This window comes from Toxorhynchites rutilus, chromosome 2, assembly GCF_029784135.1.
Source record: "Toxorhynchites rutilus septentrionalis strain SRP chromosome 2, ASM2978413v1, whole genome shotgun sequence".
NCBI lineage: Eukaryota > Metazoa > Arthropoda > Insecta > Diptera > Culicidae > Toxorhynchites > Toxorhynchites rutilus.
The window spans coordinates 47,292,403-47,364,491 of NC_073745.1; the positions used below are offsets into that span (position 1 = coordinate 47,292,403).

Consider the following 72,089-nt stretch of genomic DNA (forward strand, 5'->3'; position numbering starts at 1 on the left):
CTCACGTGCCCTGAGAGGAATTGAGTGACTATAGTCAGCTTTTTTGTGACATTGACGGTGATGGATTGCAGCTCTGCTTTTGGGTTCTTCCGGAGGGCCTGCTTCATAATCGCCCAATATTTCTCTATTGGGCGAAGCTCCGGCGCGTTGGGCGGGTTCATTTCCTTTGGCACGAAGGTGACCCCGTTGGCTTCGTACCACTCCAACACGTCCTTTGAATAGTGGCACGAAGCGAGATCCGGCCAGAAGATGGTCGGACCCTCGTGCTGCTTCAATAGTGGTAGTAAGCGCTTCTGTAGGCACTCCTTAAGGTAAACCTGCCCGTTTACCGTGCCGGTCATCACGAAGGGGGCGCTCCGCTTTCCGCAAGAGCAGATCGCTTGCCACACCATGTACTTTTTGGCAAACTTGGATAGTTTCTGCTTGGGAATCTCCTCCGGAACGCTGAATTTGTCCTCTGCGGAGAAGAACAACAGGCCCGGTAGCTGACGAAAGTCCGTTTTGACGTAGGTTTCGTCGTCCATTACCAGGCAATGCGGCTTCGTCAGCATTTCGGTGTACAGCTTCCGGGCTCGCGTCTTCCCCACCATGTTTTGCCTTTCGTCGCGGTTAGGAGCCTTCTGAACCTTGTATGTACGCAGGCCCTCCCGCTGCTTGATCCGCTGGACGAATGAACTTGACAAATTCAGCTTATTGGCGACATTCCGGACCGAACTTCTCGGATCACGTCTAAACTGCTTAACTACGCGCTTGTGATCTTTTTCACTGACGGAGCATCCATTTTTGCCGTTCTTCACCTTCCGGTCGATGGTTAGGTTCTCGAAGTATCGTTTTAGTACTCTGCTGACCGTGGATTGAACGATTCCCAGCATCTTACCGATGTCCCGATGTGACAACTCCGGATTCTCGAAATGAGTGCGCAGGATTAATTCACGACGCTCTTTTTCGTTCGACGACATTTTTCCAAATTTACGAAAAATTGACAGTGAAGCATGGCCAACGTGATCTATACACTCTTATCTGATTATAAGCGAAAGCTGAAGATATAATTCCTGAAAATTAAATTTCTACAGCGTTTTTTCCGTGATGCAATTTGATGTGACACACCCTTTATCCGAAAACCCAAAAAAAAATCAGTTATCAGATTTTCCCGTTCTCAATTCATTTAAATATTTGATTCCGAAAGCATACAAATGAAGTGAATATGTGGACGTTACGAGTGCAAGAACAGCTGTACCTAAATGATCATATTTTCTTATTACCTCACACCAGAACTGACCCTGAAATCAACATGTGTTCTCTAGCATTCTATATCCGTGACGCGCGATCGCGTTTCGCTTCGATGACTTGAAACGTAAACACACTAAACGCCTCTTCAGCGAGCGTTTTTGCCTTGTTTTTTAAAGTTACTTTTCCTCTGGATCGCGAACAGTTTTTCCGCGACGTGAGTTTCCCATCCGGCTAAATGAGATTTAGAGAGCGAGAGAGAGAGCGAAATTGCGCAATTCAGGTTCAATTTGGAGGGATGCGCACACTCCGCCAGCGTTGATCAAAGCGGCTGCAATCCGCCGGCTCGGCAAAAAAAGAGTACTTGAATTTGACAGATTTACTCGCTAACCGCCGCAAGGGAAAATGTATGCGCCGCTGTTTTTCCGATTTTTCGCGGCTTGGTGGAAATTTCCTCACCGCGGGGAAATTAGTTCTGAGAGAATTTCGGTAGGAACCAGATCGGAAGATTGAACATGGCGGTTAAAAATAGATAAGTCGAAGAAAGTTGTGAAATAATTTATTGTTTAGAAGACTGCGAGAATAGATCGTAAGAAACAAAAACTGCGGCAGTTGCAACTATGACGGATACGAGAAAATTCTCCGCTGGATGGAAACTGGATGGTGACGATAAAGGTGATCAGACAGCGCTCTTACTCGTTAATATTGGCAGTCTTAAGTACTTCCACCATTTGTTATAATCTAATTGATGCACAGTTTTCCGATGATTCAACTCTGCTAATGGAAGTCGGGTTTTGGAGTTGATATATTTTCGGCACTTGCTTTTTGCGTAGTTCTATTTTAATACGATCAGCTGCGATCGTCGAACGGATTGAGAGAGTTGTTCTCAATGACACAGTTTTAGGATATACTCAGAGATTAGGACATGAAAAAGAGAAAGAGAAAAAAGTGGAAATCGTGAACAGTGTGAATAATGTACAGACAACAACAACCAACTATCAGACGGTTTGTGATGATGCATGTATGTTTTTTTATGTTTGGTATCTGGAAAATGTATCGATGGAATTGTAAAAATACCTCGAAGGATTCTGCTAAGTTCGTTTGCGTTTATAATTTTTCTATTATTATATGAATCTGTATGGTGTAAGTTGACGATTTTAACAAGTAGGTGAAGTTTCATTGTTATATGAAACTAATTGATCTGTTTGTCGTGAAAAAATACTGACTGCGAAAATCGTGAAATTTTCATTAGTTTAGATGATTTGGCGTTGCTTAGTAAATGTGCCACTCACCGATGCAAACAAGTGGCGATGATCGAGACTTGTGAGAAAGTCGCATGGGGTAGAACTTCTCAGCCGAAAGCATTTGATGTGTCACGAATAGGTATTTGCAATATGAATGGAACATTGTTTTGAAGAAAAATGATCTTTTGTTGCCTATTTCGGTATTGAGCGATAAAAAATAATCAATTGTTGTTGGTAGTGTTCAGTATTAACCGTTTCATCAGACTCCATCAGCTTAAAAAAGGCCATACCTGTCTTGCTAAAGTGATACAATTTTTCTATCGATGGATTATGCGCCTTGAAATTCCTATGATTTTTGCGCTTGGAATTCTCAAAATAAATTCGTCTTCCAACGCTAGTATCTATACAACTAAAATTCGTTTTTCTTATGTATCGTGTGAGTAGAATTTCACAGTTTTGTTCATATTCATCTGTCGACCTTTCGGATCTTTCCAAACTTCCGTAGGATATTGTTGACTAACGTTTGAATACTTTGAGAGTTGGTTCTGTTTCTTAGTCATCATTGTTCAACAATGCTTGCAATTGCATGTTGTCGTGCAGGTTTCAGGATGTCCCTTGTTCATTGTCTGCAAGATCGAAATCACCACTTATGATATGGCGATGCCCTTCTTTTGGTATAAATTCCGACAGAACTACACAATACTATGTATTTTTTTAAATTAATTAACCTATACAAATTCGACAATTGTTGGCAACACACAATAACACGAATGTCAAATTTTTATACCAAACATTGCATTGGCACGCTATCTCGACATATTCTATCCTTGAACATTGGGTAAGAATTTTACTTTTTCGGTGGACAACCAAAGTTAAACATGGTCATGCAGCGGTGGAGATAATATATTTGAAAATCGACTACTGTAGTTTTCCGAAAATGTAGAAGTCATCATTTCTAAAAGGCAGTTTACACAGATTGATGAATTTATTTCCAAAATAAAAAGCATATTCGAACAATACTAGACTGGGACATGGTTCTCCGGTGGGTAGCGTCACACATTATTATGATGGGTGGGGACTCGGCATCAACATCTATATTTCCAAAAGTGTTAATATGGTTATGTTTTGGAGAAAACTGATATTCCCTCAACGAATGAAGCTTAATAGACGTAATGCATGCATGGATGTGTAATAAAAACGACATCATGGAACAATTTACTTTACAAAAAATATAATTATTAGAAAATGAACTTTTTCATGTATTTTCACAACTGCAATCTACGGAGTTCCGTGAGGAGTCACGCATGAAATCCACTTTTCTTGGCAAAATATTTTTTTTGCATGTCTCTTTTGCACGTAATCATGTGCACTAGCAGAAATAAGTAATGTTTAGGTAGGAAATTCGGTTGATAATAATTCAAAAAATATGATAAAATTTACTTATGAAGTTATATGTATCGTAGAAGAAACACTTATTTTCTGCCATTCTGAACCAAGGCGCATTGATGGTATCAGTGCATTAAGCTCCTCACTGAATGTCTCCACAAAAACCTCGAGCAATGTTTACATTCGCTTCCATTGGTTCAACGAGTCGTTCAAACTGGTGGTGATTTGTCTGTCCACCCATTTTAAGCCACTGAAATATGCACTGGAAGTAAGTTCTGCATTGTAAATTGACGAATTTACGCAAAGCTGAATCAGCTCATGCGACACCTACATTAGAGCTCAGAACTACAAAAGTGAGGGTGTTTGTTTATTTTATGCACTGAAAAGCGCGATTCGGTCGTAATTATTAATTTTATTTTTATTTAGATTCATTTCAGCCACTAAATGTCGTCAGTATATGGTTAGAAAATTATTGTTTTGTATATTGCCGATGGTTTCAACAAGCGATTTTACCAAAGTCATAGATAATCTTCGGAAATTTTTGGTTTGATGATGCATACCGGTTATTGATACTATGGATAATTGCGATGAAATCGATATCATATCAAATTGGCTGATATAATTGATTATGTAGGGGCCGATACGAGAAGGATTTGCAGTATTTTTAGTGCAAAACACTCTATTCGTCGTTTACTTAGTTGAAAAAAATTAAAGTTACAATACTTATAACAAGCCATTCCTCGTAATATACGTAGCACATTGTAAAATGATGATTTTCTAACCTTTGCAGCGTGGAAAGAATACATGAAACCGGGAAATTTGAAGATAAATTCAGATTTTTCTAGAAAATTTGAACGAATTTCATACCAAAAAAAAACATCCTCATTTTACTCGCTTCGCCATCTGGTTGTAAATCCAACGTAAATTCGTCAATTATAACATGATTAATTTAAATAATGCTGAATTGAACATTTACCGCGTATAGACTATTCTGGCAGCACCGTAAAACAAATACTGATCAAAACAAAGGAACTTTTGTTGAAAATTGCATATATTTAAGCGTTTCTGAAATGTTTCCCAAAGGAAAATATCAGGGACGCAAACCAAAACAAAATAATTCTCTGAAGATATGCAACAAGTGAACCAAACAACTTGGAAAGTTCTGACACTTGCATCGATAGCTATCACTCGCTCGTTGCTATCGAATTGCTCGATTTCTATAATAGTAAAATAGAGCTAACTAGCAAAATTCTTATCGCCTCGATTTCTATAATAGGGCCCTATATTACGGTATTTTTATTTTTCATCGACTAACCTAAATTGTAAAAGAAAACGGACTGGTTATCTCGCAAACATAGATTACCTAACGAAAGTATAATTTCAGCCATTATCTGTACGTATTTCTTCCATGGTAGGTCGAGAGAATTTCCAACTTGGGAAGACACTAGACCGCTCGGGAATTGAACCCAATACCTATGTCAGTATAAGCCAACAATTAACAAGAGAAATCCCGCTTTATCAGATACCCAGCCACGGACTGCAATCGCGATCTTTTCCGAGCTGGCCTATTACTTCTCGGAGGTTTTTTTACATAACATATCCAGAAATCAGAGAGGCGTTTGTTAACTTTGAATAACCACAACTCAAAAACGAAAGAAAATGCCTCTCTGTTTTTAGGGTATTATGTAAAAAAACCTCAGCTTTCCTTTCCAAAAATTACAAAATAATTACAATAATTACAAAAAAAAATTGTTGCAAGTGTTTTTTTTCCAGACTAGCTAATTTGCTTTAGTTTGATATATATCATTTAATTATACATATATCAATAAATCATCTGAATTGGTCTAGTAGTTCAAAAGTTATGAAAAAAGTCATATTTGTAAAAAAGGGGAAAAAGCAGATATTTCGGACCACCCTAAAATGGAAATGGACTGTCTAAAAAAAAATATAAAAACATTAATCTAATATTTTGCGATAAAGAACAAAACTACCACTTTTAGGGAAAATCTGAGAACCACTATATCGGTTTGGCATGGGAGGGCTATTGGGCCATTTAAAGTGGAAGCATCTGGCAACCCCATAACTTTTGACAGAGATGTCAGATTAACAAATGTCATACCGCGTTGGAAGCGTCATTTCAGTACAATTTTAACCATGGAACAATATACACCCAAACAACGCGCTGAAATTGTTCAGCTGTACATTCAAAATAACTTGGCTTTTGGCAAAAAATCATAATGTCTGATGAGGCGCATTTCAACTTGAATGGAGGAGTGAATAAACAAAATTGTCGGTTTTATGCTACTGAAAACCCTCAATTCATCGAAACGCAACCTCTTTACGACCAAAAAGTTACTGTGTGGTGTGGCATTTATGCCGATAAAGTCATCGACCCGTACTTCTTTGAAAACGAAAATGGAGCAACGGTAACCGTGAATGGGGAGCGTTATCGGACAATGATAACCGATTTATTATTGCCATTTGTTCGTGAAAATGAATTGGACAATTACTGGTTCCAACAGGACGGCGCTACATGCCATACAGCGGCTGCCACGACCAAATTATTGCGCGAAATGTTCCCCGGAAGATTAATATCGAAAAACGGCGATTATGACTGGCCACCGAGATCACCTGATTTGACGCCTCCTGACTTTTTTATGGTGATATTTAAAATCCAAGGTATACACTGGTAAACCAAGGACCCTGGCTGCGCTGAAAGACAATATCCGACAAGAAATTGCTGCCATTTCGGCCGAAACATTGGGCAAAGTGATGGAAAATGCCTAAAAAAGGGCACATTTTGCGGTCAAGGCCAGAGGCGGTCATTTACGAGATATCATAATCAAAAAGTAGTTAGAACAAATCTCCTTGGACCAAAATAAATGAATTTCGAAAAAAAATTTTTAAATTCCACTTCTTTACTTTGCTATTGCAAAAACAAATCCTTCCACTTTAAATGGCCCACCCTGTATATAAAAATCTCGTGTTACGGTTTTTGTGGTCGACCTTCTCCGGATCGGCTTGACCGATTTTGATGAAATTATGCACAAAAAACTTGGTAGGCATGAGAATAGGTCGTACACTATATATGATACTGCTAGGGTACCATTATCGATTAGACCCTGTGGCCCTGGGAAGAAAAAACAAATTCTGAATAATTTTATTTCTTAAATTTGGCTTCAAACTATACATATAACTCCGTTTTATCACATTAAAATCCATTTCCACTTTCGAACGACGATCAATTTCGTTACCGCTAACATCAAATGGACTAACAACGCTTGTCAATATGTAGTTGTAGAACATATGTGAATTGAATTTTTCAAATTTTCTCATTTTCCTTCAAAGTTTTCCGAAAATTTTCAATTGTCATGTTTGGTTGGAATATGTTCGGTTGAAATATGTGCATTATTTTTATAGGACCCCCTCTCCTTTCCAGAGGAGGAAGGGGTGTCATACCATCATAGAAACATTTCTCATTTCATTTCTAAAAACCCTCACATCTCGATCTGTGCAAAGTTTCAGCTCGATCGGACATGATTTAGGGGTGCCTCAAAGCGCTCAAGGTTTTGATTTTTTAATCCTCGAAAATCTTCCAAGGGGGGATTTTTTTTTTAATTTAAATCGTTCATTTTTACAGGCTCAGTTACATAGGTTTAAAGGAGCCGAACTCCTGGGGGAAATTTGGAAAATCGAATTTTTTTTTCGATGCCAGATGTTTTAAAAATGCATGAAACGTCGAATTTAAAGAACCGACCATGTACATTTTGTTTATTGGTCCAAAAAAATGATCTGTGAAAAATTTCAGCTCAATCGGACATGATTTAGGGGTGCCTCAAAGCGCTCAAAGTTTTGATCTTTCGGCCACTCAGGCTCCCAAGAAGTCGATTTTGGGCCAAAATTTTTTTTCGAAATGACACCAGATCTCGACGTTTCATGCATTTTTAAGTCATTTGGCATCGAAAAAAAACGATTTTCGAAGTTTCCTTAGAAGATTTTCGAGGATCAAAAAATCAAAACTTTAAGCGCTTTGAGCCACCCCTAAATCATGTCCGATCGAGCTGAAACTTTGCATTATGCAACACAAAATAAAATGAGATATTGTAGTTTTGATTTTTGAATGTAACAGCAAAATTTCCCACTGCAAATTTTTTTGTCAAGTTTTGTTATTAATTTTTTTCGTTTAATTTGTATGTTCCATCATTTACGTTGTTTTGATTTACTATTGAGGGGTGGAACGTCGGAAATTTGGCCAATTTGAATTTGTCGTAGTGCGTTGAAAAACTGAATACCGACATTTTTTGCTTGAAGAAATGTCTGCTGCCTTCACTCAACAATAAAAAGACGATACATTTTTATGCCGAGGATGATGTGATGGTGGTGTCCAGAGATTACCTTTGATCTGCATTTGTTGGGTAGCTGGTTCGATGCCAATACGCAGGACCCTATCCTGCGTTTCGTCGACCTGGGACTGTCGCGGTTTTCCTTCCTGGGTTTATAATTTGGGGGGTAAGTAACCACCAAATAAACACAGCACCAACTTGAATATGCACTACAGTCTGTTTATTTATAATTCACAACTCATATATTTACAATTCATTCACATTTATATTATTTACAGGTAATTTTAATATGACATAAATAATTTGACCGTTCCAATGGCCGTTTCTTCCAACTCTCTTTTTTATAAACCTTCTATTTTTCATCTTCTTTTTTGTTTCTTATGATTTCTTGTTTGTCTTCCTTTCTCCTATCTCTTTCTCTCTTTGTTTTGTATCATGTTTTTTTTGTGTTGGTAAATTTCAGGTTTCCAAAGCCAACGAAGGTCACCCATGCAGCAAATCATAAAAGTGGGGGTTTACCGAATGTAAAATATTCTCGGATTGTTCAGTAACCAACATTCTCGCCCGCGCTGAAATTACTTAATTTCTGAAATGATAAATAAACCTCTCGCATACTGGATTGGCAGCTCTCCTAAATTTTCCTTGATGATATTTCTAAACCTTTTATCCCTTTTGTATTCCATTTCTCAATTATCGCATTTCCTTCCTAATTTCCCGATTATTGCATTTATCAAATCTTCAAATTGCCCAATCCTGGTAATTCCTTTTTACCATTCTGATTTCATCCCAAGTTCCTTCTAAAATCTTGCTCTCTTGGCAGCACAGGATTCTTCAAAATTTCTCAAATTCATCGTGGTGAATCTTCTCCATGAAGGCTTATCTGTTGATTTTAGGTTAAATAATTCTCTCCCATTGGTATAGTTAAATATTGATGTGCGGATATTGCGTCGTTTGTTTGACCCATCCTTGATAAATCTTTTATCAAAGTTTAATCCTTTGGATGTTGTGGAAATATTACAACATTCTACGCGAGTAGTGCTTGGTATACTAAAAGTCCCTGCAATCACCCATCCGAATACCGAGTCTGTCAGCTCTGGTAATCCGTTCCCGATATAAAATTGACTTCCCGATTTGAAAAATTTGTTGAAATGTTGTATTCCGAGAATCAGGTCTATCGGTTTTGATCTCGAAAATGCTGGATCTGCCAATTTCAAGCCCCTTGGTATTTTCCAATTTCTTACAAATATGTTTGAAGTTGGTAGATTGCCTGTCACCTTATCAAGCAATCGGAATTCCATCTCACACGAAAATCCTTCTACTCTCGATCTAATATTTGCCTTAACCTTTTGTTTTACCCTTTTATTTGTTTTTTTTTTTTTTTATTAAATCGTTTATTTTTACAGGCTCAGTTACATAAGTTTAAAGGAGCCAAACTCCTATCTGTATAGTTACAAGTATACATAAACATTTTTTATTAATTCTAATGTTAATGAGGTAGAGAACCGATTACTCGCGGCTTGCTCGAGTTTAGAAGGGTGACATTTTGTTTCAGGAAAAGGATGGGATATAAGGATATGTTGACAATGTTCACACTCACATTCGCACTCACATTCATCATACTCAATTCTTAAGCCTATCTTATATCTAACATGTATTTACATTTCACCTTATTCTATTGTTAGTAAGAAGGGATTTGATTTCTCGCGAAGGAAAAGGAAAAGGAGAATATAAGGATATAAGGACAATCACACACGAAGATCGATAGCTTTTAGGAAGACATATATTTGGGACATGTAATCAAGGTCTAACCGAGCCAACACATCTCTCACCGGCACATTGGGCTGCCTTCCTCTAGCCCGAAGAGAGTTTTCTAAATTCGATCTGGCAACAAGATACTCCTCGCACGACCAAACAACGTGTTCGATGTCGTGGTAACCTTGGCCACAAGCACAGATATTGCCATCGGCAAGATTAAAACGAAAGAGTAGCGCGTCTAACGAACAGTGATTGGACATGAGTCGAGAGAAGGTGCGAATAAAGTCCCGACTTAAGTCCAGACTTTTGAACCATGGTTTGAGGCTAACCTTAGGGATAATCGAGTGAAGCCACCGACCCAATTCATCTTCGTTCCACTTACGTTGCCAGTTAACGATGGTATTTTTACGGACTAAAGAATAAAATTCATTGAAGGCGATTTGACGCTGATAAATATCGCCTTCAATTGCACCTACCTTTGCCAATGAGTCAGCCCTCTCGTTACCCGGAATTGAGCAATGTGAAGGGACCCAGACAAAGGTAATGACATAACAGCGTCTGGTTAAAGCACTCAAATTTTCTCGTATTCTCTCAAGGAAGTACGGCGAGTGCTTTTCCGGCCTCACTGAACGGATAGCTTCGACAGAGCTAAGACTATCCGTTACAATGTAATAGTGTTCAACAGGTCGTGAGGCGACGCTGTCCAGCGCCCAATGTATTGCTGCCAATTCAGCAATATACACAGAGCAAGGATTCTGAAGACTGTGGGAGGTGCTAAAAATTTCGTTGAACACTCCAAATCCTGTGGACTCATTCATAGAGGACCCATCAGTAAAGTACATATTATCACAATTGACACGCCCATACTTTGCATTGAAGATCGTAGGAACGATCCCCGATCGATGATAATCTGGAATTCCATGGATTTTCTCCTTCATGAACAGATCAAAATGTACAGAGGAATTGATGTAGTCAGGAAAACAAACACGGTTGGGAGTATACGAAGAAGGATCAACCTGCATGGAGATGAATTCATGATATGAGCTCATGAATCCTGAATGAAAATTTAGCTCGATAAGCTGCTCAAAATTTCCGATCACCAATGGGTTCATAACCTTACACCGGATGAGGAACCGAAGCGATAATAAATTGAAGCGATCTTTTAGTGGGAGTAGGCCTGCCAAAACCTCGAGACTCATGGTATGCGTTGAGGGCATACATCCCAACGCAATACGGAGACAAAGATACTGAATTCGCTCGAGTTTAATGAGATGTGTTTTGGCAGCTGATTGAAAACAGAAACTGCCATACTCCATCACTGAGAGAATAGTTGTTCGATACAACATTATAAGATCTTCGGGATGGGCTCCCCACCAGGTGCCGGTAATTGTACGGAGAAAGTTTATTCTTTGTTGGCATTTTTTACTCAGATACCTAATATGGGCCCCCCAAGTACATTTGGAGTCGAACCAGACCCCAAGATACTTGAATGACATAGCATGAGTGATCGGTTTACCCAAAAGTTGAAGCTTTGGTTTTGCTGGTCTATGCTTCCTAGAAAAAACCACCATCTCTGTTTTCTCCGTGGAGAATTCGATCCCTAGCCCAATGGCCCAGGTTGAAAAATTGTTCAAAGTATCTTGTAAGGGTCCTTGCAGGTCGGATTCGTTTGATCCTACGACAGACACCACTCCGTCATCTGCAAGTTGTCTTAGGCTGCAATTTTGTGTAAGACAATTGTCGATGTCGCTTACGTAGAAGTTGTACAAAAGGGGGCTTAAACATGAGCCCTGGGGGAGGCCCATGTAGGAGACCCGATTTACTGTCGAATCCCCGTGAGAAAAGTTCAACTGTTTCTCACAAAGCAAGTTATATAACATATTATTCAACAGAGGCGGCAGACCCCGAGAGTGTAATTTGTCTGACAAAACCTCTATTGAAACAGAATCAAAGGCCCCCTTTATGTCCAAGAATACTGAAGCCATTTGTTTTTTTTTCGGCGTAAGCCATTTGAATTTCTGAAGAAAGCAACGCAAGACAATCATTCGTCCCCTTGCCCCTGCGGAACCCATATTGTGTATGTGAGAGTAGGTCATTCGTTTCAACCCATCGGTCAAGGCGAAACAAGATCATTTTCTCCAACAATTTCCGTATACAAGACAGCATTGCTATTGGACGGTACGAATTGAAGTCGGATGCGGGTTTTCCGGGTTTTTGAATAGCTATAATTCGCACTTGTCTCCAATCATCTGGAACAATATTATGCTCCAGAAACCGATTGAATAAATTCAACAAGCGATGTTTCGCCACATCAGGGAGGTTTTTTAACAAGTTGAACTTAATTCTATCCGTTCCTGGAGCCGAATTGTTACAAGAAAGGAGAGCAAGAGAGAATTCTACCATCGAAAACTCGGAATCAAGATCGCACTTATCTTGTGGTATATCTCGAACAATTTTTTGCACAGGAACGGAATCGGGACAAACCTTCCGTGCAAAATTAAAAATCCATCGATGTGAATATTCTTCGCTTTCATTCAATGAAGAGCGATTTCTCATGTTTCGAGCCACTTTCCATAATTTTTTCATTGACGTTTCTCGTGACAAACCTCCCACGAAATTTCGCCAATAAGCACGTTTTTTCCCTTTGATCAAGTTTTTAAATTGATTTTCAAGGTCCAAATACGTTTGAAAATTCTCAATGGTTCCACGTTTCCGAAAAGCTTTAAATGCGTTCGATTTATCCTGATAAAGCTTGGAACATTGGCTATTCCACCATGGATTGGGAGGCCTTTGACGAAAAGTGGAGCCTGGGATGGGTTTCGTTTGAGCGCGAACCGCGCTGTCATATATCAAACGAGAAAGGAAGTTATACTCCTCCAATGGAGGCAAACCATCTCTGGAATTGATGGCTAGAGCAATTGCGTCCGCATATTTTTTCCAGTCAATGTGTCTTGTGAGGTCATATGCCATGTTTATAGATTCAGAAGAATTCGAACCAATAGTGATGGAAATTTTGATTGGCAAGTGATCACTACCGTTGGGGTCCTGGATTACATTCCACTTGCAATCTAACGATAGTGAATTCGAGCAAAGCGAGAGGTCAAGAGCACTTGGGTTAGCAGGAGGTTTAGGAACACGTGTTGTTTCCCCAGTATTCAAAACGGTCATATTGAAGCTGTTACAAAGGTCATATATCATCGATGAACGATTGTCGTCGTACTGTTCCCCCCAGGCAGTTCCGTGAGAGTTGAAGTCTCCCAAGATCAATCGTGGCTCAGGAAGGAGTGAGCACATGTCAACAAGTTGCTTGCGGCTAACCGCAGCTCTCGGAGGCCAATACAAGCTGACAATACAAAGGTCTTTGCCTCTGATGTTTGCATGACAAGCAACAGCTTCGATCCCCCCAATATTTTATTTGTTTTGTCAACGCCGATAACCGATGCTTCTGCTGGAACCCTTTGGAGTCTCATGAGGTGACAAAACTGTTCTGACATGAAGTTGTCCTCAGATCCCGAATCTAGCAATGCTCTTGCTGGATAAGTGATCCCTTTATCATCTTCCACAAGAATGACAGCCGTTGCTAGTATAACCGATGATTCCTTGGTTGATTCCATTCCAGCTCCCCTAATTTCTGGTGAAATATTCCCTTGGTTTGATGACCTCTTCACTGCACAATATTGAGGTTTGAAGCATATCAATGTATGGTGTTTCTCCATGCAATTCCGGCATGCATATCGCGAGTTACAGTCGGTTGCTTGGTGTCCCCTCCGGAAGCAATTCCGACATAGCGAAAGGGTACGGATCAAATTATCACGAGCGGATATTGTCATCTGTTGGAACTTCGGACATTGGTAAAGGAGATGGAAACCTGGACAAACTACACATTGTTCCCTGGACGATATCAATGCGTTATGGCTAGTTTTGGCTAAAGGTATTTTCCCCTTGAATTGTTGTGAATAATCCTGATTCGCCTCGACGGATTCTTCGGGAAGTGAACTAAGCACCCTTATTCTCCTCTGTAGGAATTCCGTTAAATCTTCGATCGTATTATGCTCCTTTGGAGTAGAATGCTCCTCCCAGCTTCTGCGTGTAGTTGGATCCATTCTCGAACACAACACATCTAGTAGCAATAAATCCTTGTAATCGGCTGGTTGTACTAGTTGATCCAAAGTTTTAACGATACTCTCAAAAGCTTCTAAAAGTGACTGCAGTTCGGCTACCGACTCTCTTGTAACGCTTGGTAAATTAAAAAGTGCCTGCACCTGCCTACGCTTGAGCATCTTGCTATCATTATAGCGTTTCATTAACGCATCCCACGCTATCTGGTAATTCGCTTTGGTGATTGCGAGCGAGTCTATCAAAGACCTAGCTTCTCCTACTAAGCACCCCTTTAAATAGTGGAGTTTTTCTACATCTGGTAAGTCTGTTTTGCAATGAATCAATGACAAATACAGATCCCTAAAGCTCAACCACTCATCAATGTTGCCATCGAAGGTCTGCAACTTGATTTGTGGGAGTCTAACGTGCTCATGGATTGAATGTTGGTTGGTAATTGAAAGGTTCAACTTCTTCTCTGGCTCCTTGACCTTCTCAAGTAGCAAAGATAACGATCGCCAAATTCCGATCGTTTCCTGGAGTAGGTTTCGTCATCGTCATTGAAATCTTCGTGCATCTCGATCTCCATTGTTGTGTCGTTGATCTGATCCCATAATTCGTCCAATTTCTCTATACGAACTGTCGCTGCAGTCGCTGGAGTGTCATCATCCATCGAGTCGACAAAACGGCAAATATCGTCGAACATTCCCAATAGAGCCTTCAACCTCGTTTGAAGCGCCTTGAGTGAAGTATTCCGCGTGATTGGTGCCATAATTCCCAAAGTTGTTTCGTAGGATAGGAAATACAAATTATGTAGTACTCAAAAACACCAGCCACGGCTGGGCATATACTGTGAACTGACCTACGGAATAATTGTTGGTTCTAGTATCCAAAAGCAGTGTGCCGGCTGATCATCGGAATCACATCTGCTGCTCCTCATTAGTAAAACGTGTAATTTTCAAATTCGAGTACCCCTCGGTTACACGTTCCACAAAAATTCAATCGAATGCCAAACCAATACCAGTGTGCAAGATGGAAAACGTGGGTGTAGTAAACAATAACAAACTCCAGCTTCGGCTGGACATATACAGTTCATAAACTGACCTTAACAAGAATAAGGGATTCGATGTGCGGTGATTTCTACGGTAAGCGGTGCGATTAACCGGTGTTACGATGTGATTTCGTACTTTGGTCCTCAGTGATGACAAAATAGTGCGATGACATCCGTTGGCTGATTTTTGCCTTCGGCTGTGTTTGTGTTGTTTCTCCGATGGTGATATATAAATAAACAGTTGGTGTAGATTTTGCCAAAATGTCTCAGCAGCGGCTGGACATATCTCGTGTATATATTTACCTGGACAAACCAGGAATTGAGGCCGACGAAATGTTGTGATGCCACAGTGTACCGTATGTGTTGTGCCAACCCGTATTTTGAAATTGATTCCCAGCGAAATGATTGATCGCGATTGCCCTGGATGGTGTGCGTGCGTGGATCCCGTATTGTTTCTGGAGAACCAGGAATTGCACCCGGTGTTATGATGAATCAATGTATCGGTTGTGATCAAGTATGCTCGATGGATTGGATATGCCTTTGTTTTCGTTGATCACGTGATGTTGTTCGATGACCCCAAATGTTGTTTGTTTATATCTCATATCTTTGTTTGCATATCATTTCCTCTGGTAATTTATAAGGTAATTGATGATATAGTGATCAAACTAGTAAACAAACCGAGCCGTATTCGGTTGTGTGATGTGAGTTCCTCAGCGGTTGTGTGGATTATTTTAATGAAGAATCGCTTTTGGTTGTGTGTGTTGATTCCGTTGTTTCTCGAGTTGTGAAATGTAAATAAACGCGTGGTGTAGATAACAATAATTATCCCAGCATCGGCTGGACATAAACTATTTGTTTATTTACCTGGACAACCAGGATTTTGAACCTGGTGTTGAAGTTGAAGTGTAGAATCGAGTGTTTTTGATATGTTCCTTTCCTGTTGCCTTCGGTCGGATTTACTGTAGTGCGAGTCAGTATGATGTGGATTGGATATTATTGATGCCAGTTATTGGTTGGTGGTGCAGTGGAATTCAGTTGAGTTGGTTGTGATGGCGGATCTTCGGTTGTGTCGTAGAATAAACAATGGCGAATTCCCAATTCGCTGTTGTATTGGCCCAAGTGATGGCGGATTTTCCTTTTCGTTTGATATAATTTGGCTGCTGAATCCTTTCCGTTTATCCGGTTCGAAGGACCAATGTTGGGTAGCTGGTTCGATGCCAATACGCAGGACCCTATCCTGCGTTTCGTCGACCTGGGACTGTCGCGGTTTTCCTTCCTGGGTTTATAATTTGGGGGGTAAGTAACCACCAAATAAACACAGCACCAACTTGAATATGCACTACAGTCTGTTTATTTATAATTCACAACTCATATATTTACAATTCATTCACATTTATATTATTTACAGGTAATTTTAATATGACATAAATAATTTGACCGTTCCAATGGCCGTTTCTTCCAACTCTCTTTTTTATAAACCTTCTATTTTTCATCTTCTTTTTTGTTTCTTATGATTTCTTGTTTGTCTTCCTTTCTCCTATCTCTTTCTCTCTTTGTTTTGTATCATGGTATTTTTGTGTTGGTAAATTTCAGGTTTGCAAAGCCAACGAAGGTCACCCATGCAGCAAATCATAAAAGTGGGGGTTTACCGAATGTAAAATATTCTCGGATTGTTCAGTAACCAACAGCATTATTATCAGAATGTTCTGATCCTTTCCGATGTAACATATTAAACGGTTCTCACTAGAATTCATCAGCTGTTTAAGATGAACGATTTCTCCACCGTTTCTCGCGAACCCAATGTAGGTTCCATCAAACGAGTAATTTGTTTCACATTTCCCAATACTTCATTATGCGAATTTAATTTCCCTCAGTTATGGCACATTGATCCAAATATGGCACCCTGAGATGGGAGGCGGAACGAAATTTGTCAAACTGGATTCTTCTCATTCACACACAGCTGAGGAACGCTGAGCACCATCGGAAAAACGGAGCTGCTGAATAGGAACGAAAATTGTGCCGGAAGTGGTTTTTCACATCGGTGCGTCTCCTTCCGCAGGGGCTGATTTCATTTCACCGTTTCGTGCTGAATTTTTCGGTGAATAAATTGGAAATAGGGTGAATTAATTCTGGAGATCGTTATGATTCAAACTGAAATTTCGCTCTATCTTGCGTGTTTCCGGTACTACGGTGTTAACGCCATGAATTTCGGTTTCAACAGTTTTCACGCATGACAATTTCATGTGACGGTTTTTATATACAGTGTTTCAGCTACCGTGAGCGAGACTAACTTTGAGTAAATGTTAGCTTTTGCGGACGGCTGGGCGTTCGAGCTCGAAGATTAAATTGAAACATTTTCCGGACATTCCGTTGTTATTCTGAACTTTTCCAATCAAGCAACACATTGTTGCTCTGGATGCCGAATGAAGTGCTAGATCCGGGACACTTAAATACATCCGCTTGGAAACCGCGCCATAAAATGGTGGCTAAGTGGGGGTGCGATAAATCCGTACCTATCGTGGGGTAATTTTTTCCCCTTTTAAAACTAAGTTAGAACTACGTTAGGATTCCGCCTGTATAATTCATTCCTTCCTTCCTTGCGTTTATTGCGCTTGTGGCTGGCTAAGCTTACCTTCCAAGCGAATCCCACTCGATGGAATCTTCTCGTGTGTGTCGCATTGGTTGTCGCACAGTGAAGCGTATCCTGGGTTCTGCGCTGGGATCTACGTGTTCATGTTCGCGGTGAAATTTAATGGTGGGGAAGAAATTTACAAGCCATTCAGTCACATGCAGCGACTTACGGTGCGAGAGAATACATCGGCAGATTTCTGCTGCGGACGGATTCCAGCCGAGTGCAGCGAGTCAAGTCTCTAGCCGCGTTGCTCCTGGTGTCTTGGACTGGACGAGAACACTATCTGCCGTTCCGTATATCAAGTGGAGGATGAAGCAAATTATGCAAAAGAAAAGTTGAATCGGGTGGCAAAATGGAATTGCGGCTTAACTATGGTGTCGGTCTCAACTAGCAAACTTTTTCACCCAATTGTTTTTTTTTCTCCACGATCGATTTTTGGTTGTAGACCTATTCCTCCATAAGTAGCCCCGCTTGGAACTGCATCATCTGCCATTTCACAGCTTGGTAGATGCTAGAATACCAATAAATCACCCCTCTGTGAACTGTAATTCATATGGGTACCCTCTTTTCGGGCGGCAGAAATATGTTTCCCTTAGTTCTTCCCACATACTCACATGTGGAAGAAAAATGGCAAAACTCAACGAGAACAATCCTTTTTCGCCAACGTTACCGATCTCTTTCTCTCCGGCTTTCTCGAAAGTCCAATGCTGGTAATCGAGCAAACCTGACCCTGATGACCGGGCTTTGGGGAATGTGGAATAGAGTAACTTCTCGGATGAGTTCATGTATAATTTACATCATGCCTTTCTTATTTATTTCTGCTCTCTCTCTCGGAACCGAAATTTTCCAGCTTGCTACATCGATGTCGAGGACGATCCGGACGAGGTGGAGAACGAGTACGGGAGCGCGGCGAGCAGGACTTCCAAACTGCACAGACTCGAAGGTAGAAACGATGATGAGCTTGCTAACGGTCAGTCGCCGTGGTGTGATTTACCGGATCATATCATGGAGCGCATCTTTGCCCACCTGAGCATCCGCCAGAGGTACTATGCAAGTTTGGTAAGTTTCCAAGAAGGGACTGAACAAATTTGCAGAAATTGTCTTGCGCTGGTGGGAGTCGACGTACATCAGCTGGATTTATTTCGTCCCACTGATGAGATGATTTTTCCATTTTATTTCATTTTCCTTTTTTTGCCCCTCCACAGACTTGCTTCAGCTGGTACCAAGCGTTCTACCTGCCCAACGTGTGGTCCAATTTTCTGGTGGAAGATGAAACGCTCGCGAGACTGAAGTTTAACTACTACTCCGGCTGGCAGCCGGTGCTGGATCATGCCAGAACGCAGAACTGTTTGCTGGCCGTTGGGCGGCTCTTCCGGGGATTGGATTTCCGCCCGCTGATCTCGTTCAACAATATGTTCCAATTTATGACGCTGATCTCGTGGGCGATTGAGCAAAACCAGCGCCCCAAATGCCCCCGCGAGTGGCTCGGTTGTGGGCAGAAAATTAAATCCTTAAACTACATATTTCCCTGCAACATGGCCTCCAGCGAGGATCCGGAATCAATAAAACTGTTCGGCACGGGCGGTCAGCTGCTGGCGGCGCTCAAGAGGCTAATGTACAATTTGCCCCACCTGCAGACGCTCAAGCTGGTCGATTTGATGCTGGAGCGCTACGAAGCGAACCACCTGCTGGACGAGGTGCTGGAGGCGTGCTGTTTGGTGCTGAAGAGGTTGCATCTGATAAACGTGACCATGGTGCACTGTCCCGTGATGCACATCGGGCTGTTCCTGAATTTGCAGGTTGGTACGGCTCATAGACCCATTAGTGCGTTGTGTGTGTTATTCTAGTCATGTACGGGAATTTGTCGAGTGCGGAATACGGAATTTTTGTTGGTGTTTGTGAAGGTGGTTAGTGTACAAATTCCATGCAAATTTTATTACATTCCGAAACATGTTCCTCACGAGTCAAACAATACCATCGAGAAGGCGAATAAAAATAGCTTTTAATATTCTAAATCTTACATGACATTTGCATCAATCCGCGAAAATACGAATATATTTAGTGCTCATCAGAAATTCTGCTTAGTCATCAATCCGCGGTAGCGAAATACATTGTTTTGTTATTTTCAATATTCCTAGTACAGGTAAACCTCGATATAACGTACATTTCACTCTCAATATTGTACGCAGGGTTGCCACATTTTAATCTGTACCAGAGGCGAAAAAATCTTTCTCATCTCTACTTTTTCCTAAAAAGATCTGTTCCAAAAATCTGTACCCCTGAAATTATTCATTGTACTGAAAAATCACGAAATATGAAAAAATATCTCATTTATTTACTAGAAAATATTATATTTACTTGCTTACTTTATATCTAGATATACTTACCTCAAATACAACTACTTACGTATAAACGCCGCCGGCAATTTTTATTATGAACTAGCTGACCCGACGAACTTCGTCCCGCCCAAAATAGATTTTTTGATTTGAATACTTTAAAACATTCACGTTTTCTTACTAAGTGAACGTTAGTGAGTCCAATTACTGAACTCTTCATTGATTGAATACCCTTTGACTCTTTACAATTTCCTTTTACTGTAAATTGTCTAGTACCTCTACAAAAATTCGTCCTTACATTATAAAATTATTTTCAGACAAGATTCCAACGTTTTCTAACGGCGAACATGGTGGTTTGTATATCTCCATAGTGCTGATTATAAGGTGTTTTTTTTGTGGGAAATATACGGCTGAAATTTGAACAAACTTGTTCTGCCGACGGCCGATTGGAAATATTATCAGGATAAGTACCCATTGCGTGCATGCTGATATTCATTGTGTGTTTTATTGAATAATTAGCACGGCTCTACGGCTCGCTATCGCTCAGGATCAGGGATGGTAAAAAATCACATTCAACGATCAATGAATAAGTATATCCCTCTAGTCGGATGTTTTTAAATCACACCCAGCAGGCGATGCTCTTTTATTCTTCATATGTACACAGAGAGAATACTTGGAACGGTGAGCTACCAAGATCTCAAAAAAGCAATATGAAAGCGGAATCCCCACTGCTTGCACTCTCGAAGCATTACTTCTACTACTCAAGTTTTATCGTGAGCCACAAGCCACAAACGATTAATCCCATTCCATAGAGCGGATGATGAGTTCTTGATCGTAAAGTGTAACAAGAGACGATCAACTGAAATCTTACGACACTCATCGAGGGATTTCTAATTCTCTATTGCACTGACCACAGTGAGTGACTGACTCAGTCTCGTGTCGACTTTATTTTGCTGTCGTCTCCCGCCCAATAAACAGCAGACGGGTAATGGATGCAATTGATTAATTTTATTACCAGCAGATTTGGGCGAATCTCATCCCGCCCAAAATCGTTTTTTAGATTTCAATAATTCTGAACATTCACATTTCTCTCCAAATAATTTATCCAATAGTAATTCAATTAGTGACTTCACGAAACACCTTTCGAATTCGATTGAATTTCAGACCCTTTTTTATTTTGTAGATAAAACGGATCACATATTTGATTAATTCAATTCTGTGTGGTTACGTTCTTCGTTGCGAATAAATGTAATGAATTAGTATGGACGTATGTTATTCATATATCGTGGACTTCCGACATATGTGGCAGTAGATTTATCGAACGACTAATGTTTTTTTTATATCCCTTCAAACTTGTTGCATCTCTCAAGTGTACATACTGCTTTGATCGCAGATTTGCATGGTTGAATCTGGTTAATTTCAGGTTGAATAGGTCTTCATATTGTCGAATGAATACTGTTGGAACAATAGATATCGCAGCAAATGATTATCAACATCCTACCTTATCATCAAACGGTATGCGAAGAATTTCAGTGAACTGACGGCATTGGAATATAAGCTTTGTGAGGACCACACAATTATTATCAGAGCGAATAAACGTCCTACTGGAAGTCATGAACATCAATTCAATGTGCCCAAGATAAATTTATCCTTTGAAGGTCATTAATCTTTCTAAAGATGATCAGATGTTCAGATATTCCAATGTCGTCTGGAATAACCTGTCCAACACCTTATGATAGTAATATTGTTTTTGCTATTATTCTGATGTTTCATAACACGGCACTCTATTGATTATTCGCCGAAAATGAATAAAAAATATCCTTGAAGTTAGCCTACGGTTTTAGTAGCAGTGCAATATGGTGAGCCAGTCTCAGGATAAGAAAACATTAAAAAATAAAGCTTTTTTTTTTTTTGAACGAATCAATAGTAAAACAAAACGTCAAAAAATTTCTCAGCTTTGTGATAGCAGATAATCATTATCCATTTGAGTTGTATGAGTATTCCCCCCCACACACTGTGGATAGTCTATCTGCATACAAATTAAGTAGAGTTCCACAATCCAAAAAAATTATGAGCAAATATTTACGTGCTTACACAAAAAAACACATGTTGACATATTTGCGCTAATTTATGTTTTTTGATTAATTCAAGGTAATCAAGGTCTTTTCTAGCCACCAGTTTACTCGGGCCCGAAAAAAGAGGTCTGTATTTGGGCTGGCGGAAAAATATATCTCGCAAGACCACGTGTTTGATGTCGTAATAGCCTTGGCCAATAACGCATTTACATTAACTCTTAAAATTAGTGATTTGAGGGGGATTATTGTTTGTAGTCTCTTGTAGATTAATTTAAATACCATCTGAGAAATACTCTGTGAAACATGAAACATTAAAGTCGTCCTATCTGCTGTAGCGCATTTTTTTATTTTACCCAGTTTCATCGAAGTAACCGCGCTCGGAAAGGAAAATTGAACGCCCGGACGAGAGAGCGAGAATCGTAAAGCGTACGTCATAGAGACACTCATTCCCATGGAGCAAATTCTTGTTAGGAGTTGAAAACAAAACGAGGAAGGAGAGTAACTCAATTATTCGAACTAGCTTCAGTCTAGCAATGCTTTGGTCAACTCAGAGTTACCAAGAGAAAATCATTTGGTTATGATGGGTGAGGATTAATAGTTAGTCGCGGTTTGCACAGATTGCGATCTGTGCAGTTTGCGATTAATCGTAAATCACATCATGCTCCCTTGTTTTCCATCCTTGCTCAGGATAGTCACCGTAGTTGCTTGTGTTGTGCATTGTTCTGTTTTATTTTGTATCTGCTTTTGCCATTGCTGCCGCGCGGGGCACTCACGAAATGAGCGTGTGCAAGGCATGCAACGGAAAAGTAATGATCAGTGATGATCCTGTTGTTTGTGTAGGTAAGTGCGGTGCTCGACTTCATCGGCGCTGTACTTCGCTTACAAAAGCAACAGCGAAACTGATAACAGAGAATCCGAACATTCAGTTTATTTGTGATGAATGTTTGTCGGACCAAAAAAGTGGCGTGCGAGGTGATGCTTTAGACGTTGGTGTTTGCTAAGGGAGATGGAAAAGATCTCACTTTCGCTCTCTGATGTCCGAGAAAGCTTCACCGAGCAAATAAACATCGCGTTTGAGAATGAGCGAGATTAGCTTATCAGATCTTTCGACGAGCTTTTCAAAGAGAAGTTGGCATGCTTAGAAAGCAGTGTTGCCAAAAAGTTGGAAAATATGAAAAGCTTTTTCTCTGAAAAAGTAAATGTTGACAAAAACTTAGCTGTTATGAACAGAAAGCGACAGGTTAGTCCAAGCTCAATTAGTGCTAATTTGGACACTCCGAGCAAGAAAATAATGTTAACGAATAAAAATAATGATTTAAAAGAAAAAATGCTTCGAATTAATAATAGTAAAATTGAAACTTTCGCGAATGTCGTGGCTCGTAAAGCTCGTCCAGTCATTGTGGTAAAGCCAATAGAGTCTGGCAAGAAAAATGATGAAACATGAAAAGTCACAAATACACAAAATACACAAAATAGAGAATTTCAGAAACGGGAAAGATGGCTCGATTATTGTTGAGTGTGCAGCAGGGGATAATATTGAACAAGTGAAAAATGGAATTGAGACCAATCTTGGAGAAGGATTTAGTACTTTTATTCCAAAGCCAATAAAACCGAAATTGAAAATTATTGGGATGATTGATCGATATTCCTCTGATGTTTTCATTGACAACTTGAAGAGTCAAAATGAAAACATTTCGATTAATGATGTCAAGGTTGTTGCTGAATATCAAAATCCACGCTTGAAATATAACAAATACAACACGATAATAGAAGTTGACCATGATACTTACAGAAACCTGATGACTGCTAGTAAAGTAAGCATTGGGTGGGATAAATGTACCGTGGTTGAGGCCTTTAATGTGTTGCGCTGTTTCAAATGTGGAGAATTCGGGCATAAGAGTACAGATTGCGACAAAGAACAAATATGTTCAAGATGTAATGAAAAACATAAAACATCTGAGTGCTCATCAAATGAATTGAAATGCATAAATTGTATCAAGTTTAATAAGGAATGGAAGCCGAATTTGGACATAAATCATCCAGCTTATAGCACACAGTGTCCTGTCTATCGGAGACTGTTGGACAAGAAAAAAAGTAACTTTTTCCAAACCAAATAGCAATTTAGAAAAAATATATGTGAGAAGAAGTTAGCAATAATTTATCTGAATATTGCTGGGCTTCCTACAAACTACGCAGAAATGCGATATCTTGTAGAAAACATGCGTCCTCAGATGGTTTTTCTTTCTGAAACTCACATAATTGATGAAGAATCATATGATCAGTACAAAATTCCGGGCTATAAAGTTGCTTTTTGCTTGTCGCACTCCAAACACACTGGAGGTGTTGCAATTTATGCAAAAGAATCAGTCAAATTCAACATTCTGTTAAACGAAGCTGTTGAAAATAACTGGTTCTTGACAATTTCAGTTGAAAGAGGCATGCAGATGGGGAATTATGTAATTATATATCATTCCCCCAGTTCTAGTGACCAGCGTTTTCTAGATATTTTGGAAAACTGGTGGGAAAGCATTGTTGATTGCAGTAAGTTAAATATAATTGCTGGTGATTTTAACATTGACTGGCTTAATGTCCGAAGTTCGAATCAATTGAAACTATTATCACATTACTTTACCTTAAAACAATCTGTTAACGAAGCTACGAGAATATCTAAATATAGTAGAACTCTAATAGATCACGTGTATTCAAATTTTGCTACTGTCCACTCTTTTACAGAGGCCAAATTCAAAATAACTGATCATGAGACAATTTTTGTTTACATTGAGAATGGACAGGATGACCGTGATGGAAATAGAATAAGAATTAAAAAACTGGAATAGATATTCCAAAGAAGCCATGTCTCAGCTTGTTTCGACAAGCCTGGATTTTGAAGCAATGGCGGGACATCTGAATGATAAAGCAGCTGTTCTGACCGATATTCTGAGAGAGTGTACCAATAAATTAGTGGTTGAAAAATATATTGAATTAAACAATTCGAACAGCTGGTACTCTTTTGATCTGCTGCGTCTCAAACGCAAAAGAGATAAAAAGTACAGAAAGTTTATAAGGACTAATTTAGAAAATGATTGGAATAGGTACACCTTCGCGCGGAATATATATTTACAGGTCTTGAAAAGGACTAGAAGTGAATATGTACAGAGGAAAATCGATGAACATCAAAATAATAGCAAAGAACTATGGAAGTTATTGAAAAAGTTATTAAATTCTAAAAATAGTGCATCGCGATCCATAGTTTTCGAAGGGTCAGAAGAGCAGTCAGACCAAACTATTGCCGATAAATTCAACAGTTATTTCGTCAATAGTGTTCTGCTGATCAACCAAAGTATTGGCTTGGTCAGTGAACCTATGATATCAATTGTAGACTAGATTGTTTTTCACCCATCACTTTTGCTGAGTTAAGAGATATTTGTTTTTCATTGCAAAAATCGGCTGGTATCGATAATGTCAACGCAAAAGTGATACAAGATTGCTTTCATGTCATTGGACACGATCTACTGGACCTAATAAATGAATCTCTACGAACTGGGCACGTGCCAACGGTTTGGAAGGAATCCCTTGTGATTCCGATCCCCAAAGTTAATGGGACGGATAAAGCCGAAGAGTACCGCCCTATTAACATGTTGCACATATTAGAAAAAATGATAGAACTTGTTGTGAAAGTCCAGCTGATGCATTTTGTAAATAACAACAATTTGCTAATACCGGAACAGTCGGGATATCGAGAGGGACACTCTTGTGAAACCGCGCTGAATCTGGTATTAGCAAAATGGAAAGAGAATATCGAGGCGAAAGAGACTATATTTGCGGTATTTCTGGATCTTAAACGCGCTTTTGAAACAATTTCTAGGCCCTTATTGTTACAAACATTAGAGCGCAATGGAATAGTAGGAATGTCGTACAAATGGTTCGAGAGCTATTTGTGCGACAGGACTCAAAAGACTCGTTTTAATGATTCTTTTTCCGATCCCATCGGCAACTCACTCGGGGTGCCACAGGGAAGTGTCTTAGGGCCCATTTTGTTTATTTTATATATAAATGATCTGCGACGGGTTTTACGATATTGTGACATTAATTTGTTCGCGAATGATACTGTCCTGTTCATCGCAGCTAAGAATATAAAAGAAACCGAGGAACACATAAACGAAGATTTGCATTCTCTGGCTCAGTGGCTTAAATTCAAACAACTGAAATTGAATGTTGGCAAAACAAAATACATGCTAATTTCTTCAGCAAACTCCAGTATTGACGTAAATTTTGAAATAGATGGTGAGACATTAGAACGCGTGAATGAAATCAAATACCTAGGAGTTATCATCATTTAACATTCAAGTCTCACATTAATAATGTCATCAAGAAGATTGCCAAGAAGTACGGCATTTTGTGTCGTTTGAAAAAAGAACTGACGGTGAACAGTAAAATTAAATTGTATAAATCATTGATCTCACCGCACATAGACTTTTGCTCGTCGATCCTATTCCTTGCAAACAATACACAATTAACGAGATTGCAGCGTTTACAAAATAAAATTATGCGTTTGATTTTAAGATGTAGTAGATACACTTCCTCTAATTTGATGTTGGACGCGCTACAGTGGCTATCTGTGAAGCAAAGAATTTACTATTTGACAATGGTGTTCATCTTTAAAATTTTAAACGGTATGCTGCCTCCATAATTTTGTGATCGAATTGAAAGAGGAAGTGATGTTCATAGATACAATACTAGAAACGCGGATGATGCAAGAACACCTAACTTTATATTCAGTAGGTCGCAGAACTCGTTGCTAGACAAAGGAATACATTTTTTCAATTCGATGCCCAGGGAAATAAAACGAGCGGCAACAATGGCAGAGTTTAAGCGAAAGCGAAGTGGAAACTGGAATTGGGATAGCTCATTCAGAAATGTTGTAAACTATCTTTCATCAGATGGTGGTATCGATTATTTCTGATTGTAGCAGATTTCTTTTATGTTCTAAGTTGAAACTTTTGGATATTGGGTTCAATTCCCAATCATTCAAGGATCTTCCCGGGTTGGAAATTTTCTTGACATGCCTTGGAAAAAACTTTGGGCCTGAAGTTGAGACTATGACTATGTCAATGTCAATATGGATAGGAACATTGTTTGTTTTTTCGCAGTCTATGCCTATTTTTTTTTTTAATGTTCTATTGATAGATATTTATGCCTCCTCCTATGCTTCAAGCTAACCGGACATCGGCGAAACACAGGTTTGCTAGCGAGAGGCCGGCGCGTTGGATGGCAGGTTGGCGGCCGTCTACGCCAGAACGCCACGGCCGACGGTACCAAAAGGTCGTTTCCGGCTAAAAATTTTTTTCCATACATCCATTGCCACCCTATCCAACATGCATTACATGCAGAGAATGGTATCATATTAAATGCATGAGCTTAGATGATGATTCCGTAATTTGTTGGTCTTTGGATTTAACTGTATTCAGTACCAACATGAAATTTTTCAAACTTTCTTTCTTCTTTTTTTCTGTAATCAGAGATGTTGAATATTAATGAAAATTTATCATGACTTCTTTTTACATTTAAACCTTTTTCAACATTCTGTGAGAATATTATGAATTCGTCACTAGAAAGTGGAACTAAAACGAAACTGAAAATTTTAAACAATTTGATATTTTAGTGGTAATGCTAGCAAATTTATAGAAACAATTGTTGATTATGCTGCCCTAAATATGCATGACTGACGTAACCGCCAACACCACTCAGTGATGGAAAATGCCTTTTTCTTATCTTAAGTTGAATAATAGTTATGTCGCTGAACAATTTCAACAGTTTCAGAACTGCCTTCAGACGGTTTAACATGAAAGAGGACATGTTTACTTTAAACAACCTCAAAACTATATGGATGTTCACATTGAACCTTTTGTTTTGATCTCGAATGCTATCTATACTTTCTTCTCTTCTGCTGGTCCTTTTAACTCGGTATGTTGAAAAAAACTCGAATTTGGGCGTCTTTAAGAAAAAATCGTATCACTTTTGTTATACAGTATCTAAAGTACAGAACGAAAACACATTATTCAAATGTCCTATAGGACCGTTTTAGGAATCAAAAAAAAAATTTTAGATAAGGTTAATTGGCTTCGCAATTGAATTGGAAGTCTACAAAAACATTCAATAAACAGAAAGAGATCGATTTTTCATTTTTCCCCTATATTTTTGTCCACTACAGCTACACTCATCGAGAGTCCGTAAAATATTCCAAAACTTGAAAGATAAAGTTTTAAAATTATGTATATTAGAGGTTGATTTTAACAACGAAGTTACAACATTTTGAAAATCGCTTAAAAACTTCGGCTTCGGAATCTGTTCCTTTAATTTTTTGTCGAGTGCCAATGAATTTAAAGGTGAAGAGCAGTGTCGTTTTGCAATAGTATTTGTATACAGCAGCGGCGTAGTGAGAGTAGACAGCGCCCCCGCCAAACTATGCAAATGACGCCCCAAAAAATATCACTTTTTTACAATTTATACTAGTTTTTCACTAAAATTGTAATATTTTGAGAAAACTACTCACTTATACCAATTTTTTACTTTGAGCAGTTTATCCAATTCAGGAATATGATTACCAGCTTTGCTTATTCATTCGCTCTAGTCAAATATTTGCCCTGCGTGGTTTAGCTGAAGCAAAATGTTCCACAATTGCATCTAAATTAAGGTCTGCTAACGATTCTTTCTTGATCGAAAGAATTGTCACGAATTTAGTCGGTTTTGGTTTATTTTAGAACGCAGATAATTTTTAATTAATTTAAGCTTGCTAAAACTGCGGAAGCGTCAGGAAAATTCGTACCGTCGCCTCGATGTTAGGATGAACTGCTTCGAGAGCATCTGAGGATAATGTTCAAGATGCCTAAAGGCGTCGAAGAGTTCAGATCAGGAAAGAGGTCCGTCATCTGCGTCTTCCACCACCTCTGTATCAATTTCTGAAGAATATTTCCGTCCGAAATTTGATGCAGCCAGCTTCATTGATCCATGTTCATAGATGTTATACATAGATATCGACACCACCAGCTGGAAAACCATGGTTTCGAGAAAAACGTTTGAAAATTCGTACAGCAATATTATATCGCTTGAGGTGATCTCATACTTTCGGCTGTAACTTTTGAACGGAATCAAATATCGGAAAATCCTTTGAGGACAACATTTCTGAAGCTTATGCCCAAAAATGAAAAAAAAACACATTTTTTCGACCTTCCCGAAAGGGGCCCCCCTTAAGAAGTTTACTTGCCACGTCTAAGGTCAAGCCTTTTGATTGTAACGATTCATTCACTTTGTCCATACTATTTATTATTTTTTTCCAAAAGTTCCAGAAGACAAAAAGTAAGGGGTTGTATCTAATACACGACCGCATATTTTCAACGTAGAACTACGCGATTATATTATGCAATCCACCTGTGTACCACTTCGAATATTATTTTAGAATGCATCGAAATTTTTGTAATAGATTATGTTCTTCTTACAAATAAATTTGATGAACGTCCTTTTACGTTTGATATGATGCCTTGGACTACCAAAATATGTAAACGGAAGAATTGTCAACCGGTCATTGTATTTTACATTTCCCTTCGAAAATATTGCACATCTCATGTTTACTTAGTTCTCGAACCGCAGAAGTTCATTCACCCCTATTATCTGAAATGACGATTTTTCTAGGCTTTCAGTTTAAAAGTACGTTTTTGGGAAACATATTCCGGTTTGCACAACGACAAGCGAGTACAAAAGTAGTCAACACCAAAAACTACCCCCGCCTTGCATGTATTTGCAAAGCGGATTTCCACAGGTACAACGATTTTGAAGTCTGTGTTGGGGAAATCGTAAATCGGGCCAATCAAAACTTGACAGTTAGGGCGTTTAGACAAAATGTCAATTACAGTTATTCAATTGTTCATCTCATGAAAAATAATATTTTATTAATTGTGATAGACGCGTAGAAATATATCCCATCAATTGATGCAAACATCTTTCCGATCTGTTAAAAAATGTTCGAGTTATAAGCATTCGAAATACGGGTAGGGTTAGCACACAAATGGGCAGAACAAATGTATGGGAAAAAGGAAGTTCGTCCAGTTTTCATGAATTTAAACCGTTTAGAGATTGGCGAATTGTAATGTTTAGAGAATGATAGTGAGAATTTCCGATTCTATTGGTAAGCAAATCATGGAAATTCGTTCACAGTGAAAGTAGTTATTAACGTTAACTTTAATTCATAAAAACGTGACCTGTTTTCTGATTTGGCACCCTTCCTGAAAGACGTAGTTCTACGTCAAAAAAAAAACAAATCTATTAGATTCAGTAAAACTTCAGCCTCGTACACAGTGGCACTGTTGTATTAGGTCGAATCTGCTAGATCAGTGAGAATAAAAAAGACGGAAGAAATGGATCTTTTCAACGCTTGAATACCGTTTTGACGACCATCTTGTATCGAAATGCCCTTTCAACGATACTCTAAAAGTCTCTATAAGTACATTTCAACGTGTAGTTGAACTGCTGAAATATTTGAACATTTCATGTACAGTTCCAAAGAACGTTATCATTGCTGCTTGCATGTACTCCGACGAGATTTACTAGAGAACACAGGGAACGAAACGAGCTAGATTGTTTTTTTTTAATTCGTTTATTTTTACAGGCTCAGTTACTTAAGTTTAAAGGAGCCGAATTCTTAAATATAATTTTAAAACTATATATATAAACAATTTTCTTACATCTATGGTTAGTAAGGTGGAAAACCGATTACTCGCGGTGTACTCGAGTTTAGAAGGGTGACATTTTCTCAGGAAAAGGATGGGGTATAAGGAAATTATTACAATGTTGATAATCACACACACTCAATTCTTAAATCTATTCGTACATCAGTTGTGAATTTACATTTCATTCTTCTGTTTATAGCAAGCGGACCAATTACTCACAAAGGAAGAAATGGAGGGTATAAGGATATAAGGATAATCACACACGAACATCGATAGATTTAAGGAAAACATATATTTGGGACATGTAACAAGGTCTAACCGAGCCAACACATCTCTCACCGGTACATTGGGCTGTCTTCCTCGGGCCCGAAGGGAGTTTTCTAAATTCGATCTGGCGACCAGATACACCTCGCACGACCAAACAATGTGCTCGATGTCGCGATAACCTTGGCCACAAACACAGAGATTGCTGCTGGCAAGATTGAAACGAAAGAGTAGTGCATCTAAAGAACAGTGATTGGACATGAGTCGGGAGAAGGTGCGAATAAAGTCCCGACTCAAGACTTTTGAACCACGGTTTGAGGCTAACCTTAGGGATAATCGAGTGAAACCACCGGCCCAATTCATCTTCATTCCACTTGCGTTGCCAGTTAGCGATGGTATTTTTGCGGACTAAAGAATAAAATTCATTGAAGGCGATTTGACGCTGATAAATATCGCCTTCAATTGCACCTACCTTTGCTAATGAGTCAGCCCTCTCATTACCCGGAATGGAGCAATGTGAAGGGACCCAGATAAAGGTAATGACATAACAGCGTCTGGATAAAGTACTCAAAATTTCTCGTATTCTCTCAAGGAAGTACGGCGAGTGCTTTTCCGGCCTCACTGAACGGATAGTTTCGACAGAGCTAAGACTATCCGTTACAATGTAATAGTGTTCAACAGGTCGTGAGGCGACGCTGTCCAGCGCCCAATGAATTGCTGCCAATTCAGCAATATACACTGAGCAAGGATTCTGAAGACTGTGTGAGGTGCTAAAAAATTCGTTGAACACTCCAAATCCTGTGGACTCGTTTATAGTGGACCCATCAGTAAAGTACATATTATCACAATTGATACCCCCATACTTTGCATCGAAGATCGTTGGAACGATCCTCGATCGAAGATAATCTGATGTTCCATGGATATCCTGCTTCATGGACAGATCAAAATGCACAGAGGAATTGATGTAGTCAGGGAAACAAACACGGTTGGGAATATACGAAGAAGGATCAACCTGCATGGAGATGAATTCATGATATGAACTCATGAATCCGGAGTGAAAATTTAGCTCGATCAGCTGCTCAAAATTTCCGATCACCAATGGGTTCATGACCTTACACCGGATGAAGAACCGAAGAGATAATAAATTGAAGCGATCTTTTAGTGGGAGTAGGCCTGCCAAAACCTCGAGACTCATGGTATGCGTTGAGGGCATACATCCCAACGCAATACGGAGACAAAGATACTGAATTCGCTCGAGTTTAATGAGATGTGTTTTGGCAGCTGATTGAAAACAGAAACTGCCATACTCCATCACTGAGAGAATTGTTGTTCGATACAACATTATAAGATCTTCTGGGTGGGCTCCCCACCAGGTGCCGGTAATTGTACGGAGAAAGTTTATTCTTTGTTGGCATTTTTTACTCAGATACCTAATATGGGTCCCCCAAGTACATTTGGAGTCGAACCAGACCCCAAGATACTTGAATGACATAGCATGAGTGATCGGTTTACCCAAAAGTTGAAGCTTTGGTTTTGCTGGTCTATGCTTCCTAGAAAAAACCACCATCTCTGTTTTCTCCGTGGAGAATTCGATCCCTAGCCCAATGGCCCAGGTTGAAAAATTGTTCAAAGTATCTTGTAAGGGTCCTTGCAGTTCGGATTCGTTTGATCCTACGACAGACACCACTCCATCATCTGCAAGTTGTCTTAGGCTGCAATTTTGTGTAAGGCAATTCTCGATGTCGCTTACATAGAAGTTGTACAAAAGGGGGCTTAAACATGAGCCCTGGGGGAGGCCCATGTAAGAGACCCGACTTACTGCCGAATCTCCGTGAGAAAAGTTCAAATGTTTCTCACAAAGCAAGTTATATAACATATTATTCAATAGAGGCGGCAGACCCCGAGAGTGTAATTTGTCCGACAAAACCTCTATTGAAACAGAATCGAAAGCCCCCTTTATGTCCAAGAATACTGAAGCCATTTGTTTTTTTTCGGCGTAAGCCATTTGAATTTCTGAAGAAAGCAACGCAAGACAATCATTCGTCCCCTTGCCCCTGCGGAACCCATATTGTGTATCTGAGAGTAGGCCTTTCGTTTCAACCCATCGATCAAGGCGAAACAAGATCATTTTCTCCAACAATTTCCGTATACAAGACAGCATTGCTATTGGGCGGTACGAATTGAAGTCGGACGCGGGTTTTCCGGGTTTTTGAATAGCTATAACTCGTACTTGTCTCCAATCATCTGGAACAATATTATTCTCCAGAAACCGATTGAATAAATTCAACAAGCGATGTTTCGCCACATCAGGGAGGTTTTTCAGCAAGTTGAGCTTAATTCTATCCGATCCCGGAGCAGAATTGTTACATGAGAGCAGAGCAAGAGAGAATTCTACCATCGAAAACTCGGAATCAAGATCGCACCTACCTTGTGGTATATCTCGAACAATTTTTTGCACAGGAGCGGAATCAGGACAAACCTTCCGTGCAAAATTAAAAATCCATCGATGTGAATATTCTTCGCTTTCATTCGTTGAAGAGCGATTTCTCATGTTTCGAGCCACTTTCCATAATTTTTTCATTGACGTTTCTCGTTGACGTAACCTCCCACGAAATTTCGCCAATAAGCACGTTTTTTACCTTTGATCAAGTTTTTAAATTGATTTTCAAGGTCTAAATACGTTTGAAAATTGTCAATGGTTCCTCGTTTCCGAAAAGCTTTAAATGCATTCGATTTTTCTACATAAAGCTTGGAACATTGGCTATCCCACCATAGATTGGGAGGCCTTCGGGAAATGGTGGAACCTGGGATGGGTTTCGTTTGAGCGCGAACCGCGCTGTCATAGATCAAACGAGAAAGGAAGTTATACTCCTTCAATGGAGGTAAACCATCTCTGGAATTGATGGCTAGAGCAATCGCGTCAGCATATTTTTTCCAGTCAATGTGTCTTGTGAGGTCATATGCCATGTTTATAGATTCAGAAGAATTCGACCCAATGGTGATGGAAATTTTGATTGGCAAGTGATCACTACCGTTGGGGTTCTGGATTACATTCCACTTGCAATCTAACGATAGTGAATTCGAGCAAAGCGAGAGGTCAAGAGCACTTGGGTTAGCAGGAGGTTTAGGTACACGTGTTGTTTCCCCAGTGTTCAAAACGGTCATATTGAAGCTGTTACAAAGGTCATATATCAACAATGAACGATTGTCGTCGTACTGTTCCCCCCAGGCAGTTCCGTGAGAGTTGAAGTCTCCCAAGATCAATCGTGGCTCAGGAAGGAGTGAGCACATGTCATCAAGTTGTTTGCGGTTAACCGCAGCTCTCGGAGGCCAATACAAGCTGACAATACAGAGGTCTTTGCCTCTGATGTTTGCATGACAAGCAACAGCTTCGATCCCTCCAATAGGTGGAAGGTCAATTCTAAAAAATGAGTGGCACTTATTGATCCCCAATAGCACCCCTCCGTATCTGTCATCGCGGTCCAAGCGTATAATATTAAAATCGTGGAAAGAGATATCATCTCGCGAAGAAAGCCAAGTTTCGGACAGACCAAAAACATCACAATTGTAGTTATGAATTAAAATTTTGAATGTATCCAATTTAGGGATAAGACTACGACAATTCCACTGTAAAACAGTGATATCTCCGACCTCTCTATTTGAATTAGACATCAAGAGAGATAATCATTGCAAGGAGGGGCCATGTTTGCATCAATTGTTGCAAAATTGTCTTTAATACTGGAAGCATTGAGATGACAAGGGTTCTGATGGAGTCGGAAACATTAAAACACTTGAAGATTTGGTCTAAAAGGTCAGACAACTTTATAAATCCCGATTGGGAAGTTGAACTGGACGGAATAACAGGGACAGTTGGGGTTTTTGATGTCCCCTCGAGTGCTGGGCCATTCGAAGGTGAATTATTCCCACGGAAACCAGGAGGAACCTGATTTTGCTTGTCCGCTGCACTCGATTTTTTAGGCATGCTAACAGGGGGTATCACCGGAGGGGCTTGTCCTTGAACTTTGGGAGTGGTCACGTTTTTGCGCCGGGGATTCCCTTGGAAAATGAACGGTGTGCCCCCGTTAGCTGTGTCCGCTTCTATTTCGTCAACGGGCAACGTGGCGAAGACATTTTGTGTGTTGATTGGTTGTTGTTGTTGGGCCAGTGGAGAAGCGCCCTTTAAAATATCCGCAAAAGTGCGTTTCGAGCTTTCCTTCAAAGAGCGCTTCTGTTTCTCCCAGCGACTCTTGTAATTTTCACAAACTGAGAGCTCGTGTGGGGATCCCCCGCAATATGGACATTTATGCTCAGTCGCACTGCAGGATTTCCCCTCATGTTGCTCTCCGCAAGTGGCACAGCGCTCCTTGTTGGCACAATAATCCGAAGTGTGACCAACTGACTTGCATTTGTTGCAAGTCATGGGCTTTGGCACGAAGAGTCGCACAGGTAGTCTCAATTTGTCCACCATAACGTAGTCAGGGAGGGCGGCACCAGCAAAGGTGACTCGGAACGAGTCTGACGGCGTAAATTTAGTTTGGTCCCCATCATGGGAAAGTTTCCCGAGTTGGCGACAGTCCAAGATTTTCACTTCCATTGAGGGGAACTTCTTGAACTTGCCTTTTCCTTCTGCTTTTATTTGTTCGCTCGTCAGACCCGTTTCAGTTATCACCCCCTCAATTTCTACGTTAGGGTATAAATGTTCGATATTCGAGAGTGAAATGTTGATCAGCAACAATCTCGTTTGCGTGTTTCCGTTCATTCACGACAACTCGCAATTTGTTCGGTCTAACCCTGCGAATTTCAGATATAGAAGTGTATCTGGCCAGATATTTCATGATCTGAATCACGTTAAGGTTTTTTCCTTTCGGTTTTGGCCGGAGGAAAACAACCCAAGGGCCAGTTCCAGGTGCATCTTCTGGATAAACTCTGACACGTGGAGCGGAGACAACAGAGGGGGAAGACGAGGACGAGGACGAGGACGAGGATGAGGATGAGGACGAGGACGAGGATTGGGTTGGATCGGAAGCATCAGAAGGGGGAAGCGAAATCGATGATGGGAGAGGGGGAGTGGAAGTAACAGTGGGTTGAGAAGGGAGGCTTGCAATTTTCTTAGAGGGGGGCTTGGTAGGATGAGCGGATTCGTTCCCAGAAGAATTATCTTCCTTATGAGGGACTCGTTTATGTTTTTTCCCAGATCTTGTATGAGATTCATTATCGGAGATCTCCATTTCTGGAGATCCTCCACTATTCTCCATTTTACAAAAATTTCTGTCTTATTTCTAAATTATTATTGATTTTAACAATAATCTTAATATATAAGTTGTACCAATAATGCGCTCTACTGCCCTAATCAGGGAGAGACAGAGGCTACGCGCTACGGAGACAACACAATAGCGCAAGCATAGCTTACGCAGCCACGTGATGATGAATCCCGTTTGCGACAGTCACGCGATGGCGATCCCGTTATGCCGAATCAGTTCAACAGCCGCAATCCGGCTCGCTGCAAGAGCGCTGCTTCCTTTGTTCCTTCGTTCCACTTCACAAAAGGTCAGGTCGAAAGCGGACAGCAATGACCTTCACTCGTACACGATTCACTCGTACCAATAGCACAATAGCAAAAGTGGCAACGCACAATACCGACGCTTAACTTTACTCGTCAAGAGTTGGATAGCGAATGAGCTAGATTGTTAACGTGGAGTATTTTCGCTTGTGCTCCATTTTTTTCTGCCTGCCATATTGGGTCATGCGGCTAGAATCAAATTGGCTGTTAAAAAGAATCCAATGGAAATGTGAAAAAGAGATCCAATAATCAGGAGGGGAACAAAGTGTTACCTTTATTTAATAATCCACTACATAGAGAAAGTATCGCTAGTGTAGAGGCACAAATTTCGATGTTTATTCGAGCTCCGAAAAAAATTAAACAAAATATTTTTTTTAATATCCATTATATCATTATTTGTTTGTTTATCCTTTAATAATAAGACAAAAACTAAACGGAGAAAAAAATATTCGTAATTAAAATAGTTACGAGCTGATAAAGTGAGATGCCTGTATCCATTGCATTTCTATTCTTGCTGGTTTACGAGAAAATCAGGCGGGTCAAATTGCCCGGTAGGCGCGTTTTAGACACATCTCCTCTACTCATGATGGATGTTTTTCTACTCAATTGAAAGTGGAAATTTAATTCGGAGAAAAAACTGCTATTGAAAATTCTTGGGTTTTTGGCGCCCAAAGGGTCAGTACCCCCGGCAAATGCCGGGTTTGCCACCCGCACACTACGCTACTGTGCAGAGGTGAGGGACCTAGATAAGCCTTCCTGTGTTCGGTTTCTTCGGACTTTATCTGTGTTATCGTTATTAGAAGAAGAATCGCGACATTTTTGTGATATTATCAACTCGAAAACTAATCAAGTGTGGTGTGAATAGCCATGGTATTATATGAAATAAGCTTGACAGCCTGCTCAATCGACGCCAATACAATGTATGTCTCACTATCATTTGTGCCGTCAAAAATGCTAATACCTAACCATCGGGTCCGATTACACGCATCAGAAACTCCAGCCAATTAGACGTGAAAACGCAAACAAATTACCGATCTGATAACAATGATAGCTGCTGGGGAACATAACACTCTCTTTATACATATTCCACGCTCAACACCCCGGAAAATCACATTTATGGATTTCACAGAAAATTAATATTCTTATACAGTCACCTGCAGGCCTGGCTCTCCCCTTTGGCTGTCAGAGTTTCCAGGCGCGCAGTTTATTATTCCAATTTATATTCGATCATGGCGCCTGCAGCAGCAGCAGTCGCTTTCAAAGAATTAATTTCTCTTCAGATGCACAAGGAGGTCATGTAGCGCACGGAATATTAATTCCCCGTCTTAGTTATTATGCAACCATCATTTTGCATTACATAGGAGGAGGATATTGAAAATCAATAAGAAAAACCTGGCAGCGTAGATACGTGTTCCGAGCTGTGCGGAAGAAGTGGTGTGTGCCTGGGGCAGGGATGTTGCTACCGGGTACTTTCAAATGCTCATATAGGTTTCAGTGCTTGAGGCGATCCGAGACACGCTATACAGTCACGCGACTGGCTGCCTTTACTCTGATGTAGAACAGACGATTCCTCATAATTGCACTTGCTTTTACACTTTGTATCCAGTTCGCCCAGGCAAACGCCAGGAATTGCAGGGAGGGAACATTATCGCCCGGTAGCGCCGCCCTTTTCCGTTCCGATGTCAACCGGTGCTGTCGGTTTGGGTTAGCCGAGAGCTGCTCGACGGAGTGCTAGACGACTGGCTGCCCATCGCTTCCGGTGGTTGTGTGTGTGTGTGCTTACGGGGACGAGGAAGCTGTTGACTATGGCGTGAGCAATGCTGTTTCATAGTGTTAACAGTGAATATATTAGCATACATGAATCTACATACTGTGTGAGCTTTATCACGTTACACCAATCGATTCTTGTGTTCTTCTCTTGGTACAGATGGGATGCTGAAGGAGGACAATGTCACATTGTTTGGAGGGGACAATAAATTGAAAGTTGTGCCGTTCGCTGCAGTCAGACCGAGCTCCAAACATTTTCAAAATTGGTTAGCACCAGGAACACACGACTTAGTTTCCATCTCGGCACGGCATCTAGTCGTGCAATGTTATTAAAGCATCATCATGCTGCCAAACTAGTTACCATTAGCGATAATGACATGTTGAAGTTTTTTTTCTCCAGTAATTGGAACGTTCTCACCTTCTTCTCGTTTGCGTTGCCTATCGTTTGCCAGGTACTGGTGGTGTCACCGCAGAACATCGACGAGGACGTTCTGGTGCTGCTGGCCGACTCGAAAGTGCGTCATTTGTACCTGTTCCAGAACCGCTACACCCCGGCGGCCATCTCTATCAGTCCGGGCTCGGCGAAAGGTTGGCGGTTGCTGCGCCGCGATAATCCAAATTTACGGGTACATTTACGCGTCGAGTCAACAAGTATCGGCGAGATTCTGCTCCAGCCCGAGGCACCGGTGCACAGCATGATTTATCAGTCACCCAAAACAATGGTGAGTATGATGGTATGTGTGTGAGTTAAGGTGTGGATGAGTTCCAGGTTTCACTTGTTATGAGCTACGTGGCCGGGGACACGGCGCTTATCGTGTTTCCGCACCCTGGATGGTGGGATGCTCTACAATCTAGCGTTCGAAAGAAGTAGGAGTTATTAAGAGGATTTGAAACATTATATAGTTCACTATTCATTTTATTTTCGTTTTCGTCTTTATTCATGGATTTTTATTACAGTAGACTATGTGTCTCCATGCAAAATAAAACACGGTGGGGCTGTTCGGTTGCTTATAATATTGAGTCATTCAAAATGTATCTGCGGTTTTTTGTTCAATTTTCGAATGAAAATTTCCTTTTCTGAAAAATAATTTTAATCAAGCCTAGAAAGAACAATTTGCAGTCAGCCGGAAAACTTGCTGTTAACATTTGAAATGCTGCTTGCCAGGTACAAAATAAAGTCAACTCAACATTCCTCCATAGATTCGCTATCCAACTCTTGACGAGTAAAGTTCAGTGTCGTTATTGTGCGTTGCCACTTTTACTATTGTGCGATTGGTATAGTGTACGAGTGAAGGTCATTGCTGTCCGCTTTCGAATTGACCTTTTGTGAAGTGGAACAAAGGAAGCAGCGCTCTTGCAGCTTGCAGCCCTTGGCGGCTGTTGAACATCGGCATAACGGGATCGCCATCGTGTGGCTGTCGTTAACGGGAACAATCATCACGTGACCGTGTGAGCTATTCTTGCGCTATTGTGTTGATCCATAGCGCGTAGTCTCTGTCTCTCCCTGATTAGGGCAGTAGAGCGCAGTATCGGAACAACTTTTATATTAAGGTACACATATTTAATATTAATATTATTATTCAACTCATTTGTTCATTGTTTAATATTATTATCATAATTTATTTTTGTTTTGTTATTTTTTTTTCGAGATTATTGTTAAAATCAATAATATATTAGAAATAAGACAGAAATTTTTGTAAAATGGAGGATAGTGGAGGATCTCCAGAGATGGAGATCTCCGATAATGAAAACCATTTAAGATCTGGGAAAAAACATAAACGAGTCCCTCAAAAAGAAGATAATTCTTCTGGGGACGAATCTGCTCATCCTTCCAAGCCCCCCTCTAAGAAAATAGCAAGCCTCCCTTCTGAACCGACTGTTACTTCCACTCCCCCTCTCCCATCATAGATTTCGCTTCCCCCTTCTGATGTTTCCGATCCAACCCAATCCTCGTCCTCGTCCTCGTCCTCGTCTTCTCCCTCTGTTGTTTCCGCTCCACGTGTCAGAGTTTATCCAGAAGATGCACCTGGAACTGGCCCGTGGGTTGTTTTCCTCCGGCCAAAACCAAAAGGAAAAAGCCTTAACGTGATTCAGATCATGAAAGATCTGGCCAGATACACTTCTGTATCTGAAATTCGCAGGGTTAGACCGAACAAATTGCGGGTTGTCGTGAATGAACGGAAACACGCAAACGAGATTGTTGCTGACCAACACTTCACTCTCGAATATAGAACATTTATACCCTCCCATAACGTAGAAATTGAGGGGGTGATAACTGAAACGGGTCTGACGAGCGAACAAATAAAAAAGGAAGGAAAAGGCAAGTTCAAGAAGCTTCCCTCAATGGAAGTAAAGATCTTGGACTATCGCCAACTCGGGAAACTCTCCCATGATGGGGACCAAACTAAATTTACGCCGTCAGACTCGTTTCGAGTCACCTTTGCTGGTGCCGCCCTCCCTGACTACGTTATGGTGGACAAATTGAGACTACCTGTGCGACTCTTCGTGCCAAAGCCCATGACTTGCAACAAATGCAAGTCAGTTGGTCACACTTCAGATTATTGTGCCAACAAGGAGCGCTGTGCCACTTGCGGAGAGCAACATGAGGGAAAACCTGCAGTGCGACTGAGCATAAGTGTCCATATTGCGGGGGATCCCCACACGCGCTCTCAGCTTGTGAAACTTACAAGAGTCGCTGGGAGAAACAGAAGCGCTCTTTAAAGGAACGCTCAAAGCGCACTTTTGCGGAAATTTTAAAGGGTGCTTCTCCACTGGCCCAACAACAACAACAACCAATCCCAACACACAATAGCTTTTCCACGTTGCCAGTTGATGAAATGGAAGCGGACACAGCTAGCGGGGGCACACCGTTTATTTTCAAAGGGAATCCCCGGCGCAAAAATGTGACCACTCCCAAAGTTCAAGGACAAGCCCCTCCGGTGATACCCCCTGTTAGCTTGCCTAAAAAATCGAGTGCAGCGGACAAGCAAAATCAGGTTCCTCCTGGCTTCCGTGGGAATAGTTCACCTTCGAACGACCCAGCACTCGAGGGGACATCAAAAACCCCAACTGTCCCTATTTTTCCGTCCAGTTCAACTTCCCAATCGGGATTTATAAAGTTGTCTGACCTTTTGGATCAAATCTTCAAGTGTTTTAATGTTTCCGACTCCATCAGAACCCTTGTCATCTCACTGCTTCCAGTATTAAAGACAATTTTACAGAAATTGATGCAAACATGGCCCCTCCTTGCAATGATTATCTCTCTTGATGTCTAATTTAGATAGAGAGGTCGGAGATATCACTGTTGTTCAGTGGAATTGTCGTAGTCTTATCCCTAAATTGGATACATTCAAATTTTTAATTCATAACTTCAATTGTGATGTTTTTGCTCTGTCCGAAACTTGGCTTTCTTCGCGAGATGATATCTCTTTTCACGATTTTAATATTATACGCTTGGACCGCGATGACAGATACGGAGGGGTGCTATTGGGGATCAATAAGTGCCACTCATTTTTTCGAATTGACCTTCCACCTATTGGAGGGATCGAAGCTGTTGCTTGTCATGCAAACATCAGAGGCAAAGACCTCTGTATTGTCAGCTTGTATTGGCCTCCGAGAGCTGCGGTTAGCCGCAAACAACTTGATGACATGTGCTCACTCCTTCCTGAGCCACGATTGATCTTGGGAGACTTCAACTCTCACGGAACTGCCTGGGGGGAACAGTACGACGACAATCGTTCATTGTTGATATATGACCTTTGTAACAACTTCAATATGACCGTTTTGAACACTGGGGAAACAACACGTGTGCCTAAACCTCCTGCTAACCCAAGTGCTCTTGACCTCTCGCTTTGCTCGAATTCACTATCGTTAGATTGCAAGTGGAATGTAATCCAGGACCCCAACGGTAGTGATCACTTGCCAATCAAAATTTCCATCACCATTGGGTCGAATTCTTCTGAATCTATAAACATGGCATATGACCTCACAAGACACATTGACTGGAAAAAATATGCGGACGCGATTGCTCTAGCCATCAATTCCAGAGATGGTTTACCTCCATTGGAGGAGTATAACTTCCTTTCTCGTTTGATCTATGACAGCGCGGTTCGCGCTCAAACGAAACCCATCCCAGGTTCCACACTACTCCCAATCCATGGTGGGATAGCATATGTTCCAAGCTTTATGTAGAAAAATCGAATGCATTTAAAGCTTTTCGGAAACATGGAACCCCTGAAAATTTTCAGACGTATTTGGACCTTGAAAATCAATTTAAAAACTTGATCAAAGGGAAAAAACGTGCTTATTGGCGAAATTTCGTGGGAGGTTTGTCACGAGAAACGTCAATGAAAAAAATATGGAAAGTGGCTCGAAACATGAGAAATCGCTCTTCAACGAATGAAAGCGAAGAATGTTCACATCGATGGATTTTTAATTTTGCACGGAAGGTTTGTCCTGATTCCGCTCCTGTGCAAAAAATTGTTCGAGATATACCACAAGATAGGTGCGATCTTGATTCCGAGTTTTCGATGGTAGAATTCTCTCTTGCTCTGCTTTCATGTAACAATTCTGCTCCGGGATCGGATCGAATTAAGTTCAACTTGCTGAAAAACCTCCCTGATGTGGCGAAACATCGCTTGTTGAATTTATTCAATCGGTTTCTGGAGCATAATATTGTTCCAGATGATTGGAGACAAGTACGAGTTATAGCTATTCAAAAACCCGGAAAACCCGCGTCCGACTTCAATTCGTACCGCCCAATAGCAATGCTGTCTTGTATACGGAAATTGTTGGAGAAAATGATCTTGTTTCGCCTTGATCGATGGGTTGAAACGAAAGGCCTACTCTCAGATACACAATATGGGTTCCGCAGGGGCAAGGGGACGAATGATTGTCTTGCGTTGCTTTCTTCAGAAATTCAAATGGCTTACGCCGAAAAAAAACAAATGGCTTCAGTATTCTTGGACATAAAGGGGGCTTTCGATTCTGTTTCAATAGAGGTTTTGTCGGACAAATTACACTCTCGGGGTCTGCCGCCTCTATTGAATAATATGTTATATAACTTGCTTTGTGAGAAACATTTGAACTTTTCTCACGGAGATTCGGCAGTAAGTCGGGTCTCTTACATGGGCCTCCCCCAGGGCTCATGTTTAAGCCCCCTTTTGTACAACTTCTATGTAAGCGACATCGACAATTGCCTTACACAAAAATGCAGCCTAAGACAACTTGCAGATGATGGAGTGGTGTCTGTCGTAGGATCAAACGAATCCGACCTGCAAGGACCCTTACAAGATACTTTGAACAATTTTTCAACCTGGGCCATTGGGCTAGGGATCGAATTCTCCACGGAGAAAACAGAGATGGTTTTTTTTTCTAGGAAGCATAGACCAGCAAAACCAAAGCTTCAACTTTTGGGTAAACCGATCACTCATGCTATGTCATTCAAGTATCTTGGGGTCTGGTTCGACTCTAAATGTACTTGGCGGGCCCATATTAGGTATCTGAGTAAAAAATGTCAACAAAGAATAAACTTTCTCCGTACAATTACCGGCACCTGGTGGGGAGCCCATCCCGAAGATCTTATTATGTTGTATCGAACAACTATTCTCTCAGTGATGGAGTATGGCAGTTTCTGTTTTCAATCAGCTGCCAAAACACACCTCACACCTCGACGCTGGACAGCGTCGCCTTACGACCTGTTGAACACTATTACATTGTAACGGATAGTCTTAGCTCTGTCGAAGCTATCCGTTCAGTGAGGCCGGAAAAGCACTCGCCGTACTTCCTTGAGAGAATACGAGAAATTTTGAGTGCTTTATCCAGACGCTGTTATGTCATTACCTTTGTCTGGGTCCCTTCACATTGCTCAATTCCGGGTAATGAGAGGGCTGACTCATTAGCAAAGGTAGGTGCAATTGAAGGCGATATTTATCAGCGTCAAATCGCCTTCAATGAATTTTATTCTTTAGTTCGCAAAAATACCATCGCTAACTGGCAACGCAAGTGGAATGAAGATGAATTGGGCCGGTGGTTTCACTCAATTATCCCAAAGGTTAGCCTCAAACCGTGGTTCAAAAGTCTGGATTTGAGTCGGGACTTTATTCGCACCTTCTCCCGACTCATGTCCAATCACTGTTCGTTAGATGCACTACTCTTCCGTTTCAATCTTGCCAGCAGCAATCTCTGCGTTTGTGGCCAAGCTTATCACGACATCGAGCACGTTGTTTGGTCGTGCGAGGTGTATCTGGTCGCCAGATCGAATTTAAAAAACTCCCTTCGGGCCCGAGGAAGACAGCCCAATGTGCCGGTGAGAGATGTGTTGGCTCGGTTAGACCTTGATTACATGTCCCATATATATGTTTTCCTTAAAGCTATAGATCTTCGTGTGTGATTGTCCCTACATCCTTATACCCTCCTTTCCTTCCTTTGCGAGTAATTCGTCCCCTTGCTATAAATAGTAGAATAAGTTGAAATGTAAATAAACTATAAATATACGAATAGATTTAAGAATTGAGTGCTCATCAACATTGTTACAATTTCCTTATATCCCATCCTTCTCCTAAAAATATGTCACCCTTCTAAACTCGAGTACACCGCGAGTAATCGGTTTTCCACCTTACTAACCATAGATGTAAGAAAATTGTTTATGTATATATATATATATAGTTTTAAAAATATATTTAAGAATTCGGCTCCTTTAAACTTAAGTAACTGAGCCTGTAAAAATAAACGAATTAATAAAAAAAAAAACATTCCTCCATCGGATTGGGACTTACGATGAAAAGTGGATTTATTTCGAAAATTCTAAGCGAAAGCGGATAAATTCAGGTAAATCTTGATGTATTGGCCAATCGTCGGTCAACATCGGTTACATGGCCAAATCGCTATGAACGGAAGATAATGATGTGGTTGTTTGGTAGGATCAGAAGGGTCTGATCTACAATGAGTTATTCAACCCTGACGAAACCATCAATATTGAACGCTACCAACAACAAATGTTCAACTTAAATCAAGTTCTGGGTGAAAAATGACTGTCAAAAAAGGCAAAAAAAAGATTTTTCTGTATGATAATGGTGATTAGCTGGGGAGATCTACCGACTACTCATCAGATCTTAATCCTACCGACTATTTGCATCGATGGGACACGCGCTTGCTGAACCGCGCTTTAATTTTTATGAAAATTGTTTTGTTACTATAGAAGAACAGTTCTTCTAGTGTGGCATTCACGAATGGCCCGACAGATGGGAAAATGTATATCTATCGATGCCAAATACTAGAGATAAAAAGTAGAGTTTTTCATTTTATTGCAATAATCTATAATCTGTATCTATGATTGGAAAATCTAGTTTCATACTTGTACATCTGGGCACTACATTATTTTGCAACAATACAGGTTCACCGCGCTTACCTAATGGTCTTTGGCGAAGAGTATGCCTGTATTTTTATCCAAGCTCAATTGCCATGATTTTATTCAGAAATATGTCGTTTTCATGTGTCACTCAAGATTATCTGCGTTGCCTTTTTAGAATAAATCAGAATTGTCACACAGTTGATTGTATATCGCATACCGGTCATGTTCAACTAATTGCAGAGGGAAGTCGAACTTTGGGATGATTGGGCTTTGGTTTCCATGTCATAATCATAATCCACTGATTAGGCACCATTTATGATGCTCTGGAGCAAATTTGGGTAGTCGCGAACAGAGTCCAATAGCTCTTAATGCGATGCTGTGTTTGATCGAAATTGATTAATGTAATTCTGTAATTCTGTAATTCGAGTGGCGACTCGTCTCATGTCCAAATTTTTGCTAAAAACCGTATGGCACGAGCCAATTGACATGCTTAGGTCCTCAGCAACTTTTATAACGGTAATTCGACGATTGGCCAATACAACTTTCTTCACTTTCTTTACTCCAATGTCTTCATCTGTGTTTGGTAGAAACGCATCCCTAAACGCGCTCCTGCGGTTATAACCAGGGGTTAGACATCAATTGAATATAGGCTACCCAAAATCAAAATCAATATGGCGTCATTTGTTTATCAACATATCGTTTACGAGGATTGAAATCGAAAAATGCGCTGCTTTATTCTAACTGCATGAGCGATTTTCATATTTCGGTTTCACATGGAGGTGTTCACATTTAACATGGAGTTTAAAGTTAGCCACTATTCGACTATATAACCGGACCGAGTTGTAAACAACAGTAATTGATTGAACCAAAATGTCAGTAAACCGCAGCAATATTGGGTACACTGGCAATATGAGGGATTTGACGTTTTAGTCGTACCCCTGGTTATAACACAGCGAACGGAGAGAACGGAGTATGGCAGAGAGTGAGTGTCCTCACTGAATGAACCGTCATCGTCATCACCTACACTATTACCGACGATGATCGAACAAGGGACCTTTGTATGCCGAGATATAAAAGCCAGAATCCTACTAAAAAGGAAGTAATTGTGTTGCGCAAAAATGGTCGCGAAATAATTGTTAGTCTTAAGTCCAATAAATTTGTATAGTTTTGTAAGAGAATAAATGTAGTTTTGTGTAGAGTTTGTCTTATAAAATTTGCGAGTTATTTTTGTGTTGAGTAACCGAATAAACGGAAACGGAAAGTGGTCTCGTCCAGTGTGGATTTGAATAAACGCAGAGATGAAATTCGCCCAACCCAAGCTATCGAAACCGGAAATCCCAACCCTGAGGCGCTAACGATACAACAATCTGTGATCGGGCTTCCGGCGCTCTTCGTCGTTCACATCTTCTCGGTCCTTTGAGAACATTTTGAACCACCGATAAACGTTGCTCCGGTCCAAGTTAGCTTCATCAGATACCACATTCAACATTTGGAATGCTTCCGCGCACTCAATTTTGTTTTTCACAAAAAAAAATGTAAAGGGTTGTGTCTAGGTCACAACCGCATTTTCGACGTAGAACAACGGAATTATATTAATCAATCCGATTGTTTCCCACTTCGGATATTATTTTAGAAAATTTATTTTTCATTCATTCATTCAATTTTTATTTTGAAAGTGCGTTCATTCCACCTGGAAATCTATTATAGTTAGTGTCGCTTCCTAAACTCGCGAAACGAAGCTCAATGTGGTCAATGCGATTGACCTTCGCGCTCCAAGAACAAATATCTTCGCTGCGTCTGTGCAGTCGGTCCGTACTGAGAATTCGCTATGTCTATATCATGTCTATAAATATATCATGCATTTATCGGCTCGTGCCGGTACGTGTCCAATGAAACCGTGTTTGTTCTCCGTGTACAACATACCCTTATTCCATCCAACAGCTATCAACTTTTACACAGAATGTTTGCACAGAGCTGTATGAATGGAAATATTTCCTATCAATTGATGCAAGAATCTCTGCGAACCATCGAGAAATGACGAAGTTTACATCGCAGTAGTTCCTCTCTATTCTCTCATTGCCCTCACAAAGAACGCTGCATTTGATTCGTGTAACACATATACGTCAGCATTTTTCGGAGACTTTCTGCTTCCCATTCAGAATACTTCTACTCCTATATTCTGCTTGGAGTGGTAACGAACCCAAGAACATGCAACAGTAAAGGTTTCCTACTTGGACTCGAAAGCAAACTTCCATGAAAGATACGTTGTATCTGAATAAATGTCCATATTCTAAAATTTTGGATACTTTCCCATATCCGCAGGAACACATTCTTTGTCGTAGCACACTTCGATACAGAGGGCTTCCTTTTCTTCGAGGGCGTGTAGTGAATGTGAAGGAAAATGCTGTTTCGCAATATTTTCCATGCATTCCATTCTTGTAACGAGCTGTGTGTGCATATGTGTTTGAAATCAGCATTAGGAACGAATGATGACCGCTCGTTGTGCTGTGCTTGCTATCTTGCTCGCGATCAGGGACGCCAACCAAACTTCTAAAAAAGCTGAACTTGTTACTTTTTCATCCAAAAACTTGTTAAAATTGCTTAAAATTGTTTTCAAAACAGGCTATTGAAATCACCAATCGGTATATAAGCGAGCGCCACTCGGAAATCCACTCAGTCATGGACGAATGACCTATGGGTTAAAGTACCTCCAAAAACAAGAACCAAATCCACTCAGTTATAATTGAACAACGATTGGATCATGTTTTCGCTCTTGTGCTGAAGCTATCTTCGTTTATCTTGAAAGCGCTGATGAACGGTGTCACCAAAGTCGGTTTGTGCACCGTGGTTGTGCAGAAGGGAATCCATCAGGAGGAGTGTGATGCCACAAACGGTTCCGTTCGAGGCATCGGAGCAGCCACCCACACACATACACGCACGGAACTATTTTCGGAAAATGTTTCGCATCGCGATCATCATTTAATTTTCAATCGATTATTGCTCATTCGCTGAAAGTTTCGAACTCAGAGAGTTCATTCACCTCTAGTTTGCCTTCCAAATTGCCATCGTAAACCACCTCCTTCTCTCGATTCAATCACGGACAAAAAACATACTTAAGCGATATACTGGTGGTGAAACGCATTCATTTTTCGCGAGGATATCGATTGGACAACATCGTTGCTGAACGAGCTGAACGAGCTGGACGGCGAGGGATCGAGTGATTCATTGCCTGACCTGAAACGCATTCAGTTTGTTTCGAACTGTGAGGGAGCGCCAAAAAGCCGATCCATCAGGAGAAGAAGAGAAGGCGATCAAGAGAGTATCAGCATCGAAAACGGTTCTGTTCGAGGCATCGGAGCAGTCGCCACGCACACATACACGCGCGAAATTCTTTTCATTTGGTTGCTGTCCAGCATCGAGAAGATTCCGGAAAGATGTTATCGTTGCTAAAAATAATCTGCCAGTTCCCCTTGGAATTGAAAATTACATTCAAGCGAAAGAGTTTATTTTAATGTTTTCTATCTGTATAATACTGCGACCAAATACATTTGGTTTTTTGATTTTTCAATCAAGTGCGATCAACATGAGATCACGTCTTTCGGCAATTTATTAGAGGTGCAATGAATATTAAGAAGGAATCCCCGCTCTACGCGCACTGGCAAATTATGTTTACTCAACAATTTCTCAAACGAGAAATGGGTGTTGTGAGAAAGGATGAGTGAACGCAAAAATTATGTAGACAGATTTGATGCAACAGATATTTTGTCTGTTGGAAATGGAATACAAATCATATCACAATAAAAGCAATGTATTATTTATTACACAACTCTTGTGTGATTGCTTCTTTTGCTAAATATTGTGCCTCTAACGTAGCGCGCTCGTTTTCGAAGTCCCATAAATATTCATTTATTCATTCATTCAGAATTTACTCAGATACAACCTAAAACAAATGATCACTAAATCAACGATAGTCCTACGTAACCCTTGCGGTTATACCACAGATACAACCCACTTTTTTTTTCTCAATTTTTTTTATATTAACAACTAGCTAACCCGGCAAACTTCGTCCCGCCCATTTACTTGATTAATTCTCGAGTAATGCAGAAATTTGTGTTTTATTTGTATGGCAGCCACCCCTAAGAGAGGGGGGAGGGGTATCTAACCACCATAGAAACATTCATTGCACCCTAAAGTTTCCATATGCCTAATTTGGTTTAATTTGCTTGATTAATTCTCGGGTAATGCAAAAATTTGTGTTTCATTTGTACGGCAGCCCCCTCTAAGAGAGGGGGAAGGAGTATCTTAACACCATAGAAACATTTATTGCATCCTAAATCCTCCACATGCCAAATTTGGTTTCATTTGCTTGATTAATTCTCGAGTAATGCAGAAATTTGTGTTTCATTTGTATGGCAGCCCCCCCTTTGAGTGGGGGAAGGACTGTCTAACCATCATAGAAACATTTATTGCACCCTAAAACTTTCACATGCCAACTTTGGTTTCGTTTGATTGATTAATTTCCGAGTAATGCAAAAAATTGTGTTTCATTTGTATGGCAGCCCCCTCTAAGAGAGGGGGAAGGAGTATCTTATCACCATAGAAACATTTATTGCATCCTAAAACCTCCACATGCCAAATTTGGTTTGATTTGCTTGAATAATTCTCGAGTAATGCAGAAATTTGTGTTTCATTTGTATGGCAGCCCCCCCTTTGAGTGGGGGAAGGACTGTCTAACCATCATAGAAACATTTATTGCACCCTAAAACTTTCACATGCCAACTTTGGTTTCGTTTGCTTGGTTAATTTCCGAGTAATGCAGAAATTTGTGTTTCATTTGTATGGTAGCCCCCCTTAGAGAGGGGGAGGGGTCTCAAAATATCACGAAAACCTTCCCCGGCCCCAAAAACCCCTACATACCAATTTTCATGTCGATCGGTTCAGTAGTTTCCGAGTCTATAAGAATCAGACAGACAGACAGACATCACTCCATTTGGGGTCGCCTCGGTTCCTTATTCTCGTTTGATCATGTTGAGTTATACAGCCTGATATTCTTCATGTAGTACAAAAAAATAATATCAACAGATTAGTACTGTTGATATTGATAATGTCAAGCCGTCTAGGACGTCTCTGATGCTTTCAGGGATGTTGTAGAATAACCTTGGTCTCTCATACTGTGAGCAGTTACAGAGTACTTTGTGGTGTACCCTATACTCAGAGCATTGCCTTTTGAAGCCGCCTCCTTCCATACTGTAAACAAACGCTGTGTATCCGTTCGCATCCTAGATATTATCCAATGATCACGGTGCCTTCGTGGGTCCTTCCATCTAGACGTATCCGGCAACGTACCACTTCTGAGTCCACTAATCGTCCACTGGGACCAGGTTTGTGCGTCGCCTCGCTTGTCGTCCTGATCCAGCAAGATGGTTTGCCTTTTCTTTCTCGGGGATTCCAGAGTGACTCGGGACCTACATGATAGTGGTGTCAGGCCGAGTCTTCTTGAGAACTTTTTGTATTCACGTTTTTTTTGGCTGTCCGAATCCAAGTTTGCTAAGTCGATTAGTATGACGATGAGGCGACCCGATGGGTACGCTGCGGCGATGAAAATTCTGCCAAAAATACTTCGCACATGTCCGGGCGGCTGTAGCGAGAGATGAGTTCTAGTCCTACACTCTGTCCAATTTCTATAAGACCAGGTGATGATCTTGCTGCTTTGTGTCATTGTAAACAAACAATGCTTCAATTTATATTCTAGTTTGTAAGTATTGGTGACTGTCATACACTGCATGATTTTTATATGTGTGTGTGCAAGCGCTGAGCGTTAGTATTTTTCAAGTGTCAAGTTTCTATAACACCAGTTACATTTTCCGTTGTTTTAGTTCTTTTCATCAATAAATCTGGAAAATGCCGAAGGGAAAAGTGCTCACGGAGTGAGAAGAAAGACAACTTGATGCATTTCACCAAGAAAATGTTAGTATCAGAGAAACTGTTCGTCGGATTGGAAGATCCGATCAAGCAGTGCTCAATTATTTGGCAATCCTCTTGGATACGATAAGAAGGAGAGAGCTCCACGTAAATCGAAGCTCTCTGGCCGGGATAATCGGGAAATAGCTATAACAGGTTCGAATACTTCAAAATCGCTTATGCATATAAAGCAATATTTCAATTTAAATGTTACTCGGGTGACAATTCGTCAAGTTTTGGTAAAAAATTCCCACATAAAAAGGGCCTGAAAGCTTAAAGCTCTTCATCTCACACCATATCACATCGGAAGACGTCTGAGTATTGCCAAAGCTCACATGAACAGCTTTGTGGGACAGTGGGACATGATATGTTGTGACAAAGAATATTTCCAAAAGAATACATTTTGCTATATACCATAACGAAAAGTTCTTCAATGTATAGGTTATCTTCACTGACGAAAAAAGTTCAATTTGGATGGTCCTGATGGTTTCAACGGGTACTGGCGTAATTAACGAAGGGAGAAATAGGTTTTTTGAACCAATAATTTTGGGGGAGGCTCGTGCATGGTTTGAACGAGATTCTGTGCAACCGGAAAGCTCAAGATAGTTTTCACGTCATTCAAGAATTAAATACATGTTCTGGAATCCTCTCTTCTACCGTTTTTGCGAAGATATCGTCACAAAAAAATCACATTCCAGCAAAACAATTCTACTATTCAGACCAGCAAGGAAACTAAGTAGTGGATTAAGAACCAAAAACTAATTTTTTTGGACTGGCCGGCTCGCTCTCCAGACTTGAGTCCGGTTGAAAATCTTAGGGGATCCTTGTACGCAGAATCTACACTGAGGGAAAATGGTACACCACGATTGAACAGCTCAAGGTCGAAGTTTCGGAAATATGGAAAAATATCGAGAAATCCGTTCAGCACAATTTGGTAAATAGTATTCCAATACGAATTTTCCAGGTTATAAGCCGAAATGGCAATGTTGCCAATTATTGACATTTTAATCAACCGATCGTTTTAAATTTTTCATTGATAATACATATGAATTTTGAAATTGACTTATAGAAACTGGACAGCTGTAATTATCATATTTAAGCACAACAAATAAACAAACAACTCTTTTGAACGAAATTTACGTTACATATACTTTATTCTAAGCATTCAACAATGTATGAATTTATCTTGTTGAAATTATATCTGTTTGTGTTGCACCGAAATAGAATCAGGGCGGTCTTATAGAAGTTGGACAGAGTGTATAACACCGATTCCGACTCTCCTTAGTGCGAGAGAGCCGCCCGAATCGCAAACACAGAGATTTATGTACCTAGTCTTCAGCAGTTCCTCAACGGTTTTATGGATGAAAATGTGTTCGATCCTGTCTTGCAATGTTTTTAACGGTTCCGTTTGTTCTAATTCTAGCTTGGTTTCTCAACTGCATTGGCATCTGGACAGCCTGTGCCTAAGAGTTCCGCGGAGAAGACTATTCGTTTCAGCAAGGGACAACCTCTCTCGATTCGGTCCCGCTATTTTGTTAACAAAGCCTATCGCGCGGCAGCAGAATAGTCGAAACGGAAGCACTCATCGCTCTCAACACAGGCTGCATACCCGAGTGTACATATCCAGAGGTAACCGCGTGGCGCGACGACACGTAGGTTCGAATGTCTCCAGCAGGCTCTGGATACTCATGACAGTGAGATCCAACTTACGCGTGAGTTCTTTCTGATCGATGGTGATTTTTAGGGGTTTCCACTGCAATACCCTTGATTTTTATGAAGAGCACCGCTTATTTTGTGATTATCGCTGCATATGTGTCTAGGTGACAGTTGGAAACCGACTGAGGATACCCACTAAGCCAAGTATTGCCCCACGCTTGGTGGTGCCCATCGGAACCACCTAGGGTTTACCTATCGCTGGAAGATCTGTGCATAGATCCATCTCTGAGAGGTAATAGTTCGTTAGCGGTTCAGCGCCCGTTTATATCAGCCACCCAAATATTTGTTGAGCTTGGTGGTGTGAACCCTGCATACTTCCTGTATTGCCGATTGGGGCGAATTCTTGAATCACTAGCTCAACGTCGCTGAGGTTGTTCTTACGTTTACTATGCACCGTTTCTCCACTTTTATCCTTCACTACAGTCTGCTTCTTACCAGTACTCTGGGTTTTGGCGGGGTTGCCGGTAACCAGTGTTTTCAAGTTCGCTTCCAACAGAAAAGATCACTGCTTTCGAGGTTATCAAGTAACGGAATGCAGCTTCCTTCACTTTCATCGCGACCCAGGATGCAGTGTATTTGTTTGTTCTTCTCCTTTATTTCAGGCCTTGTGTCTCTGAGAAGCCCTTAAGAGATTTGCAGAAGGCTTTAAGAGATTTGCAGAGGTTTTTTGGAGTGTGCACATGACGACTCTTCCATCCGCGAGATCTGCAGTTGACAATGGCTTTTTGGTTTCGACCAGAGCTGCATTTTTTCATCAATGTCAATGACAACTGACGAGCCACGTTAGTCGCTTCTTACTGACAAAAATCTTGGTCAAATGATGACTGACGGAGTACGATGCAACACTATGCATGTTACTGAGCTTCGTCAAAACGTTTTGACCGACCAAGTAGGCGGCAAAATTGTCAGCAACGAATTGATGATTGTCGCAGATTGCATTTTATCTTCATCAAGCAAAGGTTCGATTTTCGTTCCGTTTGTTGTTTCTTGTATTTATTGAAATAAATACTATGTCGAACACGCAATGACGAGTGAGCGATAGCAAATCATTTAGGCAACGGAATATATAATTGACCAAAGCTTGGAAAATATCTACATGCTGAAATAATGAAGAAATTTATCGCTTCGTTGAAATTTCTGCCCGAGATCCTGCCAAATTGACGTATTTGAAAGTCCGTTTAGTTTTAGTCCTCGAAGTTTTAGCATTTTATATGAGAATGGTTGTCAGATTGCCCAACGTAAACAAATGCACCCTGGTAAACGTGTAAAATTCCATTACATCAAGTGACATGGTATTTCCCGTCTTGACGATCATAGGGCACTGACTTGCAACATGCTATGTTCGTCAACACACTCTGACAAATTATTTATCATTGAAGAGTGAGGAATTTGTTTTGTCGGTTTATATTTTGTTGCACGTTGTTTGGTGGTAATGTTGCAATGGTCGTCATAGTACCCCAAATATATGCAGTGACAATGACAAATTGCAGCTCTGGTTTCGACAACGGTTTTGCTGCATTTAGCGAAACTTCTTCCAGTAAACGTTTCGTCCCTTTTGTTAGTTGGTCAAGTATCCCCTGGATCGCCAGGAGGGAGCGGGGGTAGTGTAGGTGCCGACCAATATACTTTGCTTTGATTGCATTGGGAACGAGAACAAAAAAACGCGTTGTCTTTTCGAGTGATCGAACAATTCTTACTGGAGAAAGTATTGTGTTTTTTTTATCACATTTATTTGTTTCTTAGGCTCATTAGCATTTTATCTGTAACAGAGGCGGGTTTTTATCGTGTACATGTACATATGTTTATGTTCCTATAAATTGTAAATTACACATTAGTAGTAGTAGCCATTTAGGCGTTAGGTTTTTCTGTTCCATTACATTATGGTAAATTACACTGTAGTAGCCATTTAGGCGTAAGGGTATTCTATCTGTTCTTCCATTGTTCAGCAGACCGGACAGCGGAGACAGTTGATAATGATCATTGTTGGGTTATTTATAGAACAGCAGCCCGATGTTTCTTGCAGAGCAGAGCAGTTGTATGGATGAATCGATCTTATTTCGACCGTGGATCGTTCTCCATCGCTGATGATGGTTGCGTGGACGTAGTTATTCTATAACAACACAAAGATGGTCAATTGAGGGCCCTGAGTTTGAACTCACGATCGATCGCTTAGTAAGCGAACGCGTAACCAAATGGCTACGAAGACCCCCTAAAGTATTGTGTTGTTATATTGAATGCTATGTAGTCAATAATTATAAATCGAAAAAAAACAAAGTGACAATTGATTCAAATTTCTTATCAACCAGAAGTTCTGCCATGCGAGAAAATTATGGTAATCGCTGGGTGCCAGGTCTGGATTATATGGTGGATGCATTAAAACATCCCGCTCAAGCTCCCGGAATTTCTAACCAGTCACCATAGACATGTGTGGTCTGATGGAATACAATTCTGGCCAATTCTGGACGTGTCTGGTCAATCGTGCTTCAAACGGTCCAGTTGTTCACAGTAGTGATCAGAATTTAGTGTACCGTTTTGTCTCATATTCCGAACAGTCTCAAATTCCGAACACTTCATTTTTAAATATAAATTTACTAAACTTTTATGTTTAGTAAATTGCAGGAAATCAACAACTTTCAGCAATTGCAGTAAATCAACAACCTTCAGCATTCTACGAAAAGCTCTACGCAGTGCTTAATAATAATGTGCCTCGCAGAAAACGATCATTCAGCTCAATGTCCAGTAAACCGTGGTGGACCCGTGAACTCCGAAACTTGTGCAACATTCTCAGGAAAGCTCGTCACCGCTTCTTCAATTCGAAGTCTACAAACGATCGAAACTACCTCCAAGAGGTTGAACTACAGTATAAAACAACGCTGTCAGACACCTACGGAAACTATATAGCCACCATTCAAGCCAGAGTTAAGCAAAACCCGGCGTGCTTCTGGGACTTTGTGAAGAAAAGGCAATCATTCACTCGCATACCACGTAGTGTGAGCTTTAATGGTGCCCAAGCCAACTCAATCGATGAAACCGCAAACCTTTTCCCTACGTTTTTCGAGGGCGTGTTCAGCAAAGCATCACCCGTACCAAGAGGCGACTGTTTCGCTCACATTCCTGCGTACAACATCGACCTCCCTGTCATCCAGTTTACCGAAAACAAAATTGTGAGAGCTATCGACGACTTGGATATCAAAAAAGGATGCGGGATGGATGGAATACCTCCCATATGCTCAAAAACTGCTCCAAAGAGTTAGCGGCTCCGATCACACATTTATTCAACCTGTCACTTCGCCAAATGACCGTTCCGGATGCCTGGAAAGCTGCTTACATCGTTCCCATCCACAAATCTGGTAGCTGCAAGATGATGGAACATTACCGTGGTGTTACAATACTATGCTGCATTGGCAAAGTATTCGGAAGACTGGTGCACAATGTTTTTTATAGCGTGATGTCCCCCATCATTTTTGAAGACCAACACGGATTCATGAGGCGTCGATCTACAACATCGAACCTCATGTGCTACATTACTGCCTTGTCTCGCGAAGTAGAAGAGAGACGACAAGTTGACGCAGTATATGTTGATTTCGCGAAAGCATCCGACACGGTTCCGCATGTCCTTCTCATCGAGAAGTTGAAACACATGGGATTTCCGGATTCACTTACGAATTGGATTTCCTCGTACTTGTGTGACAGAACCGCATATGTCGCCCTTTACTCAACTCGATTCCGTGTCTTGAACACCACATCTGGAGTACCACAGGGCAGCGTTCTTGGGTCGATGTTGTTCAATATGTTTATTAACGACTTGTACTTTCTGCTTTCTTCGTCCAAACTTTAATTCGCCGATGACCTAAAAATCTTCCGCACCATCGATTCGACTTCAGATTGTGATGCGCTCCAGGCAGATATCATCACAATGTTGGCATGGTGTAGCGACAATGGGATGCGTGTGAACAGTAATAAATGCAAAGTCATTTCCTTCGCCCGGCGTCAGAGCCCTGTCAGTCATCAATACTTGATGGAACCGGAAGTATTGGAACGTGTATCGTCCATGTACGACCTTGGAGTCACAATCGACTTCAAACTCAGATTCGGTAAGCACGTGGCCGCTACGACCGCGAAAGCTTTCTCCGTACCCGGACAGATGCCAGCTTCTAGGTCTGGAAACACTATCAGCTAGACGAGTCCCGATTCAGCGATTATTTATATTCGATATTCTCAGAGGATCTATGGACTGTGCTGAATTGCTCGCACAGATCCCGTTCTACATTCCTCCTAGACGATTTCGGAACTCCCCACTATTAGCAGAGCCATACCATAGAACGAACTATGGCTGTAACAACCCGTTCGATTCCTGCCTTCGCCAGTTCAATTTTATTTCTCACGAGTACGATTTTATTCTGACGAAAAACGCATTTAAAAATAGAATAAGAAGTTTACCATAGTTATAAGAAAACTACAGTCTGTGCGACTTGTCGAAGACGGTGTGAATAAAATAAAAATAACTGAATAATGAAAACACAGACATTCTATAATTATAGGCTTCATTCTGACATCATTTACAGGTATCAATAAAGCCTATAAGTTTAGAAAAGCCTAGCCTATAATTTATAATATTAGACATTTGCAAAAAAGTGATAGTCAAAACCAATGATAAAATGTTTGCGTTGGCAAATTCCGTAAAAAACAAGCATCGTTAATTTTTCAGTTTTTGTAGTTGTTTCAGCTGTTTTGATTGCTGTTTTCATGTTAAGTGCTAGAGAATGTAAGAACCTACAATAACTGGGTGAAAAAAAATTATATTTTATGCAGAAATCTTCATTAAAATTAGTGTTCGGAATATGATTCAAGTTTCTACGCATGATTCAAATTGCGAACACTTCATTTTTCAATGTGATTTTACTGTACTTTCATGTTATAAATAATTTAATAATCAAAACCTTGACATTCGTTTTGTTATAGATTTCATTTTAACATCATTTACAGGTATCGATACCGATATTGCGCCCTTGGGCCCGAAGCCATGTAAACTATAAAATGCAAAGTACAATCAATAATTACGAAAGCAAAATCCAAATTTTTTGCGAGTATAACATTTTTCCAAAAAATACTAGCTTATTGACTTTATTTGATATATCGATCATATGAATCGGTCCAGTAGTTCAAAAGGTATGATTTTTTTTAAAGAAATGCATCTTTGCTGTTCGGAATTTGAGACAAAAGTGATTAAACATATTTTTAGTTTTTCACCATGAATATTCATTTGTAAATCTATTTTATTTTAGTCAAGTTAAAAAGAAGGCTCTATTGTATCTAACAAGCGATTTAACTTCGCGAAAGAGTACCATTTTGAGTAATGAGACACTGTTTAATGACCACCAAATTCCGAATTTGAGACAAAACGGTATAAACTACAGAAAAGAATTATTTTTTTCAAATAAAAAAAAATTAAAAAATTAAAAATAATTGCACGTATTTAGCTATTACAGTATTGGCACCATACACATCATTTACAACTTCAGCAATCTGGCTTGCATTTTCGCCTTTTTAGATAAAAAGAGGTTTAAAATGTACCGATTTTTCTCTTTGTTGGCTTCTATGATTGACACCGTGTAACTCACAACTGAATAGAACAAGCAAAAAATAGTAAATAAGTTTTACAGTGTAAAATGTCTTCTTTACAACGAGCATAAACTTAAAATTGTATGATCGATATTACGCGAGATATTGACCACAGAGCCAGCTACCGAGGAAATGATGGATTACTTATTCCCCAATCTAATACTTTTTTTATGTTTCATTTGATTTATTTGGTCATCGAGTAAATGTATATTTTTTAAACTTTCGACCCAATTCTGGAAATACTTCCGAATAACTCATTCCTCGGGACACCGGAAGGACGGTCTCTCTCATGATGACCGTTGGACGAACCTCGGGTGCTCAATTTTGCCGACGTTTTTGATATGCACCCGTATGTGTGTGTGTGTGCTCATGTGCGCTCATGTAAGTTGAGGTTATCATTGCTCCATACGTTTGTGTTCGTCGCCCAGAAAATTTATGTTCTCGGGCTGGAAGTTTACTGTGCTCAAAGTGTTAATTAAGTTTGGATGTACTTGGCATTATTTCTGTTATTATTATTACTCATATGCATAATCGAGGGTAGCTCTCGAGTGGGTCCGCAAAATGAATTGGGATCGGTCGAGGTGGGGAAGTATGTGGTCGGTTCCCTGCGGTGGCAGTGAAAATGATTTTCCCTCTTTTCTACCGGTTTGCTGTTTTTCATTCTCAGATTACTTCGGATAAGTTGCTGGCTGCAGTTGATGCTTACAAATTTACGTTGTTCGTTTACGGACACGAAATGCTGGCGGATTTCACCTGTCAGGTAGAGTTCCAGGATCGAGCGGATAGCTTGCTGGTGCTGATGGCTAGGTCGTGTCCGAACTTGTCAGTGTTGGTAAGTGTTTGACGCTGTAGTAACCCGTGTGTGTCTCACATTATAACTCTCTCCCACGCAGATGGTTCGCGAACGCATCTCAACCGCCACAGCTCTGCTGATTGCACATTCAGCCCAAAATTTGCGCCATTTTTACGTTCGTCGTAGTCAGCTGATAGTGGAGTGTGATTGGCCCAAAAACCCTGAGTGGAGCAACGAGTTTCATCACTGGTTACGAACGGCGTCCCGTAGCATCGAGAGCACCCAGAAGGAAGTCTCGCAAATTCTGCAGGCGGACTGGCGAGCACTGAGCGAAGAACACTTTCAAAAGACCTCCCTCGTTAAGCATGTGGACCATTGAAAAATAAATAATGGAATAAAGAGGGCGACAACTAGAACATAAATGCGAACTTCCACGGGATTGTTTTTATTGCAGTTAAGATAATCGAGCAATTATTACTTGAACCTTGCACTGTCCATGGCTGTGGCATGTTATCAAAGCTGTGTTCCTTAGGAAACAACACAAGAGGGCTCGGTCCCTTCTCTTGCCTTATAGTCTAGTGAAATTTCTTGAAACTTCATTATCAGCAAACATTGCCCTCTTTGCTGTCGTTGTCTATTGTATCGGAGTAAAAATACTTGCCATGAACGCCGACCAAGGACGTTCGGTGTTACTTCCTGCCTACTCCATTAGTTTGAGTAGCATTATTGAATCAGCTGAGCGGTTTCATCTGGGGCTCAACCGGGCTTAGGTTCGAGCTGTAAACAACCACAGGCTTTTAATAGGCAATTGTAGTCGATGATAATTGAAAAATTATCTGAAACACTTCATTGCTCCAGGTTCATAACGCTTATGGTACGAGACGTTGATTGTTGAGGGAAGTTTTTCCTCAATATTCGAATTTCAGCAAATTACCTTGTTCCTGATAGCGTTGGAAAAAATTTGAGTGTAAATTCCTCTACACAGTCCACCGTTGCTGGCGAGAGCGCCTAATGAGCCCTGCGATACGAAGATTGCTTGTGGGAGATAGTGATTTTATTGTTATAATATGCCTCGTTCTGCCAAAGTAAGGAGACGGGAAGGTGCTGCTAGAATGGTTTTCTCAGGTGCGGCAAGATATCTAGGAAACTTGAACCTAATGAGGGTGGAGTTGTGTGATAAGGGGTGATGGTGGAGCATTCAACGTTTTCCGTTCTGGAGTGGGGCTAATTGTTAAATGAAGTACGACTTCAGGGAATAACAGCTGCCTGTGGTTTGGGTACAGCGTGGTATCTAAAGTAAATCGAGATGAAAAGAATAGTGTACCGAGTGGGAAGACTTAAACGCAACGAACATGAGATTGATTTCGTATCCGTATCGATGTCGATGGAATTTTCTGGGTGAAAAATATATATTATAATTTTTTGTTAACATAATATTTAAAATACAAGTACTTGATTTCACTACGGTGTCTCAAGCTAAAAAAATAGTTTCAGTTTTAAACTAAAAAAAAGCTATTGAATTAAAAATAGGATATATAGGATTATATAGGATTTCAACAAATAATAATTAGGGATTTCTACATGTTTCATACATTGCAAATCGTAAAAACGTGAAATTTGCTAAATTCTCAGTTCAGATTATTCTCTAAAAGTTTCCCATAGCACAAATTATATTATAGAGAAATTCCACGCCAAATTAGCCGGCCGCTAACCCGACTCTCTCCGATTTTTTGGAAACTTGGTACTTAAGATGGAAACGACCCAAATCACAATTTTCATTGCCATATGATCAATTTAAATTATGACTGGCTTTGTAAATATCACTGATTTTTATTTCAAAAAAATCGTAGCTTAAAATTCAGATGTCTGATTAAAATATGATGTTTGAAAAAGTTGTTGGAAAATCAATGAACCATTTAGGAAAAAGTTGATGGATCTGAGCCTGGGGGCACGAACGGAATCTTGACATAGGACTGTGATTATGGGTAGTAATTGCATTTGAATTGAGTTTTTTCATTGTTCATAATCTATATTATTTTCCCTTTTGATACATCAAATGGAAGCCATGAAAAAAAACCGTTTACTGTATGAACTTGTATCCTTTAACGGGTTGAATGATATAACGTGGTAGAATCCGCAATCACATTCAGTTCAAAAATGTACACAAAAATACCGTTAAAGCCATTTCTATCCTTTTCTTCTGTTAATTCAGTTATGCAGAAGAAGACGAAGAGTCATCATGTATCATTTTTGAACAAATGTCTAAATAGTTAAGATTTACATAAATATCAAAGTCAAAACAAGCCTAGGACAAATAAATTTATGACAACAGAAATATATTATAGATAAAAATAGCATAGGGAAAGAAGAATGGGCATGTGTAATCGAGGAAGTGAAGCGGATTTCTTAGGAAGACATATATGGTGAGCATAATATTAAGATCGCGACTATTCAAGTTATCATAATCTGATATGCGTGAGTATACCCTTTCGAACGTCTAAATTAGCAGCCAGTTTGTGGAGCCGATCTGGCGTGGAGGTAACATCCATACTTCTCACGCTCAAGATCACGAGTTCAATTCTCACTCCCGACATTCTTCCAAAATGGAAGGTAAAAGTGACGAACCAGTCAGAACTGTTGAAAGTCACTATGACACAGAAAAAAAAGCAGCCAGTTAAATTCATTAATTGCATTTTTCACATAACCAAAAATAACATGCTCGATATTAGGACATGCTGGACCACAATTACATTAATTGTTAGTAGCAAGACCCACATGATAAAAACGTGAATTGAGCACGAATTGATACAATAACTGATGTATACCTATTATCGGTGAATGGAAAATAATTCATTATACGTATCAACTCACATTGTGAACTAACGCCCGAATTAAGACAAAAAGATTGCTCGTTGCGTCGGGGAGGAAAACGAGTGGAAGTGCAATCGAAATTTTTTGACGTAGAACTACGTCTTTTATTACGGGTGCCAAATCAGAAAACAGGTCACGTTTTTATGAAATAAAGTTAACGTTAATAACTATTTTTGCCGCGAACGGATTTTGGCGATTTACATACCAAACGAATCGGAAATTTCCTAAGATTTGTTTGATATGCTATACATTATAATCCCATAGTCTGTATATGGTTTAAATTAATAAAAATTGGAAGCATTCCCATTTCCTCATACATTTGTTCTGTCCATTTGTGTGCTTTCCCGAACAGAGCTGTCAATAACGAGCAACTTATCGACGAGCAAATCGTAAGATGTAAAGTCTCCGTGAACAAAAGAAAAGAAAAAAAACGAACGAGAATATTCGCCTAGAATATAAAGAGTGCTCGCTGAGGCAAACTTTCATTCTTAGTGAGGAAATCGACTGAACAACATCGTTGCTGGGCGAGCTGGACGACGAGGGATCGAATGCCTTTCTCAAGGCAATGGGGGTGGAGTTTCGGATTAAGCTGTGAACACGACCAAATTACTCATTCGCTGATGTCTCTGGCATTGCAATCATTGCATCAAAATTGTGTGGATAATCATCAAGCTAGACTATCGTCAGCTCACCAAGAAAATAAATGTTCTGGAATTTTGTCATTGATTTAATATCACATGAAGGTAGGAAAACTCTCTCTACAAAGGATGACAGCTAAGCTAATCTAGACTGGCAATATTAACAGAAAGGGCTTCTGTGGAGAAGAGCGCAAAACGGAGATAAATGTGTGTATATATAGTTGCTTTAAGCCATCGTATATGGATATTTGTATGCGTACGTGCGTGCTTCATAACCCGTACGTAAAAATAGTGCACCTTCGCTACGCTGAAACCCTATTTGTATCTGCTCCCGTGTGCATTGGCTCTGTAACGATGCAACATTCGCCTAACTTTTTATGCTATGATTGATGATTGTTTGGTAAATAGAAACAAGGAGAGAGCGGGAGGGAAATATTTACGCTAGGGTATTGGTAATGAATCTCTGTTGAGGCAAATATTCAGCCTTTTTCCATGCAGTTAACATTGTTTGTTTCCTGCCATCAATGCATTGAACTGACGCTATGGTGAAGCAGGTGTTAAGGTTGTGTACCAAAAAATTATTTGGGGAATATTCAATAAATTATATTAAGTTATTATTTTATTTGGGCTCACGTGCCAGTCGCAAAACTGCTTCCAACGAGGATTGCATTTGCGCTAATCTTGATCATAATGAAGCAGTGTTACTCTTTTCGAGGTTGTTGAGATTAACAGATAAAGTCTATTTCGTTTATTTAGTCATCAAAAAAAGTAAATGTCGTTCTGGAATCTTTTATGTGATTAAGTTTTGCTTGCCAGTAGCAAAACTTTCACCAGTAAGGATGACAGCTGCGCTTATCTCGAGCATGTATTGTTCTGCGAGCACAAGAATGAATCATCAAACAATTATCTTCGAATGATTCTACAATAAAAAAACACTTCAGGGCGACCAAACTGGTAAAATGGTTATTTTAAAATTTTCGCAGCATTATAAAATAATATCCGTAGTTATAAATAAGCGACTTGAATTAAACTACAGCGCAGTTCTACGTCAACAATGCGGTCGTGTCTTGAACACAACCTCCTATAATTTTTTTTACTATTTTCACTCTTCATGTTTTAAGCAAAAAAAAAAGTCAGGATCAGTCAGGGTTGTGTCCGAGACATGACCGCATAGTTGACGTAAGATTCCGTTAGGCTATCCGTTGCATGCTGATTTTGGATATGTTTGAAGAATTACATCGTTAAACTCTGTCCACCCCACCAGTGTTTACAACCGAGTGATGATGACAGAATGATGTTAATTAGTCGTTGGATAGTGCGTATCACGATAGAAGATGCCGAAGTGGAAAGAGATATGATGAAAATCATTCTCTGTGGCCCTAGACGAGATGGCTCCTGTGTTCTGTATGGATGAAATAAAGAAAAAACTCACCAATGTAATATAATTACCAATGCCGAAAACAATTATCAATTTTTCTCATCAGTGAAAACATGTTAATTTATTATAGGGAAAACATATTTGAAATGGAAAAGGTATTTTGACGTAGGACTACGTCTAACCGGAAGATATAGGGGGTGAAATGGAAATCTAGGCACTGAACAAGTAGGGAAAAATGCAAGATTTGGAACGCTTATAACTCGAGCATTTCTCAATAGATCGCAAAGGTTTTTGCATCAATTGATAGGAAATATATCTACGCATCTATCATAACGAATAACATTTCATTTTTCTTGAGATAAATAATTGAATAATTGTGAAATATCAAGCATTGTCAAAATGCACTATGTGTCCATTTTTGATTGGTCCATTTTGTGCTCCTCAAATTGTACCGACCAAAACGGGCAACCAGAGCAGCAGCGAAATACAATGAAGCACGATTGGAAAGGAAAAAGAAAAAAATGAACGAAACATTGGTCGCAGTCTCACACATGCGTAATTCTCGAGCCAGCCAGTCAGCTTAAAAATCCCCGCTCCGCTGCCGTAACGATCATTCTCATTCAAACCGTACACCACATCGGTTCGCATCACAACACATCAACAAACCAACCCAAGCAGCCATGTCTGGACATGGTAAAGGAGGAAAAGTGAAGGAAAAAGCAAAATCCCGCTCGAACCGTGTTGATCTGGAGTTCCCCGCAAGGGTAGCTAGGCCGAGCGCGTTAGTACCAGTGCACCCGTCCACCTAGCCGGCGTTATATAGTTTCGGCCGCCGAAGTGATCGAGTTAGCTGGCAAAGCTGCTCGCGACGATAAGAAAACCTGCATTCGGAACAGAACACATTCGGTTCGGTGGACATCAAGACAACAGGCAGTTGCAGCGAGTGGCGAGTGGCAAACGCAATCGCAAAACGGCATCAGGTAGCAGAAGAAAAAAGTTTGTTCTTTATACAAACTGCTTTGGTGGCAAATCCAGAACAAGGCGGCATCGACGGCGTTCGAAATGGTTTTTTTCAAAACCACGAGTACAAAGTTTTCTTAATTGGAACCATTCCATAAAACAAGGCGCTTTTCAGGGCCATTAAACCTTCCAAAAAAGAGTTTAGGAAATACAGTTCAATGCTTTCTAAAACATTATCCAAAATAATAATAAAACACAAATTGATTTTTTCATAATTTGTTTGCCAGGATTTGATGAGTATGTGAATTTGGTAGTTGTTCTGAGCTTATTGATAAAGGGTGTGTCGCATCAAATTGCATCACGGAAAAAACGCTGTAGAAATTCGCCCAGTAGACCGATCCTTTTGAAAATTTTAGACAGTAAAATAAAAGCTATTAAACAACTTTTGGCATTTTCTTTTTATTCATACTTCGAGCCCAAGCCCGTATGCTCGCACCTTTCTCTTTACCCCGTCCATAAGGTTCTGTACAACATCAGGTTGTAGTTTTTTTTTTAACAGAAATCCATTTTCTCTTGAAGTCCGCCTCCGATTTGACAACTTTTGGGTTCTTCCGGAGGGCCTGCTTCATAATCGCCCAATATTTCTCTATTGGGCGAAGCTCAATTCATTTCCTTTGGCACGAAGGTGACCCCGTTGGCTTCGTACCACTCCAACACGTCCTTTGAATAGTGGCACGAAGCGAGATCCGGCCAGAAGATGGTCGGGCCCTCGTGCTGCTTCAATAGTGGTAGTAAGCGCTTCTGTAGGCACTCCTTAAGGTAAACCTGCCCGTTTACCGTGCCGGTCATCACGAAGGGGGCGCTCCGCTTTCCGCAAGAGCAGATCGCTTGCCACACCATGTACTTTTTGACAAACTTGGATAGTTTCTGCTTTCGAATCTCCTCCGGAACGCTGAATTTGTCCTCTGCGGAGAAGAACAACAGGCCCGGCAGCTGACGAAAGTCCGCTTTGACGTAGGTTTCGTCGTCCATTACCAGGCAATGCGGCTTCGTCAGCATTTCGGTGTACAGCTTCCGGGCTCGCGTCTTCTCCACCATGTGTTGCCTTTCGAAGCTTTCTGAACCTTGTATGTACGCAGGCCCTCCCGCTGCTTGGTCCGCTGGACGAATGAACTTGACAAATTCAGCTTATTGGCGACATCCCGGACCGAACTTCTCGGATCACGTCTAAACTGCTTAACTACGCGCTTGTGATCTTTTTCACTGACGGAGCATCCATTTTTGCCGTTCTTCACCTTCCGGTCGATGGTTAGGTTCTCGAAGTATCGTTTTAGTACTCTGCTGACCGTGGATTGGACGATTCCCAGCATTTTACCGATGTCCCGATGTGACAACTCCGGATTCTCGAAATGAGTGCACAGGATTAATTCACGACGCTCTTTTTCGTTCGACGACATTTTTCCAAATTTACGAAAAATAGACAGTGCAGCATGGCCAACGTGATCTATACACTCTTATCTGATTATCTGATTATAAGCTGAAGATATAATTCCTAAAAATTAAATTTCTACAGTGTTTTTTCCATGATGCAATTTGATGTGACACACCCTTTAGTTGGGGACTTTCCAGATTATTAAATTTTCACCAATTCTTAAATTTTTTCCAGATTGAAAGTACAGTAATTTACAATTAGTTCGACATTTAGCTAATTGGACGGACATGTAATGCGACTTATTTGGTTGGACATTTTTGTAAACATAAAGATCCAAATTATGACCCCACATTGAAAGTCGACACTGTACCACTGTCATCGCAAATGTTCAATTACAGGTTAAAATCGCCTCCAATGCGACACTGAGTGGCGCTTCGGCACGTGGCATTGAATGTAATTCACTGTACAACATGTCACAAAGCTGGATGGGAAGAAACTGTGAAAGCTGTGGCGAGTGGCAACAAATCGCTAAACAGGAAGGTTTAGCCGAACAAGATGGGGATATCGAGTGACAACAAAACAATAAACTCTTTAGATTGAAGATAATTTTGTGATCCTGAAAAGGACCCTTTTTAGCCTGCATGTGAATCCAACGAGCGAACAAATCGTAATGAATGTATTTTTTTGCCATCGCTCCCTTTTAACGCTCATTCGTTCGTCTCGTTGGACTCGCCCCTCTGGCTGAGTCTGCCGATTTGTCTCTATCCTGTGAATGTGTACCGCTAGAGTATAAAACACGCGGACCCCAAAAAAATATCTTATTTTCTTTCAAACCGTAAACCCGTGTGGTTCTACGGCATCGGCATCGTGTGCGTAACAAAGGAGAACAAGTTAAGGGAAAGGCAAAGTCTCACTCGAACCGTGCAGGTCTCCAGTTCCCTGTTGGTCGCATTCACTGATTGCTCCGCAAGGGTAACTAGGCCGAACGGATTGGTGCCGGAGCACCAGTATACCTAACAGCGATTATAGAGTTTCGGCCGTCGGAGTGCTCGAGTTGGCTTGCAAAGCTGCTCACGACAATCAGAAAACCCGCATCAAGAACAGAGCAGCTTCGGTTCGGCGCTCATCAAGGCAACAATTAGTTTCAGTGAGTGTCAAAGTGTTTCTCCGGCACGTCGCATTAAATGTAATTTACTGAACAATATGTCACAAGCTGGATGGGAAGAAATTTTCCAACTGTGAAAGCTGTGGCGAGTGGCAAACGCAATAACTAAACAGGAAGGTTTAACCGAACAAGATGGGAATATCGAGTGATAACAAAAACACAACACCAAAGGTTCTTTTCAGAACCATCAACATATTCATAAAGAGTAAACATAAAACTAATCCATTTTTCAGGTAGATAGGTAGGTATTCACGTAGGAGAAGAAAATAAAACAATATATTTAAAATATATATTTAACAAAAGCTGTCCCCTTTGTTATAGTCCTACGTCACTCCGGTTATGTCCCCGACATTACCCACCCGTCATTTTTTATAATTTTTACTTTCTGAGTGTTTATTCAACCCAATGCGAATTTCAATTGGACTAACAGTACCTATTACGATATGTAGAACATATGAGAAATCATTTTTTCGAATATTCCTTCACTTTTCCAATTTTCCTCACATTATTTACTTTCCTTGGGTGAAAATGAACACCACTAAACAAACAGCTTAAACCGGACGAACCGTTCTCGAGCGGGAACGCACATCAAAAATTGAAATAAATCTTTTCATATTTCAAGTAACTCTTAACACGACTGCCAGCATATACAATTTTACATTTACACTTGTGCTAAATGATTCATAATATACGATAGATCATTGATATGAAAATTCACCAAGCAACCAAAATTAAATTTCATCTGCTAGAAATAATCGTATCACTCACCTTACTTGCAATATAAAAATTTCCTCACCTTGCATATATTTGCAATGTCGATTTTAGACTTTAAATTTGTACCCCGATATGTTCCCGAGAGACGTTATCCTACGTCAAAATTGCTGGATAAGTATCCTGTCTAATGGTATATAACACAACATATGTCGCAATAACGATTTTGAGTAAAATGCGTTTGAAAACACTTAATGAATCGTTGCATTTTTCGTAGAGTGACGCCACTATATAGAAATCAAAGACATAGTCCTACGTCAAAATAACATTTTCAATGCAATGTTGGAAAATTACTCAAAAATTTATTATAAAATTTTTTATATCTTAAATCACCTCCGTTCGATATTTTTTTTATATTTTTACTAGTTGAGCCGGCAAACTTCGTCCCGCTCAAAATGTGGCTCCATTTGGTAGATTCCTTCTCGAGTTATGCAGGAGTTTGTATTTCATTTGTATGGCAGCCCCCTTTTCCTTAGAGAGGGGGCAGGTGTGTCAAACCACCATAGAAATATTTATTGCTCCATGAAACCTCCTTAAGCCAAATTTGGTTAAATTAGAAACATTTCGTGCCCTCTAAAACCTTCACATGCCAAATTTGTTCACATGTTCACCGTTCTCTTGATTGATTCTCGAGTTATGCAGCCCCTTACCACCCTTATGGAGGAGTGAGGAGTGTCAAATCACCATAGAAACATTTATTGCCCCATAAAACCTTCATTTACCAAATTTGGTGCCATTTGCTTGATTAGTTCTTGAGTTATGCAGAAATTCGTGCTTCATTTGTACACTTTGTACACTGTCGGTCTCCTATTTCGGTCGGAGCTAAACGGGCTCTTTTGGATGGTTCGCCTGGCCCGTTGCCATTTTGAATGTGTAGTAATCACGAAAACCTAAGAAATAATCTTGGAAACATGAGATGAGAATAATGGAGTTTGTCTAGTTAAGTAGTATTAGTAGATTAAACATTTGTTAAACATATTCAATCCGGTCATTAGGGCTAATCCTGTTGAAGTTAGTAAATTAAAATGAAAATATAAATATGAGATCATTACCAATTTTTTAACATAAGACTACGTATTTCACTTATGATTCCAAATCAGAAAACAGGTCGCGTTTCATTATGAAAGAGTTCTAACGTTAATAATTATTTTAGCTCTGAACGAATTTTGATGGGTTGCGTTCAATCGAATCGAAAATTCTCTATTTTTTCTAAATTCCCTAACCCATAAATAATTTAAATTAAGGAAAATTCGAAGAATACACTTTATTAACATATCCGAATGTGTACCAACGAGGTACAATTCTTAAATATCACTGCCAATCAGACGAGCGTCAATTGGTCACTCGAAACGAACAATGTGAATAGAGAAAATATTGTAGTGTAAGCTCCGCCGTGTTTTATCCGTTAAGAATAAACAAGCCGTACGCGGTTTCAACATACAGTATTCACAATTCATCAGTCATCTAGCTAGGACCAGAATGCAGCAAGGCTCTCGAAATGATCTTTCTCAAGGCAGAGTGTTCAGTTTAGTTTCCAAATTGGCATTTTTCGAGGCTAGAGGCGAATGAACTGATGGATTTTAAAGCCTCTATAATTCCAAACATCATCATCATTCAAGTTATCTCGCTCAGATAGCAGTCTTTTTCTATGACGATGTCACACACACAGTGGTTTTGCTTTTCGTCACAGAATGCATCTTCAAAATATGCAAAAAGCAAGCATAGTGTAGAGCACAATCAAAGCAGAAGAGGAATATTAAATAGAACGAACATCGTCGGTCGTCGGATTTCACAGCATGAATATTATACGAATTATTGATTTTATGCATTATCAAATAGATAACGGGAATGAGGGACTAATATATAATTGCCTGGAGCCGCTCTGTGTGTAGTACGAGAAGAATGTGGCAATGCATACTGAGTGCGTGAGCTTTTTCGGTGAAATAATGTTCATTTGCAGACTATCACAATCAAGTTGTATTGGTTCTACTTCTCAATCTATCGTGGAAGGAATTGAGTCATTGAGAATTACGAATATGAGTTATGAAGATTATTAATATTTCATTTCGTTTTGTTTTTGTGATGCGATGTAAAGCCGATCCCAATAAGTCCTCGCGTGATAGTGGCTGCCATCCTTCGAGTTGCCTTCATGTTGCCGCAGCCCGGAAGACACTCGCTTAAGAAGTTCGTCTCCTCGTCATGTACAGTAGTCATTCGCTAACTAGACTATCGTAAACTAGACTTATCTATAACAGGGCGTACGTTTACTGGGCTACGAGGCAGTTATGTATCGATAATAAATGTTATCTTCAATTTGACGTATTGCTTATGTTGTTTTGCAATCCAGGTAAAATTCGAAAATTGTATTGATTTTCCGGCCCAATTAACGATCACTGTATGGGTGACACTTTCCTCGTTGCTTTGATGAAATCTTGCATGGAATTTGAGTGATGCATGAAATCATACATCTAATTACTTCAACATATTTACATTCGAAAAAGCTCTTGCAAATTTGTTTGACAGAACGAATTATTGCACACAATTCTGGATTGCATACAACATTCATGGGAACGAAGTTGAAAGAAAGAATTCATAATACTTGATTTACCTTCGCATCCGCTCGCACAACATACCTCTTTTATTTTTTCAATTGCTCACTTGTTTTATTGACGTAGGACTACGTCTTTCATTTCTGTACAGGGGTGTAAGGTCAAAGTTTCGAAAACGAGAGAGTGACGCTGGAGTGCAAGGTTTTGCACGTTAATACCTCTTTACCGGCACTTCAAAGATAAAATGTCAACGAGTTATATGATTGTCACTTATTGGTCCAAAAAATCGTTTCAATAGCTTAAAAATTGCTTTGAAAGCAAGCTATTGAAATCATCATTACTCATTGATGATGATTGGTGATCGCAATGTGTTCCCAAACACGAACGCAAAATCTAGGCACCTGGAGAAACCGTCATAGCGAAT

At 40.2% G+C, this 72,089-nt stretch overlaps 1 protein-coding gene across 1 annotated transcript; it reads left to right on the top strand.

Annotated features, from left to right (window-relative positions):
* Positions 1-1,714: 1,714 nt before the first annotated feature.
* On the top strand, positions 1,715-60,329 carry LOC129768269 (uncharacterized). Its single transcript, XM_055769792.1, has 6 exons — positions 1,715-1,902; positions 18,584-18,792; positions 18,939-19,532; positions 38,911-39,180; positions 59,776-59,940; positions 60,002-60,329. Exons 1-6 carry the CDS (start codon positions 1,848-1,850, stop codon positions 60,278-60,280), a joined length of 1,572 nt encoding a protein of 523 aa, XP_055625767.1. The 5' UTR covers positions 1,715-1,847; the 3' UTR covers positions 60,281-60,329.
* The last annotated feature ends 11,760 nt before the right edge of the window (positions 60,330-72,089 follow it).

What these genes read in the sequence shown, in the direction of transcription:
- LOC129768269 (XM_055769792.1), top strand. Translation starts at nt 1,848, where the DNA reads ATGACGGATACGAGAAAATTCTCCGCTGGATGGAAACTGGATGGTGAC. An exon ending in ACTGGATGGTGACGATAAAG is followed by an intron (nt 1,903 to 18,583) that starts GTGATCAGACAG and finishes GAAATTTTCCAG; the next exon opens with CTTGCTACATCGATGTCGAG. An exon ending in GGCTGTTCCTGAATTTGCAG is followed by an intron (nt 19,533 to 38,910) that starts GTTGGTACGGCT and finishes ATCGTTTGCCAG; the next exon opens with GTACTGGTGGTGTCACCGCA.